This window comes from Perna viridis, chromosome 8 (assembly GCF_037379345.1).
Source record: "Perna viridis isolate PV_CMFRI_1.1 ecotype Kerala chromosome 8, ASM3737934v1, whole genome shotgun sequence".
Classification (NCBI taxonomy): domain Eukaryota; kingdom Metazoa; phylum Mollusca; class Bivalvia; order Mytilida; family Mytilidae; genus Perna; species Perna viridis.
Genome location: NC_142452.1, coordinates 164,130 through 225,077, shown reverse-complemented (window position 1 = coordinate 225,077; position 60,948 = coordinate 164,130). Strand labels below are relative to the sequence as shown.

Here is a 60,948-nt window from a genome sequence, read left to right as displayed (position 1 = left end):
CTGATAATCTCCCTGCACACGCTGAATGCCGTACACGTAGACGCCAATTCGAGAGGAGAATACTACAACCCAACGGGAGGACCACCCTTTTAACATGCCTACCTGAATTTTATTAACAAACATTGCAGTAGTTGGACGTACAACACAGTACCAGTACAAGAAGAAGATTCAATCGTGTGTGGACAACATTGTATATTTTACCTAATACACAGATATGCAGGACGACCCATGACGCACGTGACCAGAACCCTGGACGACCCCGAAGAAGCTACAGATATAGTTGTCGATTTTGTCAATAAGTATCGAAAATGTATCATGGCGATGCTATTCATGAAGCTCGAGACGAAAATATAACATTTATTCATAACATTACAATAATCCGTCTGGATTACGTTCAAAACAACACGTGTCATCTTCTACTTTTTGATGCGCCATACAACACCGGAGTGCCTACTTTAAAACCGGAAATAGGTCCGGAATGACTTTTATCACGTCGGATGTATCATATTGATCGAATGTCAAACTGATTTCATGCTCACTTGGTTATCGTTGGGTGATATCCAGTAACGTCTGATATCAATATACTAACTATCGTCTCCGGTCGTGAAGTAGACGTTTGGCCCTAAATGTTCGCTCATGTAACCAAATCAATTGTTCTTTATACGTTCCACTACACCGAAAATTTTATTCACGTTATTTTACAACACCTTCCACGGACCGAGTGGAAAGTTCAGTGTCACCGGATCTTGGATCAGTTGAACGATTCCACGGTCCACTTCGAGGTGTACGCCTCCGCCGTCTTAGTTCCTTTAAGGTCTGTTAATATACATCAAAAGCCTTTGGTACTCTTCTGGGCAGGAGTTCCAGGAAGGATCTCACCCTCGCCGCTCTGGTCGGTTGATCCACGATACATTCGCCCATTTCTTCGGATAAGATACAACTTTCTACGAGATACGGTATGACATTTTTGGTAGGTGTTGCTTTCACCAGTTTCATATAGTTTTCAGTCAGGATGAGTCTGTTCTAGGAATTCATTCTACAACAGAAAACAAAAAAAAAAAAAAAAAGTCATAACTGAACCTTACCCACAAGGGCCCCTGGTTACAAGTAAACGAGCATACTTCAAGGTTTGTGTTCAACACAAACACTACAATGAACCCAATTCCCGGAGGAAACCAGGTGCCACGTAAGCAAAGCTAACTTCGAGGTTAAGGTTCTTACATTTTCTCTTCTGAAAGTCCGCAAATGTCCGGAGTGTTTATTCTCCCCACGGCCACACGCGATTGGGTCTCACACGTTTGAATTTCATTGGTCACAATTAAAAAATTTAAATTTTAATTGTTGCCATTGACACATTTAAATCTATAGGACAACGCTAACGAAGGAGTGCTTTTTTTGTAATTAACGATTCGAATCCATAGGACTACGCTAATGAGCAGGCAGGTCCATTTGAACTCGTCCGTATCGGACTTATACACTACAGAGTGGGGTTGGTAAAGGTCAGGGGTCAGAAGGGTCAAAAGGGTAAAAAAATACAAACTGAGCATTGTCCAGACGGATCAATGGTCAGAATGGTCAATGGTCATAGTCTAGAATTGTCAGTGGTCACTTCCGGTCACACCCAAGGGTCACTTCCGGTTCACGGCCAGTGGCTGTGACGTGGTACATGCGCATTGGGTGTAATAAATCCAAAAAATGATAAGCGAACCCAACATGTATACTACTGTAGAATTAGTAGTAGGAACACTTCTGACAGGTTCGATGAGTTCCTCCTCGGGGGAAAACACCGTACGTAAGATCTTTTACCTCGGAAAAGTAATAATTTAGTGTGCTCATTCTTAAAACTTCGTCCGTCATTTTGAGTATACTGTATCTATACACATTTTAAAAGTCATATGCACCTTAGAAATAATGCGAATGCATGTACTCTCATGATAAATTGTAAGCTTTTTAAAATTGTTATTCACGTGCTTCGTATAATATATGACTTATTGAAATGTTCTAATATTCACTAATTGTTTCCTGCCACATGTATTTAGGTACTGTGTGAGCCCCTCTATTTTAATTGAAAATATAAAAACGCCTGTCTGTGTTATACGTTCTCTTGAAAGTCTGGTCCATATTAATAGAGAACAGATTGACTTTTGTAGTATAATTAAGTTAATATGCTGCTTTGAAGGTTTGTTGTCTCCTAATTATGTGATGTTTGAGCTAACTTAGAAGGATTTGATTTAAGTCTTTTCACAATCACTACTATAATTTAAGTTTCTTATTGACTCTGATTCCAACACAATAACATTTTTTAAAGTTCTTCGGAAGTAACGCTAAGTTTGTGGTACTCCTGGTCGGTCCCTTGGTTATGGTATCAGTTAATTCCTAACAACGTACATATAGGTGGGTATAATACATTTTCATTTACTTAAACTATACATTGGATAGTATAAATATACTTATTTTCAGTACGTAAACATGTCCTTTATACATGTACATGTAGGTAGTAATTTCAGTAATGACACAGAGAGCTTAACAGATAAACCCTACTCAAAGTCAAGACATTGAAACGTATGTAAGAAAATATTTGATACAAAAAATCTTAATGAAACGGACATCATGCATTTGTGCTTATATTAGTTTTAAAAGCACCCCATTAGCACTAATAGATGCTCAATTTCATCAAGTACATATAAATACATTCCGACACTATGAGTTTGTAAACACGGAACCACCGTTCTTTGAGGATTAGGGACTTTTAAATGCATTACAAATAAGCATTTTTAACTATCAAATTTTCGTTTAATCAATTAAGAATTAATAAAAATCAAGATAAAATGCACGTTTATTGTAAATCGGCCCATATCGGCCCACTTGCGGGTAATGACAACGAGAATCTGTCTTAATCGGCCCGTTGGCAGTATATAGGTTAAAAACAAACAACAAAACAAGCCATTTAAAACTTCAATTTTGGTTTTAGAACAAAATATTCCATTTTTATTGCATTAATGGCATGATTTCGGGTCCAAATTTAGTTGGAGTGCGTTTTGTCACCGGTGACACGATACACTCTTTGCCCAATAATATTGCAATAAAAAAACAGTGCATATTGTTTTTTGGTTTTTAACGATTAATAATGATTTTATCCTTTGTCCAAATGTGTTTTCTAGTTGTTTTGTCTAGCCTTTGTGGCGAAATTCATGAATATACCTAAAATATCGAGATTGACATGAGATTGTGCGCATGCGCATTTGGTTAGCGATGTGTAGTTGGTCATGAATCAACATGGATTTTCTTAAATTTATTATAATCCTCGTCTCATTGTCGTATATTAAATTATATGACTGAGCCCATGTATATTTTATTTTTTTTTACTTTATATAAATGCTCTTTTTATTCAGTTTTGAGAACAATTATTTGGGTTTATATATCTACTGTACTGTAGTCAGATAATTGGCGACGCTATGATTTCTTCGTCATTTATCAGTCCAAAGCCGAACATTTAGAACATTACTTGCATTTTTGTTATGACTCATTTCTAAAGTTATACTTTTTTTCATAGTGACAAGATTGACCTCTGTGGACATGCATAGATTTATCCGATGTCCGGACCTACGTAAATATCTAGACACACCACTTATAAACTTGTGTTACGCTTCCCACCAATAGTATTCATTTCTTTTTAATTTTAGCTTTAAAATAAGTCTTTATATTTCTTTTCATTTCCTACATTGTCTACACACCACTACACCTGTGTTACGCCAGTGGCGGAGCCAGAAGTGGGTGGTGGGGATTGGTACACCCATTTTATTTAATGGAATTAAACAAAGAATAAATAATTTCTAAAGAAGAATAAAAGTGTTCTTATCTTTATGCAAAATGACAAAAATAAAGTGAAAATATTGACAAGAAAATGGAGATGAAAAAGGGAACATGTTGATGCATAAAGTTAATTATTGAGAAAATTTGTTATGTCTATCAAATAATGTTTAATTATTCTTAAAGCCTATACAAAGGAGTTATAAATAAATCCTTGCCTATAATAATAGCTGCTTTGAAAGTATTTATCATATTCTTAAAGCTTATATTTTTACATTGCTACATTTTAATGAATAGATTTTTGAAATTAATTTAGAGGTAAATCCAAAATATTGACAGGAAGAACTAAATCTTCATTAATCGATATAATTAGGTTTACAATTAAAAAATATATTTGTTTTATGAAAATGTAATGTAGTTAAAATAGAAAATTGGAGGTAATCTGTTCTACATAGAATCTTAATCAGTCTCACAAGAGTGGTTTCTGAGCTGAAATCTTGTCAGGTCGAACTACATAAATGTTTTTTTGTAATCTTCCTTAATTGGATGGATTATCTATAATTGGCTTGTAAAATTTTCACACAATATTAATCTAGTTTACAATTAATCATGCATGTAAATAGGTTTTTTGACCAATTTGATGGACTTTTTGACACGGACGATAGAAATACCCAAGAATACCCCAGAACACCCAAGAAAACCTCAAAATATACTCCAAATTGATTGAAATGTGTTTTATTTGATGGAAGATATTGTTTTTATTCATATTTTCTGATTAATTTTTCGACTAAAACCCGGAATTTATCAATGTGACCAATTACGCAATGCTAATCATGAATGATAATCGATTTGTTTTCTTTGATGTATGTTGACTAATTATTCAGGAAAATGTTTAACCTGAATAATCCAGTCCCTCTCCGTATCCGTTTCACTTCACTCTCGAGGAATTGAGTTATCGTAGGGAAGATAATATAACGACTGGATTATTCGGGTTAGAATGTTCTGAAATTTCAATAAATAAAAGTAAAGCGCTGGCCACTCGCTGCATTATCATTTGATGTCATGTTCAGGTCTACAATGTTCGATCAAGCGAATTCGGACAATAATTACGGCGGTAATTCCGGTGATTGATTTTATTGTTATTTATGATTATTTTCTTTTGATAACTTTTATGTGTTTATACAATGATTTTTGGTTAGTTTTTGTAAACATTGATGATTTACTCACAGTTAAGAGGTTCCCAATGTAGAATAAACGGAAAATCAAACATAGATCAAATATTCGGTAAAGTTTCCTCAAATATTAAAAAAAGATGAAAATATATAAATAAGATACACTAAGTCATATCATTCGCAAATCAATTAGTTAATACTTTGTTTTCCTGAATAAAATTATTATCAAAGCAAGTATAAACCGACATATCCTTGAAATATGTATTTTCATTGCTTGACTGATTTATATTGTAAAGGGTGTTTCTCGTAAATAATTGAACACTAATGGGTACCCTTGTTATTTTTTCACTCCATGTTTCAGGTGGGGTTTGTTTTCCTTATTTGGTATATTTAAAAAAACAAATACAATATTTCCTTAAGAATCACGTCAATGTCCATCTACAACAACATGCTTCCATATCCTATCAGCAAACAATCAGCATAGAACTTGAACCTATTGAAAAAAGAACCGTTGTCAATCTTCAATTAATAACGTACATAACAACAGAAAAAAAAAACAATAGAAAGAGAACAATTGGATTTAGAGACAGTCGAGGAAGATGACACTCTGAATGAAACACGTACATGTACATGTATAGATGTCAGTCCAAAATGACAACATACTTTTCAGCAAAAAATGGACAAGCATTACAGACAGTGAACTTAACCTATCTATGAAAAAGAGGAAACTCGATTTCAACGCAAAACAAATCCAGCAAATAAACATACCTTTGGTAGGGACTTTAAGACCACTGTGACATGTATGGGAGAGTAATCAAGGGAACCAAGGTTATAGCGGAAATCAAAAGAATGTTTTCCAGGGACAAAGACCAGACATGGAAAACAGACATACACAACAAAGAACATAAAGAAACAAAAATCATACATACAAAGTAACAAAAGTAAATGAGCAACTCGGACTCCACTAAAAACTGGGAGCATGGACCAGGTGCACCGGTAGGGTAAGCGTCCTCTGCTTTTCTAGAAACACCCGCCGAGTTGCTCATAAAAAGTCAAGTCCCAAGTAGACAAACGAGGAAAGGAAAACTATGACCCGTTGAATAAATCAGTTTTCATGGTGCAGATGGATACACTATAATGATCCACGTGTTCATGATGACGACCATAAAACTTCTGTAGTGATGACTTCAATCTTGTAGCAACATACCCTGTTCCAGAAGCCTATTCGTTAGAGTTCTAACGCGATACAAAAGGTCTGCGTAGTTTGGGCAAGCTCTGGCATAACGTATGAGTTGTAATATGAACACTCCATACGCAGGAGCCGAAGGGATGTTGTCACAGATGAAAGGAAAGTTGACAATTCTGACTGAAAAGTCATCACGTTTGTCGTAAAGTTTGGCCAACAGTTTTGAGGCTGACTTCACAAGTTCTTTTGCGTAGATGCGATGTATCAAATCACCGAAATTAGGATTGTTTACGTCATACATTAAACATACAAATGTCCGCTCACATCATTTACACTTTCTTACATCAATTCAAATATATTTGCATATCTTTTTTTGTTATTTTTTAACATTTTCCGTAAAAGGTAGAAACAAGCATGACTTTACGAAAAGAGGATTATTTTAATTTAAAAACATATCAATTAAATCTTTTGTCCAAAAGTTAAGTAAAAAGGCTGGAGCTCCACGCTTTTATATCGACTTTGGTATAAAGTTTTTACAAAATATAATTAAACTCGATCAATCCACAATTCAATGGCACTCTCATACAAATAAAGGTCTATTGACTCTTCAAAAAATATTCCATCTTTTGAATTCCTTCTTTCACTATATGAGTGTAAAATTTAGTTTGCCGTACATCATTAAAATCTACCGCAATATTTTTTCTTAACATATTTCCAGTGATGGGCGGAGCGGTTAATAATAATAGTTTCACCGGCTGTTAAATAGTGATGAAGAATGTTCATCGTTCCTAGCAAAAATGCTAATAATACGCCAATACTACCAGTACAAAATTTGATAACAATTTTGTCCAATGAAAGTGGTATTTGAACAATTGGTTGTGTATTGTCTTCCTTTGTGTACGGTATTCACTTTTGATCTATTTAAATCTTGTCGAAGTGGTTCAACAGGTTTATTAATAGTCTTCGTTATACACACATTATTAGTAATCGATTGTCCACCACTACCTTTCTTGCTTGACCGCTTTTCTTTATTTATTTCAACCGGTGATTTAATTACCTGAGGCGGGGAACCACATTGGGTTTTCTTTAACTTATCTGCGACAGATATTTCCATATCCCAGTCCGATTGTTTATCAGGTGATTCGGAATCATCATCGGAAGAATCAGCATCACTTGGCAAGATCTTTTTTGTTTTCACGGACGCTTTTTTTGGCCCGAATGAATTCATCATACCGTTTCTGATCACGTTTAAGTATAGACTTTGATTTGTGTCGCTTCAGTTGATTGTTTGTCCAAGTTAAGCTAATTCGCATTTTTCCATTTCGTCCAACAGAAGACCATGAAAATTCACTGTATTGTTCACTAACAATATTCACCAAAGCTAAAAAAAGTTGAGGAGATTTTCCATAATTTACGATGAAGCTCTACCTCCCATGCAGACCCTCAACGGAAAATGTTTGTTTGTTTGTTTGTTGGGGTTTAACGTCCGAGCAGCAATATTTCAGCTATATTCAGACGATGAACATGAAATTGATGATAAAATGGACATGAAATGATGATGAAATGAAAAAGGGATGGGACACAAGGACAATGGGGGGTCGACAAATTTTGATTGCCACTGGAAATAGGGAGAGGTGGGTAGGGTCGGGCAATTTAGCCTCCTGTTGCGGAGCCCTATGGTTCCTACTCCGGGAGAATACCACAGCAGGGTTCTTTAACGTGCGAAGAACGTGACGTCTTTCCCAACACGGTGCACCACTATGGTTTGCGGTCAGGTTTTTCGTATTATAGCCTGACAAACCCAGCATGTAACATGCCAGGGGTACCCCATTCCACCACCTGGGACACACATCTCAGTTGCTCTGTTGGCGGAGCGCCTAGCCCCCGGCTAGGTTTCTGAGCACTATTTAGTCGCCTTTTTCGACAAAATACGAGGGTTGCCACCAACGTGTCCCACGATAATGTCTTTTGAATTATGTGCAATGCATGTTGGAAAACGCTTAGAGTAACTTTTGTAAACTAAATGAGTGTTTACGACTCCCCAATCACATTATATTTATACTAACAACTTTTACATTTTATACAATAAATTCTAACCATAATGGAGATTTCAAATGAAGCCATTCATATATTTTGTAAATCAAATATTGAAGAATTTTGACAGAAATACATGTTTAAATCTATAAATATTTGAATTACTCATAACATCATCACTCTATTCATTGTAATTTTTGTCCAACAATTGTAATACAAATTTTTGGTCGTTTCTCCGCCGGACTCGAACTTGTACCGCTATGACATCTATGGCAACACCGCCGGCACAAAGTCCAGCGCCCTAGACCACTCGGCCAGCTAGGTTATATGAAAATATAGCGTTCGTTGGCCGTGTCATTCCTCCTCGTATGATAAATATAGGGCTGTAACTTCGTACACGATGTATGGTAGTACGGGACAGTTCATATAGGTGTCATTATGTAGGATAGAGGAACAAATTAATGATGCATTTCAGAACAAAGCAATATTATACAACGTATCAGAATGTGACGATTCTATTCGATGCACTGCCCCATCGACTCAAATTGATACAGGGAAGATACAGTTAGCATAGAAAGGTCTGAACAATTCCCAACGATGTTAGAACTGTCAAATTTGCTATGCAAATCTTTAACCGTTCCATCAACGGGACTCGAACTCGTACCACTGTGACATCAATAGCAACACAACCATAAAAGTTTAAAATTATGATTGATAACAATTGTTTTAAAGAACAGATGGAAAAATACAAATACAATTGCAAAACAGATTTCTTTCAAAGCAGCTTTCTTCAAAGTGATCTTCGCAGACTAAGCTGACTCTGCTTTATGTTGCACGTTGTATGTTGAAGCTGTCATAGGGAAATTTATGTTTACCAAACATTCCTCACATCGTGAAAACTTCTTTTTTTGGCAAGGGATGATAACGACTTTTACACGGCATATTGTAATTGACTTAACCGGTGTATATTGCGTCACTTCGATTTTTGGCACTGCAGTACATCAATGACAACACCCACAATCGATCGCGATTACAACGCCACCTGTAACCAATTACATGACCTCCGTAGTACCGTAGTAAAAAATTCTGATATTTCGATACCAATTTTATGCCTACTATAAATATTTGAGGTGTTAGAGTCTGTTTTTATTGGTCAATATATTGCTTCAAATGCAAAAACAAAATTTGAAAAAATCGCGAACTGGGAACGTTACTATAAAAAACATCTTTCTATAAATATAAAATTTTCACCCCACTTCGTACCCTAAATGGATATGCTATCTGGGAAACTGGACATGATAAAATCTCTGAATGATATGGTACTTTTTGGTACACCCCACATCTGACACAAGTAATAACACGAACGGAGCTAGCCTGGCGACAGTAGCGGTACCGTTGAGTTGACACATCTTTTTATTTGCTCTTTTATTTGTCAGGATCATTATGATAAGCAAAATACTCATTAACTATTAAATACTAAAGAACAACTTTATTTTGTTTCATATTCTTTCATAGCACCATATGCGGGAATATTTATAGTTATTTACAACAAGTACTTGTAAACAATGCATGACATTTGGATTCTCAGTGTGGTGGGTGATAACTGCCTGGAATTATAACGTCTTACCCATATTTCTTATTATAACTTAAACTACATAATCTGTGTAACTAATATTTACCTTCCAATGTGCACTGCTTCGTACGATCAACTTCGGACACTGTCTATATTTCTTTCTCAATATTTGGCAAGCGTATTTAGTTAGGCATCTTCAGAGAGGTACTCGGAGAGTTATCCGCCATTAAACTGAGATTTCTGTATTTATATATTCTGAAATTTCCTGACAGCCATTGGCAGACAAGAGTAGGATTCAGAAATTCCTGATAGCCAATAAAACAATTACAATAAATGACAAGTACAATCCTCTGGTCTTAGGACCGAAAATCCTGACGTCCCTTATAATACAGTTATAAAGACAATAAATTTGCCTGACAAGTAAATATAGGTATAATAATGTTATATATAAAACAAAATTATTTTTCTAAATTCTATCAAAAATAGCATAAAGAGTAAATAAAGGGAACCGAGATACTAGAGGAAATCTAACGAATGTTATCCAGAAACAAAAACCAAACATTTGAAAACAGACAAATGCAACAAAGAAAATAAAATAACCAAAATAATATACAAAGTAACAGAAGTAAATGAGTAAACTCGGACTCCACTAAAAACTGGAAGCATCGACCAGATGTACCGGAAGTGGACCAGATGCGTCCTCTGTTTTTTTTTTTTAGAAACACCGAATTGCTCATTAAAAGTCAAATTCTGGGATAGACGTAAGAGGAAAGGAAAATTATGACACATTGAACAAATCACGTTTCATGGTGCAGATGGATACATCGTAACGATTCACGAGTTCGTAATGACGACCATAAAACTTTTGTAATAAATGAACAGTTCGACTTGACGCTTTGGGACGATAGAGTACTTATTCCAGAAAAAAACTAGTTCCGTTTTGTTTGTTTATATTTAACTCAAAAATACTACAAGGCAAGCCAGAATAACAGTTATATTGTAAAACATGAACAAAAATACGGTTTTCTTTTCATAATTTGGTACGTTCATAATGGTATGTGACTACTTCTATATTCGGTCTCATGACACCAATTATTGATTTAATTTTCCGTAATCTGTTTTACTATAGTAATCAAGGTAGGACCTATAAACCTGGGCCCAAATAAATAAACATTATTAGATTTTCGAAGAGCCCTGTCGACTGTTTATAATTGCCAAGCAATACAATTGTTTGTCAGTTGTCATTTTGTTTATAAGAATAATGAATAAGTGAACAATAAGTAAACCACGTTTAAGACAAAAAAGAGCTGCATATATATAAAATATAAATAAAACGTAAAAAACATTAAAGAAGATGTGCCCATATTTTCGGCTTTATTTTCCTCGTCAGGGACAAAGAGTGTTAGGGAGAAAAGTATCAACTTCTGATCTCTGCCACAGAGACAAGGTGTCCTTCACAATTTATGCCTTTAATGAATAGTTTTCATATATTCGATAGATGCACTTCATCACTGAAACAGATTAATATCTTATTGTGTTGATACAATTCATGACAATTTTATTTTAAACTGTCTTACTGTTTTCTAGTGCCAAACGATGAATATTTACAAGCATAATACACATAAAAATGAACGGGGCAATTATTTCAATCATAGCACTCTTTTGTATTTAAAATTAAAACAAACTCGGGTGCCGATGTTAGTATGCCGAAAATATGTCGACTTTGTTGCCATTTGAAGCACGAAAAGTTATTCGTAGATGTCCATCACTCTTGATTGGTGCACCTATTCTAAGTAGCAGTTGGTGATACTCCTGTAAAGGCATTGAGGTATATGTTATGTCATACATGGGTTTGCCTTCGACGCATGTAATGGCTCTTATTCAACCCCTTTTTAACTGAACGTAAACAATTAGTAGTGAAATATAAAATACATGTGTGTATGCAATGACAAATAATAGTGCTGGTAACCTATTTAACAAACATAAGGTGTATTGTATTGTTCAATATCGTTTAATGAACAATGCGGGAAGATCAAAACGGAGTATATCTTAATTCTGTTATTATTGTCTTTACTGGGATTCGTCAATCCGGGTTTAAAAATTAATTAAAATGCAAAAATACACTTGATTATGTGCACCAGCAATGTAAGCGTGTTCTTCTTTTGTTAAAAGAACCAGCAAACTCATACCTCATAACAAAACGTCTCTTTCGGGATAGACGAAAAAGAATAACAATAACACAGTGAACAAATCGCTTTTCATGAACAAGCAATAACAATGTATAAGTTAATAATTATAATGACCATTAAATTGTTGTAGTGATAATTGTGCAAAAAGTCGTCATGAATATTTTAGGACAGCTCTAGAAAAACATTAATTTTGAAAACATCATCTGCAGGTACTGAAAGCATGTTTGCAGAGATGAAAGGCAAGTCGACGAAAGAGTCATTTTTGCCAATTGTTTCTTTTCTATGGATTTTTAAGTGTATATTAAAATATTCGACTTACTTCATAATGTTTGCATTATCTCTTTCTGTACGATTTTCAGGATATATGCAATGTATAAAATCCCAAATTCTATGATTTCATGTAAAAGCACCATGTATATGGCGGAAAATTATATCATCTATGAACTAAACATAATATGAACATCAAAATAAATACTCTTGTCTAACCTTGTCATAATCAGTCACCCTAGAAATAAAAGATCTAGAAGGACATAAGAATACTATATTTTTTTAAATATTGGTTTAGAGTTCTGTTTAGGTTCGTTTATCAAAACTATTTGTTTTGTACAGACTGTATCTTTGAAAAGATTATACGTGAGCAAATATATGATATTTTCATTCCGTATTGGCAATTATCCTATCATCTGTGGCAACATTCCTCTATCACCTGCGTATGGAGTGTTCATATCACAACTCATAGGTTATGCCAGAGCTTGCCGAAACTATGCAGACTTATTGTATCGTGGCAAGGTATTTCTTTCTTGTCTTGATATAATAATAGTTGAAGACGATTCTAAATACACATTTTCAAATTCTCAAAACAAATACTGTGTTACATATCTTTACTTCAATGCAAGTTCTCTGTGAAATAGCAATATGCTGTTATACTCATAATTGCTATTTTGATAAGATTAAGAAAGTATTTCAATATATTGACCTTATACAAACGGTATCTGATATGTAGGTCATGACCATTTGAACCGTACGCGCATCTATCCTGCACAGTTACCCTCGTTCCCCTCCGGTATGAGCGGTACCGGCATGCATCTTATTGCAGCTGCTAGATGCCTCTCGTCAGATACATTCCCCCCCCAAAAAAAAACCGTTTTGTCCCCTTGAAACACTGTCTTATTAAAGAATAAAAGAATGCAAAAAGAAAGTTTGATTGAGTAATGATATTTTTGTTCCCATGTACTTTTAGCTTACTCTCTATCCCGAAAACAAGTTACCGAAGACCTTCTACGCAATCAAAAAACATAAATGATAATGAAATAATGATTCGTTCCATATACCAATTAGAAAGTTAAAACTGTGAGAGTACATAGATGATTGATTGATGAAACAAGATTTAACTCTCCGACCAAGGAAAGCACTAACATACATAAACAACCACACTGCCCGATCATTACTGTTAAATTATCTGTGGACATCAAAGACCGCTGATAAGGCCTGTTACTCAAGGAATTGTTGGCAAGTGCCTGAAAAGTTACCACGAGTGGATGATATAATGGAATCACCGTCGAACAGACCGTCCGTTAGAATAATTTCGCCGCAATTATCTCTTCTATCAATTGGTGACTCGATTTTAATTTAGTTTCGGCAAAGTTTAAAGTGTTTTGGTTGCCGTCTGAAATCAGCATTTTTTCTTCTGGGTATTTACCGCTATATATGTGTTGTTTTGTCAATGAATTTATTGAGAATGGTTTTATCTAAATAGATATTTTTAATCCGCTTAGAGGTATATTTATTTACTATATAGCGGGTTCCGTGGTTCATTTTATGAATAACCGTCCAATCTTTTAGACTTCTTGAATTATTGGGGCGGTACACTTTAGTTATCCAATCATCTGCCCACCAATTTTCAAATTCGGGTGGATAATAGAATCCAAATATATCTAAATGCGTTTTGTGCACCATGTCATGTGTTAAAATTCCGGTGTTACCCTGGTTACATCTTGGACCAACGACACCAACATGCTTTGGTTGTAGCTTCGATAAAGCGTTTATACCGATGGCTGTCCAATTTCTTGAAGAAAAGAATGTGTCATCGTTGATTCGAACAAAGTATGTATTATTCTCCTTATAGGCTATGTCTGCTAGCGAATTAATTGTTTTAGTAAATGTACCTCCCTTTACAACAACGATTCGAATTTGTTTTGATAAAGTCTCTATTCGTTTCGAAAAGGAAACTAGCATGTCGATGTTGTCAATACCTATGTACATTTTATACATAAAACACTTATCGAACGTCTGGAAAAAAGAAAAAAGGGAGGTCTTAACTAGTGAAAATTCCTTCATAAAGAAAGTTTTTAAATTTCTAGAAGTCGACGGAATCAAGATAGCGACCCTTTGTGGGTTATTGCAGTATTTGCTCAATGTGTTAGTACAACAAAAAAGGAACAAAGCTATATACAGTTGAACTAACGTTTCATTCCATATTGAATATTTCATTATACAAATTTTGAAATCACCCAATGCATAGAAAAATAAAACATAAATAATTAAAGATTTGCATGTATTCATTTACAAGATTTGTGTCACTTTTCAGTAAAAAAAAAGATTCTATGAAGCATAAAATTCCAAAACAATATTGTCATCTTTCAAAAAATTGAATATTCAAAATTGATTTGCTTTAAAAAAAGTTTTTGCACTTATCAGTTCCACAAAGACATATTTTGCTGCATCAAATGATAATAAAATTCACTTTGATATAATTCGTAAGTGTGATTGAACGAATTAGATGTACCATAATGTTTTTTTTTATTTAACAAATATATATGACAGTCGTTATTAGTAAACATGACTAGTTTGATCTACATCTGAACGAATTTTAAAAAAATATTTACAGCAATGTGTTTAGAAAGTTGTGTTAACTGTAATGTGCGGCAATTGGATGGATGACAAGTCTTTTATTCAGTTATCTTTAAATATTTGCAAAGTAATATGGAATATAATTCAAACATATGAATAATAGCGAGGACAGTTCAAACTACGACGAAGCCAGATTGTTGGATGTAGAACGACAAGAACAAAATTCACCGTTTGCAAGTGATATGTCGCGGATATAATTCGATTATCTTGATCATCTTTCATGCAATTTGATCTATTCTTTTAAATAGGATTGAACAAATATATGTATGAAGAAAACAGGTACAAGGCGGGATAAGTGTATTATATCAATCAATATCAGACTTCAAGTCATAGGATAAGAATAAGTAGATATCTGAGGACAATTTACTGGTTAAAATAAGTCTATTTGTAAGGAATATGGTTAGGGTATGGGGTTTCTACTACTCTGCAACTCAGTAGCAACTAGGGGCGATGATTTGTAAATATGTCTTCAAATATAAAATATGTTCGATTTTATTTTTATATATATTTTTTTCTTTCTCTGATGCCCCGTGCAGGTCCGGGTGTTAAATGAATAGACCTGCAGCAGCGCTAATCTTGTCTTAAAAGACGACTAAGAAGTGCTCAAAAACCTAGCCGTGGGCTAGGCGCTCTGCCCACAGAGCAATTGGGATGTGGGCCCCAGGTGGTGGAATGGAGTACTCCTGGTGTGTTACATGCTGGGGCTGTCAGACTATAACACGGAAAACCTGACCGCAAACCATAGTGGTGCACCGTGTTGGGTAAGATGTCACGTTCCTTGCACGTTAAAGAACCATGCTGTGGTATTCTCCCGGAGAAGGAACTTTTGCGCTCCGCCACAGGAACTTACCCATCCCTCCGTTTTTCTAGTGGCAATCAAAAGTTGTCGACCCTATTATCCTTGTGTCCCATCCCATTTTATTTTAATTTCATGTTCATTTTATCATCCATTTCATGTTCATCGTCTGAATATAGCCGAGAAATTGCTGCTTGGACGTAAAACCCCAACAATCAATCACTCAATCTTTCTCTGATACATGCATTTAGCATAATAAAATATGTTGTCTGGTTTTTAAATTAAAAAAGGCCAAAAATGGGGAAGTCAAAATATGGGACATTGTGATATCTCAGAGATATAAGTGACCAGAACCTTGGAATTTAATACAGTTGTTGAATTCAGCATGAAAAGGAACAATTTTACGCTAAAAATGTAAACAATATGTTTGGTTTTTCCATTGTAAGTGATTTTTTTCTGTCAAAATTCCAAAATTCTTAGAGTTGAATGAATTATTTTTATTGGAAAGAACATGCTGAATCCAAATCTTGATATTTAAAGAGCATTTGAAAGTCACTGTTGTCATTCATGAACGATTTTCCACCAACAATATTTGAATTCTCGTTTATTTATAAACTGTTGTGGAAGGTCCCTATAAAGGAATATGTGAAAAAAATCAGTTAAGGAGGATTTGCAGATGCGAAATGCAGACGCCCTGGTGGCCAAAAAGGACACTGTAATATCTATTTTTTCCCGCTGGTTTATCTTTCACTTTTTGATCAGGTCAAAATGGACTATTACTCATAACATTCTTAAAGTTGTTTAACAAAAAAGGTAGGTAGTTATTTCTCAGCTTTGGTCATTTTCGGCAAACAATCCGAGTTGGAAGGATGTTGTCATAACGTAAAACTTTACGTCGTCGCAACTTTATATTAATACATTATCTCAACGTAATTTTGTAGACTCAAGAGCACGTAAATACGACGTCATGATGGTAATAAAGTTGTCTCAAAACAAAATTATGAACATAATGTTAGTTGATTTTTTATGAATGTTTTGCATCTATTATTTGATTGGTACATGGAAAAATACAGAAAATAAGATGATAAAAAATATTTTGTTTTGTTTTATATTGATATAGTTTCTACTAGTCAATCAAGTAAATGCCAGCATATTATCATAATTCATGTTTAGGTACAGTGGATGAATCAAGCGAATAAAATGTTCATGTACAGCACTTGGTTTCCACGTCTATGTCTCTTAAAATTGTTTCTTTGATATTGGTCTTTTTCTCATTCCTGAAGTTGAAAATGGGTTGTAACAAATAGATGTATCTTTACTATTTAAAACTTTTCTTTGACATAAATCAATATATACATATAATACTATGTAATAGACTTTAATTTATTACATATACTGATTTAATGTGGTGACAGGGCATTTCGTCCATAGATGTATTTGACTCAGCATTTAGAAAGACACAACGGTGTATTGAAACAAAATATTAAATACCTTTAATCTGAACATTTTAGGATCACATTAATACAATGTACAATAATGACTCACAAATTGCATACAGCAGAAAATTTGATCATCAAAATAACATAGAAATAAGTATTCTAATATGTCAGGAAATAAACATCTACAGTATGAAACTAAATACATATCTGTAAACAGAAAGAACTCCTGCTGATACTAATTCTTTTCACATGTACATTTTGACCACGCAGGTGGTAAGGTTAACAGCAGACAATGTGCAATAATGTTATTCCTTAAATCACAGATATAAAAACTGCCACATTGGTAATTCGTTATGCTATTAAGATTATAGAATAGGTTTTATGGTTGAACGCCGTTTATAAAATGGGGAACGTTTTCAAAAGTGACATTGGCAAATCTCTTATCAGAGGTCCAGAATAGATCCTTAGTTATTTGAATTATTTTCGTTTTTGTAATTGGATTGTATTACAAGTACTAAAACTTGGTTACCCTACCGGTGCACCTGGTCCATGCTCCCAGTTTTTAGTGGAGTCCGAGTTGCTTGTTTATTTTTGTTACTTTGTATGTATGATTTTAGTTACTTTATGTTCTTTGTTGTGTATGTCTGTTTTCCATGTCTGGTCTTTGTCCCTGGATTACATTCTTTTGATAACCGCTATAACCTTGGTTCCCTTGATTACTTTTTGAAGTGTTACCAATTCTTTCTCTCTTTTGACTTTAAGTTTCCTTTGACATCTCAGATCGTAATATAGTGAAGGCAAACATCATTCAAGTAATTCATTTTCCTGCAGTAATTCCCCATTAAATTGTCTTCATTACATGGTCTGTGGTATGGTACTTGTCTACACATGAGACCCCCTTTTCTATGAATCACAACGATATGATAAAAATATCAAATTATTTACACAATATGTGATATCAAAAATGCTCTATTGATATGTACAGTATAACTTACGTATCTCCAATGTATCGAATAATTCTATTCTAAAATTGATTTTTTCTTCTCATTCTCATGATGAGCATTTATTTACATCTTCAAATTTGAACAGAGCGGGAAAAAGTTGAAAAAATATGGTTTATTACATTTAAGCAATATTCTGCACCACTCAAACTGTTTTCTATTACTTAGCAATCATTTTTTTTTATCAATTATCATTAGTATGCAGCCATTTTATAATTGTCAATTATAATTATATTAATTGTCAATTGTAATTATATTACTATTCAATCATTGTTATTTTTTTTAATTTAATTTTTAAAACATGTTTAAATTTTATTTTAAAATATATATATATATATATATATATATATATATAAATATATATATATATATATATATATATATATATATATATATATATATATATATATATATATTTTTGCAATGAAGTTAACAAGCCATTTCTTACTCCAAAACCAATTTGATAATGCTTTCAATATGCACCTGAAAAAGTATTACAATCATATTCCATTGTCACAGCGAAAAAAAAGTTACTTTGTGAATCGGCAATGTTTTTACATGGTAAATACGTAATAAAATGTTTTTTTTGTCAATTAGTTTCACTTTTACGTGAAGTGGACGTAATTATACTACGTTGTCACAACGTTATAAGATAAATGATATAGAATTACGTTCACACAACGTTATTTTTCAGGATATTACGTTCTCACGACCAATCCTCGACGTCGGCACATCGTTGTGTATTTGTCAGGTAACTTAAAATGTAAATGCTAACAATGTGTTATACACTTGTCTATGGTTGTACACCGAGTTCATCAACTTTTGCAATTGGAACCTGCTAATGGTGGAGTTTCAAATGTAATGTGGGACAGACGTACATACAAACAAGTATCACCATTAAAATTACTAAGCCAAATATTTTAATTCTACGAAGATTTTAGTAATATGTATGCACATATGCATGCATACACACCTCTTTTAATTTGAGAAATCAATGACCGTAAAGAAATGGAAAAAGTTGAAAATGAAAAACAAAAAAGGAAGAAAAATAACAACAAAATTGTTATTAGTGTAAATTGATAACTTATATCATAAGTGTTTTTCCTTATTTTTACATTTTTTATTTAGCTGAAATTGAACTGGTTAGAACTGTTCACATCTATCACAACATACCTCAGTAATTTCCAGACGGGGTTTCTTAATAGACAAACATTCAAACATTCTTCAATTCAGGACATGTAGAGTGCTATGACACTCTTTCTTTTAAGTACGTGATACTTGTTTGCTGTGGCTTTTTATGACTAATGACTTTGGCTTATACTTGTACAAATTCAGGTTTCTCCTCACGAAGAATAGTTGCTACTGCCTTTTAAAATTGTGTGGAAGGGAATTTCTTTTTTGACGTCTTTCTCAAATAAATTATAAACGCAATCCATTTTTTCGAACTTGTTTTGTTTCTCCCTGTCATCTCCTGTCAAGGTTATAATGAATGGGTCTTTCTGGCTTGGAGTCCCTATCTAAAAGAATAGATTAAATTGCATGAAAGATGATCAAGATAATCGAATTCTCTCCGCGACATATCACTTGCAATGAATTTTGTTCTTGTCGTTCTGCGTCCAACTATCTGGCTTCGTTGTAGCGTGAACTGTCCTCGCTATTATTCATATTTTTTAATTATATTACATATTACTTTGCAATTATTTACAGATAACTGAATAAAAGAGTTGTCAATTGTAGCACATTACAGTTAACACAACTTTCTAATTGGTATATGGAACGAATCATTATTTCATTATCATTTATGTTTTTTTGCGTAGAAGGTCTTCGGTAACTTGTTTTCGGGATAGAAAGTAAGCTAAAAGTACATGGGAACAAAATATCATTACTCAATCAAACTTTCTTTTTGCATTCTTTTATTCTTTAATAAGACAGTGTTTCAAGGAGAAAAAACGTTTTTTTTTGGGGGAATGTACCTGACGAGAGACATCTAGCAGCTCCAGTAAGGTGCATGCCTGTACCGCTCATACCGGAAGGGAACAAGGGTAACTGTGCAGGATAAATGCGCGTACGGTTCAAATGGTCATGACCTACATATCAGATACCGTTTGTATAAGGTCAATATATTGAAATACTTTCTTAATCTTATCAAAATAGCGATTATGAGTATAACAGCATATTACTATTTCACAGAGAAGTTGCATTGAAGTAAAGATATGTAACACAGTATTTGTTTTGAGAATTTGAAAATGTGTATTTAGAATCGTCTTCAACTATTATTATATCAATACAAGAAAGAAATACCTTGCAACACTACAAAAAAGGCCGTTGCGTCTTCTGTACTCACAAACTTGTGTAATCTGAAATTCTACTCGTATCAATATTCCCAATATTCATTCAATAACCCAATATTAAATACAACTTACAAAATGATAAAATCAAGAGCGATGCGGTAGGAGATGTCAGGAGGCAATGTGAATATATTCGGAAAAAACAGGATACTGCGGTTAATAAACAAGTCTTTGCATTAAAAATAAATAGTTATAGTTTCCTTTATAACCATTGCCTTATCTTACATGTATTCTTGGTTAGTGTGGATGCCCTGCTCATTATAAATTCTTCAACTGTCAATCTGCAGGTCGATGCTTGACATACACCTCCTGAAATGTGTTACGTTCCAAATCCCACGCACACGAAGTACACGAAACACGCACACGAAGCACAAGTTTCACGAAGTACGATACACGAATGATCTGCCGGAAGTATTCATTTCAGTAATTGGTATATTTCAGAATCTAACTTGCAAAACTTGTTGATTGCTAACATCTTGCACATAATTTAACATTAATGTGTATCATGCTTTAATAAAAACATTCGATATATACAATTTTTAAATGTCTGTATATGTTTGGATATAAACTGGCGTTCTTTTTCGTTATACATCATACATTCATTGCGAAAACATTGTCATTCGTCTCGGAGTATGAAAATATTGAATTTTTTTTTTTAAATTGAAGAAAAATTCTAAAACAATTTAGTTTTTTTTACCGTACAATAATATTGCTTTGAATACGAAATGAATAAAACTATTTTTAATGTAAAAAAAAATGTCCATATTTGTTCCGTTTGGATCATTGTGATAAAAATACTATATTTTGAAGTAGTTAAGCTATTTTAATTAATGCGATACCTTCTTATTTGTATAAAAAAATATTGCATTGTTGATATGAAAAGTTGTCCATTTTTATTATAAATAGTATATTGGGAAAACATTTTCACTGGTCTGGGAGTATGAAAATATTAAAAATTACTCAAATTGGGACAAAATATTCTCAATTCTTAGATAATAAAGTGCGATACCATCTAATTGCTTTGAATATGAGAAGAAAGTAATTTTTATATGAAAAATGTCCATATTTCCTATGTATGGATAATTGAGAACACATTTTCTTTGTTCAAGGGAATAAAAATACCAAAATGTCATAAAGTTTTGGTAAAAAGTACTCTATTCTGAAATAATTTAGCTATTTTAACAAATGTGATATCATCATATTTGTCTAAAATATAAAAAAAAATAATATTGCATTGTTGATATGAAAAATGTCCATTTTTATAATACATTGTACATTGCGAAAACGTTTTCACTGGTCTCGAGTATGAAAATATTGGAATTCATTAAATTGGGGTAAAATATACTAAATATTTAGATAATAGAGTATTTTTCACTTATGCGATACTAGATAATTGCTTGGAATATGAAAAGAAAGTAATTTTTATGTGAAAATAATGTCCAAATATGTTATATATGGATCAGTTGGAACACTTTCTCCTTGTTCCAGGAGAGTAAATATACCAAAATTTCATAACGTATTGGAAAAAGTACTCTATTTTGAAATAATTTAGCTATTTTAAGTAATGCGATTTTATCTTATTTGTCTAACAAACGAAAATATTGCATTGTTGATTTGAAAAATGTCCAGTGGTACATTGCGATACTATTTTGCAAAATATATATCTAGTCAATTTTTATTCTCAAACGACAAACAAAAAGCCATATGGTCGGAAAACTTTTCTGCGACCATTTCGGAAGGCCCTTCACATTTTGGCAGTATTTCATTATATGTACCAATAATATACGAATGTTTGAAACGAATTATTTCCTACATGTATTATTTCCTGAATTTATTTTTTCATTGTGGAAGGAACACTGATGTTGGCATAGAAAATGAAATTAAAACGGTATTCCGTAAGATTGATCTACCATAGGAATTATTTTTATCGTTAAATCAGAATGTAGAACCGTTTTACGAAGAAAGTTGCACGATACACAAAGAACAAAGCTTGAAGTGCGCACACGAAAGACACACGCATTTGAATCACACGCTGCACGTTACACGATCCCACGAAACACGCACACGAAGCACGCTAAAATGTGAATTTTATACATTTCAGGAGGAGTAATTACAAAAGAAATCTCGGCATACCGTATCTTATTCAGTACATTAATTACAAGTTAAATCACAACACATATTTTCATACATTAATATTCATTTACAAAATACATAACATTTGAACGTACACTTGGCAAATGTATTTGATCAACATGGCATGATATTAATCATTATGTTTATATTGACCAAAAATCTAATACAAACACATATGTACTTTGAAGTAGGGTCAACGCTGACTTGTATTTTAATCTGTGTGCTATATTTACTTCAGTAGACAATAGTCAACACGTGTTGAAAAATAACATTAAGATTCAATACAATGTATATTGGAAAAATGGGATTTTATCACAGTGATTTGATTATACACAGATTGATTGATTGATTGTTGGGGTTTGACGTCCGAGTAGCAATATTTCAGGTATATTCAGACGATGAACATTAAATGGATGTTAAAATGAACATGAAATGATGATGAAATGAATAAGAAAGGATGGGGCACAAGAATAATAGGGTCGAACATTTTTTATCGCCACTAGAAAAAGGGAGGGATGGATAAAGTTGGGCAATTTAGCCTCCTGTGGCGGAGCGCAAAGGTTTCCACTCCGGGAGAATACCTGCTTCCTTATCAAATTGTGAACCCGATAGACAAGTATGTTTAACCCTTATAATTGAAAATAATTTCCCTACTTCATCAACAAAACATTACCTGGCGCTCATGTGAATATATGATTCCTTCTGCCAGCTAGTTTATATATAAATTGTCAATAGTTTATAAAGTCAGCTGGCCAAGTGTCTTAGGGCGATGGACTTCTTTTAGGCGGTGTTACCATATATGACATAGCGGTAAGAGTTCGAGTGCAGCAAAGGTAACGACCAAACATTCTTTTCGTCAATCCGACAGTTATAAACAACGTTAGTATTTTTAGTCCTTCATATGGCTACTTTATCTTCCCTTTATCAAACAAGGTCCGATGAAACAGTGCAACGAATAGAGTCGTCAAATTATAAGACGTACACTATACATATGGTATTTATTTGATGTGATATGTATCGTCAATTTCCACCGTTTAAAGTGTTTACTTACCCCGTTAAGACAAAGTCGAAAAAAATAAATTGAATAATAGAGTGAGTAGTAAAGTTTTTATTCAATTTTGATTCCTTTTGAACAATATTTTTATGAATAATTATTTACTATTTCGTCAACAAGAGACATATTGCATTTATTGTCAGTTGTGAGAAACCAATGTCGTCTTTTCTTTGCACGATCTTCTTTGTTTCCGTTACCTATAATGTAATTATTATGAATGACGAACGGATTCCACAGTTTGGTTAAAGATACAGGTGTTCGGTACCATTGGCCACTTGGAAAATCTTGAAAAGGCATAATAATGGGATGGATACCTGCAAAACGCTTTCTTAGAAGAGATGTAAAAAAAACTTGATCATTTTGACTTTCTGAAACAGATGTGTCCGAACTTAAATGTTGAATTGTGTGTCCTAATTTGATCATCATTTCTGTAAGTTTCCTAAGCACTGCTTTTGTCTTTTGCGTCGGAAACAAATAGAAAAACCCTCCATTAATAACATTTCCGTTTTTTGTATCAGGTATGACAATCACATCGTATATTCCCCTTTTAGATACAAATAAATCCAATGGATTGTTCAACCATAAAAAGTCACATTCAAACAAAAATGTTTCAATATCTCTATCAAGTAAAAAACTTAAAATCTTTGTTCTGAGTATCATCAATCGAAGATATCCTGCATGACTGTACTGTAGATGCTTGGTGGCTAACTCATTTTCTACACTAATTGATATAACTTTTAATTTTGACGATGTAGATGAGAGATCTGATTGTATTTTATCGTTTGTTGTAATAATCAGTATCTGGAAATAATTGATATCAATGAACATTTTCTAGACTCAGTACGGGCTAGTGTATGAGGGTTATATACTACTGTGTAAGAATATTGTAATACATTATGAAGTCATCGTTGACGATGAATATTATGCTTTCTTTTCTGCCATCTTCGTGATATAGATGGGAAAAAAGAAAGGCGTTCTACTAGCAGCGTAGAAAATAGTTGTTTCATTATAGTGAATTAAGTCGTTGTCGTGTATAAATGGTATCCATGAAGATGGTGTTTTCTTCATTGAAAAAAAAATAACAACAATAACAAAAACAAAACCAAAAAAAAAAAAAAAACAAAAAAAACAAACAAAAAATATGAAAACAGGGAATTATCAGATAGTGTCTTTTTTAGACTATATACCAAGCTTTCATAAGTGTTAATGTAAAGACCACGTAATTGTTGGGTTGGCATAATGTACCAGATCATTTGCTTTGACCGTAACAAATTCAAAATATCAAATTGTGAAATCGCGAAATTGTTTTTTGCTGTACAATATACATGTATTTCATGGATTATCCAGCATCATTCTAACAAAAAACATAAGAAATTGTAGATTCTACAGCTACAACTGAAAAAAAAAAAAAAAGAATAAAAGATATATAGAAATTTTCGCTTTTAGTTTGTAAAACAGGGAAGTATCATATCGTGTCTTTTTTACATATCTTTCATAAGTGTTTGCTGTACAATATACATGTACTTCATAAACCAGCATCATTCTAACAAAACACATAAGTAATTTTAGGCTATAAAGTTAGCACTGAAAAAAAAGATATATAGAAATAGGAAGCCAAATACGGTTTCTACCATACAAATAAGGCCAAACATATATATTTGAATAACTGACATAGAAATAGTATTCATTTTCGCTTGTAGTTTGTAAAACATTTAAAGTAGTTAAGAGGAAAACTTCAATTAAAAATATTTCTGAATAAGGATTGAAACTCGTTATACTACTTAAACAACGAAAAGGAAGGATTACAGTTAAATTCAACGGGGTTTACAAATGAGATGGAATTAGAGAAATAATATTTCGTGAAAATGAAATATAAATCCACATTTTCAGATTTTACAGTTTAAATGTTGATCACCACCACGATCTCTGAATTTACCCTTCACTCGTTTGGGGCGGACTGAATACGAAACCTACACCAAACGATCGCATGCACTCAGTAAACAAAGAAACTACTATAAATTCTATAATCGTATTATCGTAATCTTTATCAATATAATAACATTCTAGTATTATTTGTTTTGTTTTTGTTGTTGTTTTGCTTTCTTTTTTTTTCAAATCAAAAACCGTTTTAAATTGCGACTGGTACAAGTTTCAGGACAGAGTTATTTTACCTACTAAAGAATATTATCAGTTTAAAGATCTAAGTCGTTACAATGACTTTAGTAAAGATATGGACAGTGTTACTTTAAGTGTTTTTCAAACTATAGTGCTTTTGCAAGAAGCTGGAAATATAAACCCTTACAGACTACAAAAGAATATTTCGGTGATCAGTTGGTTCGTTATGTGAATGTGTGTTTGTTAAAAGTATTTAGCAGACAAATTATGTTCTATTTGATTCCTTTCTTAATCTTATTCAAATAGAACAAAACAAAGTAGAAATTGTTATGAATAACTGACCTTTTCATGAATACCCATTTTCATTGTGTTGCAAAGCCAGTTTTTTGCTAAATTGGCGTATCCATCATTAACAATTGTAAACATAACAGTCTTCGAGGATATACTCAATAATGCAATTGTTATCTTTTTATAAAGTGTCTCTTCCAATAAACTGTCATTTGCTAAATTATCGTTGTTACTAGTCGATTCATTTTCGGAAAAGATATTTGTATTTTCCATTCTTAGATGATAATTCGCATACTCATATTTGTAAGTCATTTTAAGATTCCACATGATAAAAAAAACCAGAAGCGAAAATATAATTCCTAATATTGGAAATGGAATTGAACGTTTAATGTTCATGATTTTAATCATAAATATTACCTAATATCTGTATAACGAACAATGTCTTTTGGAGCAAATAATATGCATGGGCGATTTCAACAAAAACAAATTGCAGAGATAATCCATATCGAAATAGAGGAATGAAACAACAAAATTAGCGGTCGTCTTGTGAGGTTAAACGAGAGGCAATTGAAATTGGCAGTATCATTGTTGAAAAAGGGAGGTTTTCAACTTAATTCTAGCTATTAGTAATGAACGAATTTGATTTCTCAATCATCAACTAACTTGTGATGTATTACCCCAGTTATTTCAATTCATGCCGCAAAGAAAAAAAAGTACAAACATGTTATTCTTTGGTTAAATTCTTGACTTCAAATCGTATGTCACCATTATCTGATTGACTGTTTCAAAGGGTTCATTGTATAGCAAAAATGTGATTAGGGTATCAAATGTTTCCTTTAACTATAACCCATAAGGCTATGATTTAATACTAAATTGCAAGACGGTAGTATAGTGACCCCTGTCCAAAGGGGATTTAGGTTTGTTTCTCTTAGACAGGTGTTCGTTGTTATTAGTGTCAATTACAAACAGACACTTTCAGTCTTCATTTAGGTCTCAAAGTGTAATTGGCAGTAATTAAACACTACAAATAGACCATGATTTATCTGTTTTGTTTATGATATTGTGACAAAATCAAAGTGTTCGTTTTAAAATGTGTGCTTTTTTTAAGAGTAATCAAGGGAACCAAGGTTATAGTGGTAATCAAAAGAATGTAATCCATGGACAAAGACCAGACATGAGAAACAGACATACACAACAAAGAACATATAGTAACTAAAATCATACATACAAAGTAACAAAAGAAAATGAGCAAATCGGACTCCACTAAAAACTGGGAACATGGACCAGGTGCACCGGTAGGGTAAGCGTCCTCTGCTTTTCTAGAAATACTCGCCGAATTGCTCATAAAAAGTCAAGTCCGGGGTAGGCAAACGAGAAAAGGAAAACTATGACTCGTTGAATAAATCAGTTTTCATGGTGGAGATGGATACACCATAACGACAACGAGTTTATGATGACGATCATGAAACTTCTGTAGTGATGACTTCAATTTTGTAGCAACATAACCCTATCCCATCAGCCTATTGTTATAGTTCTAGCGCGATACAAAAGGTCTGCGTAGTTTCGGCAAGCTCTGGCATAACGTATGAGTTATGATATGAACACTCCATACGCAGATGCTGAAGGGATGTTGCCACAGATGAAAGGAAAGTTGACAATTCTGAATGAAAAGTCATCACGTTTGTGGTAAACTTTGGTCAAAAGTTTTCCTTTACCATCGATTTCTAAGTGTAGGTCAAGATATGATTCTCACTTCACAGTGTCTGTATTATCCTTTATCTCAAGTTCTTTTGGGTAGATGCGATGTATCAAATCCCCGAAATGAGAAATGTTTAACGATAACAGGTCATCTATATAGCGAAAACTGAGATTAAAGGATCAAGCCAAACGATAATCTTTCTTTCGGATCAGATCAGCTATAAAGTAAGCCTCATAAGAGTGAAGGAATAGGTCAGCAAGTAAAGAAGCACAATTTGTTCCCATTGGAATGCGGACCGTTTGTTGAAAAACACCTCCACCACACTGGACAAATATGTTGTTGTTTAAAAATTCCAGCATTTTGTAAACATCTTCCTCTGTATATTTGGAAGATGATTTGGAATTATTTCGTACACAGTATTAGGAATCTCCACCAAGAATTATATATTTGTATCTAGGTTTACCATCTTTTCTGGAAAAACAACGATGTATAATGTTTTTTAGTCGGGGTTTTAACTTAGCATGGGGAATAGAAGTATACAGTGTTGAAAAATCAAAGGTTTTAATGCTATTATATTCAGATAATAGACGTGAACTGATTGTCTCCAAAAGATCTTTCCAATTTTTTCAGGATTCATATTGAATTAATACCACTACGAGAGTAACAAGTGTTGTGGTAGAACTGCAGACCCTGTTTGACAGTTGTGAGTATAGAATTTAAAAGTTTTGAAAGAGGTTTGGTGGTACATTTTGCAGATCCAGCTATGAAACGTTGTTTGTATAGGTTCTTGTCCAGTACATGGACGGTAAATCACAATCATCGTCCTTGATAGAGAGACCAAAAAAGGATAGCAGAGATTTATGGTTTTCCACAATCTCTTCTTTGGGAGAGAGTGGTAGCAGTATAGGTCTTATCACTGCTATTATTGTCTACGTCTACCTCTGATAATAAACATTGCATATAAAACGTTTTGTAGACAAAAACAATGTTGTTTTGGGCTTTGTCTGCTGGTACGACACCATATTTGTCATGTATAATAGACAGTGTTTGTGCTACATTTGGGTTTTTGAAAACTGATGTAATCTTGGCACTCATTGACCTACTTAAAACTTTCATTCGTTTCAAAATTAAAACCTCACGTCCTTTAATCGCTCTTACAGACAATCAATGTCTTCTTGTTCTCGTTTTATCCATTTTCTTGCATGGTCCTCGACGGCATCCATAAAAACTTTAAAGTTATAAATCCAATTTATGGAGCGTGGTGCACGGTACTTGGGGCCTTTAGAAAGGATATTACGCAAAGATTCGTTTTCGATAATGGTTAAATCTCCCGTAACGACGTGACCAAAAGGACCATATTTGAATGGAGAGGTTTTGCAAGAACAGTCAGGTGGTTTAGCTTTGAAGTTCTCAATCTCTAGGTTCTGCAACAGTCTTTGATAATTGAAAGTTTTTGATGCAATGGGTGAAGTATAGGAATATGAAATAATTGGTATGGATTTGTCTTTGAAATATATGGGAAATTTATTGGTAACGTTTTTGTGATGGAGGATGTTAGCCAAATGATTTGCATCTATACCTTTGTTGACAAACGGTAGTGGAAGAAATAATCGTTTTTCTTCATCTTGACTTTTCACACAAACTGGTTTAAAGAGTCTGTGGAAACCAATATCCAAAATTATGGCAACAAGTCTGTAAAATGATGAGGTGGGGTCAAAAATAGGAGTGTGAAGACTTGTTTTGTAAAGGGAGTGTAGTAGAGTGAGAGGTATAGAATAAAGTTTGGTTCTAGTGTGATGAGGCCAAGAGGTTTTTGTATGAAAGGAAGGAGACCATCTATGGAGACATCATGTAACTTAGGTGACGTATAGTGGGAACGTGAGAACATTGTTTATCTTGATAAATTGATCGCAGTTTTTGCCATATACATGATGCATTGTCTCGAAGCATTCTGAGTTTTTGGGATGTGATGCATCACATCTACCACAAAGAAATTGAGATAAAGGAAACTACAGACAGATACTACTAAGTAGCCTCATATCACGACCTACACTTAAAGATCGATGGAAATGGAAACATCACCCAAACTCTACGAAAAACGCAATGACTTATCATAACGTATTGCCAACATTCCTTACACTATCCCTTCAGCACCTGCTAATGGATTTTCATTTCGTAACTTATACATCATGCCAGAGCACGCTACAATTACACAGACTTTTTGTACAATGCTAAACTTCGTACAATTAGGCCTTTGGATCAGGGAACAGAATCGATTTTTTCGCTAAGCTATATTATTTTTTCCTTTCTCTACCCCGGACTTGACATTTTATGACAACTCGGGATGGTGACTGTTGTTTACTCTACCGGTGAAACTGTTAATGCTACAATATACAGTGGACTTCAGGTTGATATTTCTTTTGTATCTTTGGGTGCATTATTTTTTTTTATACTATATTTTTCCTGTCTAACATTTATCCGTAGAACATACCCAATAGATTTCCAGACGCATCTTAGTTCCCTTGATTACTCTTTCTTAGCGTTTCCTCTTCAAAAACATTTTGCAGAAAACATTAATAAATTAATCTGATACATATTATCTTCCCTAATCGAAGTGTATGCTAAGTGAAAATAACTCCGAAGAACAAGAGCCTGTATTAAAATTGGTTCTATGTGCCCAACAACTATAGTATTATATTGAATACACCGTAAGGTGTGATAGAATCAGGTTTTAACAAATTCCCTGCTTTTAACAAATGTCTGCAAATAATCTGCTAGATCTCTTGACCCAACAAAATTACAAAAAAAATATTTACTCAATCTCATATTACAACGAGAAATGTACCAAGTACCTATCACGTTGTAGAACCTGCTGTAATATTCGGTAGGAGTAAAATAAAACTGTGCGTTCCGTCAGAGGAGGCTTAATTACCCAACCATACCCCGTCTGCCCATGTCCAGTGGCAATCAAAGTTCGTCGACCCTATTATCCTTTTATTTCATGTTCATTTTATCATTCATTTCATGTTCATGTTCATATAGCTAAAATATTGCTGCTTAAGCGTAAAACACCAGCAATCAATCAATTAATTACTACTTGCAGCTCAGCCCTTGGATCGTGTAAACGTACCTTTCTATCGTATATCGTGTATCGCACATCATGTTTCGTACATCGCGTATCCTACATTGTATATCGGAAATGGTACGTTGAAAATGTTAAAAATAACGAATGTTTCAACTTGGTCACTATATATAATTTGGTGTTGTCGCAATGTTTTTTTTTTTCGAATTGTTTATATTTTGAAATTATAACTACTACTATTTAAAGTTAAAAATAGGTGTAAATGTAATGAAATATCCTATTCATATACCTCATGTACAACAACTTATTATTGTATATATAGAAATTTGTCCGCAATTATGGATGTGCATGTACCTTAACATTAAACGGGCTGCAATGTGCATCTGACTCGGATTTATTTCCTGTATATTATGTTCTATCATCACTAAATCAATTTGACCACAATAAAATACTGTCTTATATCAGCTGCCTCACATCTGAAAAGAATACTTGCAATGCATCCAAATATTGTATATATCGACACATCTCGGACAATGAATCTTAAGTATTGAAAAGAGAGAAATCAATATGCACCTAAATGCAACATTAAAAAAAATGGTTCTATTTTACCTTATCTTTCTGAAAACTTATTGTCTTGCTGTCCTCTAACAGAGCAATATAGTTTTCAATGCCCCACATGTAGTGAAAATTACCAGTTTTTTTTACTAAACATAATATCAAGAGTTATACAAATTTTCAAAGTTATGACATCCACCTGGTGTACTACATTTTTCATAATATGAAATATTGTCACAAAATGTTTTTTGAATTTTGATGTTTTTATCGAAAAAAAAAACATTCGCAATATCCTGTGTGCAGTGAAAATTGGAGAAGGTCTAAAACGCGAAAGGATTGAAAGAGTAGTTAAGGAACCAAGATTCTTGCGGAAATCTAGTAAAGACCACAGATTTTTGTTTCTTTCAAAGGTCATATCCTAAAAAGTACTATACATGTAATTAGTAACAAAAGGATTCTGAAACGCATTTATAATATCCATTTTCTCGGATAAAAAATATTAGAAAACATGTTATTTAAGTTCCAAACAATTGACCGGAAGGATGTAAAATTCACTCTTACGTCGAACAAAATTTCATCTTTGATCTTAAATTCTTTAAAATTCATATGCTCGGTCATTTATTATTTATATATTCTGAAAGACAATTTTATTTTCTATCTAATGATAGAAAGTTTTTATTTACGGAATAATTGGTGAAAACCACAATCTTGACCGGAAGGGTGCCCTATCAGAGTGCGGCGTTGGCAAAATATTTACGTTGATCTAATATGAAGTTTTACAAATTAAAAGAATGTCCGGTCAAAAACAATTTATGGAAATGCATTGAAATTACTATTAGATAATATCAATTTTTGTTTTGAGAAGTATAAGTGAAAATCATTAATTTGTACAAGAGTAATCAAGGGAACCAAGGTTATAGCGATAACCAAAAGAATGCAACTCAGGGACAAAGACCAGACAAGGAAAAACAGACATACACAACAGAGAACACAAAGCAACCAAAACCACACACACAAAACAACAAAAGTAAATGAGCAACTCGGACTCCACTAAAAACTGGGAGCATGGACCAGGTGCACCGGTAGGGTAAGCGTCCTCTGCTTTTCTAGAAACACCCGCCGAGTTGCTCATAAAATGTCAAGTCCGGGGTAGACAAACGAGGGAAGGAAAACTATGACCCGTTGAATAAATCAGTTTTCATGGTGCTGATGGATACACCATAACGATACAATTTCAGTTTCCGAATCGTTGAAATCTTTCACCTTTTAAAAATTCAAACTTGCAGTCCAACATTTCAGATTTTATTATAAAAAATATTCTTCCGAATTAAATGATATAAGTCAGATTTAACATAATCTTCGGTAATCTTCAATGCGGTATATAAAAGGCAATCATACCTCAATATGGGTCACACAAAATTAATTAATGAATTAAATTATTAAATGTTCTTGTATGTTATTTCAAATGTATAACTACGGAGATATCCTGCACGTGGCTCGGAAATAACTGACGAAGTCCGCCATTAAGCTTTATTTAAAATGCTATTTAAAAATTTATAATATAATATTCACTTTATATACATGTAACACTAGCTTTTTAAGATAAAGTTTTCGGCCTGTTTTACCGTCACAACCAACCATACCGTCAATTGCATTTGGTTTCCAACATTCACAATTTATTTTTAGTTTAAGCGTAACCACCCTAATCTTTTAGGAGCAAACCCAATTTTATTTTTTGGGAAAGACGAAAAATATTGGGTAGATGCGATGTATCAAATCCCCGAAATTAGGATTGTTTAAAGATAATACGTCATCTATATAGCAGAAACTAAGATTGAAGGATCAAGCCAAACGATATTATTTCTTTCGGATCAGATCAGCTTTAAAGTCAGCCTTCTAAGAGTGAAGGAATAGGTCAGCAAGTAAAGGAGCACAATTTGTTCCCATCGGAATGCCGACCGTTTGTAGAAAAACGCGTCCAACACACTGGACTAATATGTTGTGGATTAACTATTCCAGTTTTTTGTAAACATCATTCTTTGTATATTTTGAAGATAATTTTGAATTATTTCTTAAGAATGAGAAATCTCTACCAAGAACCACATATTGCTATCTAGGTGTACCATCTTTTTGGAAAACAACGATGGATAATGTTTTTAAGTCGGGTTTTTGACTGAGTATGGGAAATATATGTATACAGTGTTATGGGAAATATAAGTATACAGTGTTGAACAATCATAGGTTTTAATGCTATAATAAAAAATATATTTTATATTAAATATACATCAACCTGAAGTACTACATTTTTTTCAAATATAATATATTATGACACAAATTTGGAGACATTTTGTTGTTTTGATAATTTTGAATAATAATAATAATAAAACTGTTCACAATATCTAGTGTCCAGTGAAAATTGATATTTTTCATATTAAAAACATACATTTTGGATTTTTAGACACATTGAGTGTTATGGCATCTACCTTAAGTACTACATTTACCAAATATGATATGTTTCTGTAACAATTTTGAGAAATTTTTGTTGTTTTGACAACTTTGCATTGAGAAAAACTTTGTGAGGTACCCTGTGGTTAGTGAAAAATTTACATTTTCCGACTTGAACATATATTTTGGATCTTCAGACTTATTAAGAGTAATCACATCTAGCCGATGAGCTATTCTTTTAATGACAATTCTTACCTGAATCACAAATCATGTATGTTTTGTTCAGCCAGTGAGCTAAGAACTCTTGTTTGCAGTGCAACATGAATAATACAAATTAGCATTTTAAGGCTAAAACATGCACTATTCATTGTTTTGATTAATCAGAAGTTATCCCATGCATCCACAAAGAAAAATGACCATATTTTATTTCAAATCACTCATTTGCTGCCATTATAGTATATATATGTATTGATATTTAAAGACAGGTCTATTTATGATTGAACTTTGGGTATTTTATTTCATATGGAATCCAACTATTTTTATTAATTATAAACTCTGATTTTATTCACATGCCATTGATGGACGGACAAAGTCATACTAAAAGAAAAGATATTTAATATGAAATTGGATGCATAACTTTCTAAATAAATTCGCTTTCAACAAAAATTTGATCCTTTTTCCAAGATTCATTTGCAAACAAAAAATTGCAATATGGGTATTTATCGCTTGTCGAAAAAAAAATAGTGATATCTTCTCTTCTCTTCGTTTATTGCAGGCCTAGCTCGGGAGCATCGTCGTACTTTTGTACAGGGTGTATGTACAGATATGAAAGTGATTGCAATCTGTTTACGGTGTGCTAGTTAAAATCGATAAAAACGAAGTAAATTGACATACTGAATTCTGAAAATTCCCCTCTTTACGATTTTATAGTAACTGTAACCCAAAAAGGAAAATCGTAGCGTCTAAATTGATCAGATATGTTGAGTACACCATTATCTTAATTATGAAAACCTAAAATGAGTTTTACAGTGTCGGTGTGCTTTGAATGAGAAATCTATTTGATACTGAGGCCAGTACACAAATTCTGACTATTTCAAAATTATCAAACCATGTTCAATCACTTTAAATGATATATTTGACTACAATGATGACGAGCCACAATGTACCATATCAAAATGTGGTATTAAAAATTGTAAAACATGCAACATTCTTATAACCAATTCTTACTTCTCCAGTTCCCTTACAAACAAAACCGTCCATACAAGAAGTCACAATGACGTAAGTTACAAATCAACAAATTTGATGTATGGATTAGAATGCTACGTTTGTGGTTTAGTATATGTCGGAGAAACACATGAACGATTAAACAAAAGAATATGCGGTCATCGTTCGGGAATGAACACCACCGAATTCCTGACAGTTAATCAACACTTTAATCAACAAGGTCATTCAATCCTCTCTATGAAAGTTCGTATTTTAGACAAAAAATACCATCCTACGAACAGTCCCCTTCTAAGTAAAAAAATATCGTAGGGAAAAAGAGGAGTACTGGATACGCAGATTAGGTACTGCAATACCTTACGGATGCAATGACAACATCAAAAGTATAGGAAACCTTTCAAGCCAATATAACAACAGCATAAATGTGATGAATTTATTTGACAAACATCCAAGACGGGAAAGGAGTCATGGCCATCGCCAATATTTGTCACCTAAGTTACATGATGTCTCCATAGATGGTCTCCTTCCTGTCATACAAAAACCTCTTGGACTTCATCACATTAGAACCAAACTTTATTCTATACTTCTCACTTTACTACACTCCCTCTAAAAACAAGTCTTGACACTCCTGTTTCTGACCCCACCTCATTATTATACAGACTTATTGCCATCATTTTGGATATTCGTTTCCACAGACTCTTTAAACCAGTTTGTGTAAAAAGTCAAGATGAAGAAAAATGATCATTTCTTCCACTACCGTTTGTCAACAAAGGTATAGATGCAATTAACTTGGCTAACATCCTCCATCAGAAAAAAAAGTTACCAAAAAAATTCCCCTGTATTTCAAAGACCAATCCATACCAATTATTTCATATTCCTATACTTCACCCATTGCATCCAAAATTTTCAATTATAAAAGGCTATTGCAGAACCTCGAGATTGAGGGCTTCAAGGCTAAACCACCTGACTGTTCTTGCAAGAACTCTCCATTCAAATATGGTCTTTCCGGTCACGTCGTTACGAGACATTTAACCATCATCGAAAACGAATCTCTGCGTAATATCCTTTCTAAAGGTCCCAAGTATCGTGAACCACGCTCCCTAAATTGGAATTATAACTTCGAAGTTTTTATGGATGTGGTCGAGGACTATGCAAGAAAATGGATAAAACGAGAACAAGAAGACATTGATTCTCTGTCAGAGTGGTTAAAGGCCGTGAGGTTTTTAATTTTGAAACGAATGAAAGTTTTAAGTAGTTTAATGAGTGCCAAGGCGACATCGGTTTTTAAAGACCCCGATGTAGCAAAAACATTGTCTACTATATATGAAAAGTATGTTGTCGTACCAGCAGACAAAGCCCAAAACAACATTGTTTTTGTCTGCAAACAATTTTACATCCAATGTAAATTATCAAAGGTAGACGTAGAAAATAATAGAGTGATAAGACCTATACTGCTACCACACTCTCCAAAGAAGAGATTGTGGAAAACCATAAATCTGTGCTATCCTCTTTTGGCCTTTCTACCAAGGACGATGATTGTGATTTACCGTCTATGGACTGGATTCCTAAATAACACAAGAATCCATACGAACAAAGTTTCATAGCTGGATCTGCAAAATATCCCACCAAACCTCTTTCAAAACTTTTAATTTCTATACTCACAACTGTCAAAGAGGGTCTACAGTTCTACCACAATACTTGTTACTCCCGTAGTGGTATTAATTCAATGTGGATCCTGAAAAATTCGAAAGATTTTTTTGAAAGCAATCAATTCAATACTATTATCTGAATATAATAGCATTAAAACCTATGATTTTTCAACACTGTATATTTCTATTCCCCATACTCAGTTAAAATCCCGACTTAAAAACATTATACATCATTATTTTTCAAAAAAAAAAAGGTAAACGTAGATACAATTATATAGTTCTTGGTAGAGATTCCTAATACTTTGTAAGAAATAATTCCAAATCATCTTCAAAATAAACAGGAAGATGTTTACAAAATGCTGGAATTTCTAATCGATAACATATTTGTCCAGTGTTATGGACGTGTTTTCAATAAACGGTCGGCTTTCCAATTGCAACAAATTGTGCTCCTTTACTTGCTGACATATTCCTTCACTCTTATGAGGCTGACTTTATAGCTGATCTGATCAGAAAGAAAGAATATCGTTTAGCTAGATCCTTTAATCTCTGTTTCCGCTATATAGATGACGTATTATCTTTAAACAATCCTAATTTCGGGGATTTGATACATCGCATCTACACAAAAGAACTTGAGATAAAGGATATACCGACACTGTGAAGTCAACCTCATATCTTGACCGACACTTAGAAATCGATGGTAAAGGAAAACTATTGACCAAACTTTACGACAAACGTGATGACTTTTCATTTAATATTGTCAACTTTCCTTTCATCTGTGGTAACATCTCTTCAGCTCCTGCGTATGGAGTGTTCATATCACAACTCATCCATTATGCCAGAGCTTGCCGAAACTTCACAGACTTTTTGTATCGCGCTAGAACTCTAACAAATAGGCTTCTGGAACAGGGTCATATTGTTACAAGATTGAAGTCATCACTACAGAAGTTTTATGGTCGTCATCATGAACTCGTAGATCGTTATGGTGTATCAATCTGCATCATGAAAAATGATTCATTCAGCGGGTCATAGTTTTTTTTTCTCGTTTGTCTACTCGGCGGGTGTTTCTAGAAATGCAGAGGACGCTTACCCAACGGTGCACCTGGTCCATGCTCCAAGTATAACGAGAACAGAACAAGATACAGAAAAAGGGTTAAGGTTAGGGTAAGAGTCAAGGATAGGGTTAGGGTTAGGTTGTATCTGACCTCAATCATGCGTACAAACATACATACAGACATAAACACGTACATAAAACACGTACATACAAACACACATGTACATACAAATACACACACGTACAAACACACACGTAGAAATACACATTCAAACAAACAATGTTCTATAAACCATATAAAAACGAGTTTAACCCGAAAAAAGTGACAGTTGTACATAGACTGTCGTAGAGTATGTTCAAAGTCTTTGAGTAGAATGATTAGTTTAAACAGACATATGAGATTAGTTCACCGTTAAAATTTGGGTCAGATGTTGATGTTTGTCCAGGGTTATGATTACGTTAGGGTTAGGTTTAGTTGTTAGGGTTAGTGTAAGGGTCAAGGGATAAGACTAGACTCCTACATAGAAGTAGTATCTTGGAATGTGTTGAGGCTTCAATATAGTTAATTCGTTGGTTAAGTTCGGAAAAGATCAATATCAAAATAGCTGTAGTAGGAGGAGGTAGAGCTACAGTTTGAAACAGATTAAAGTTTTGGAACGAACAATAACAAGTGTTAGACGCAAGGAAAGGATGAAGAAGCGGACAACTACGTGAATGATAACAAAAAAAGATTAAGGGGAATTTCAACAGTACGAATTTTATCTTAAATTGAAGTTCAATGAAGCACGTGATATAGTTTCATAAAAATTCAATATAGAGAAGATTGATCTAAGCCCTAACTTTATAAAAAAAATAACAAAAACAAAAAATATATATACAATAAAAGACGGTTGGTAAAGTATGAAGGGAATCAAATCATTGAAAGTAATAAAGTGGTAAAAAACAGGCTATAACAGACCGTAACCAAATTCATGCCTTTGGTATCAATAATACCCCACTTAAAGTAATAGACGTCAAGTTACTTAGGAGAAGACAACATGAAATAAACTTGCAGAAAAAAACTAAATCTTGATCTTCCGATTTAAACTTGAAAAGTAAACACGACAAAAACGAACCCAGCAAGCAACACTGACCGTTTGGAGCAAATGAATGCTGCAGAAAGAACTATCCCGAATACAGCCAGAAACAACTAGAATACGCCCATACCCGAGCAGCAGCAGATAGAAGTAGCAGGAAGAATGACCCGAAATACGACCAACAGCAGCAGAAATATCCCCATATGTGAAAGGAAGCAGCAGAAATACCCCTCCCCAATTACGAGCAGCAGCAGCTGGAATACACACACCTCCTTATTCGAACAGCAGTAGCACCAGCTACATTACTCCGAAAGTCGAGCACCAGCATATACAAGTAGATAGGACCCGTGCAACCTGGTTTATCTGACAACGATATTTTGATGACTGTGCAAAACCAAGATGCTTTGACGACAGTAATACACCAAGATGCTTTGATGAACGGGCTACTCCATGACCCATATACAAGCAATGCGCTCATGTTTTCCAAAGCACGAAAGCCTGATCCCGAATGAAACTCAATAATTGCAATCCAAAAGCCCAGCAGATGGAAACATTTTTTATGTATCCGACAGTTGACCGCTGAATGCAGATGACTATAAAAAGAAATGGAAAAGAATACTGGGTCCCTTCGTGAATGACCAGCGAAGGAGATGGATGTACATGGAGCAATAAAGATTTACTATGTAGTTCCCTGTAGAGGAATTCACGTAGAAGAAGTCATCAGTAGTGATGCCGTACATGTGTAATGGACAAAAGAATGTGCCAACTTTAAACCAAAGAATGAACTGACAAAGAAAAGTGAAGCTTCCAAAAGACCTCGTGGTAGACCAACTGGAGAAAAGAAAAAAGTCGACCAGAAAACAAATGTGATCCTTATAAATGGAACTGCATAGAGAAGATTTCGGAACAAAGATAGTTAGGATGTATTAATAACGTAAAACATACAACGTCAGAATATCAATTACAAGAGGAAACCAGAGCGGAATCCTTGTATAAGATTCGATGACCTCAATAGATCAAGAAAGTTTCAAAAGTTCAACTAGATGATTCATATTGATCTAAGATGCCCGAACCTTATGCGATGAGAAGATAGTTCATCAAAAAAGGAGGAGCAATATGGGATATACAATGAAATCTAGTTCAAAGACCAGAAGTCATGTAAACCGAGGAATGAAAGGAAGTGAAAATTAAATAGAGTGAAAAAAAAACAGCCTTGACGCCAATGATACTCGAATGGGAAGACTACCTATAGTAAAATAGTATGAAATTTTAATTTTTTCATATCCCAGTCCAGTCAAAATGTTTTTGCGATGTACCATGTATAATAAAAATGGACATTTTTCATATCAACAATACATTATTTCCTTTTTTAGACCAATTAAATGGTATCGCATTAGTCAAAAATACTCCAGTATCTAAATATTGAATATATTTTACACCAATTTTATGAAATTTCAATATTTTCATACTCAGAGACCAGTGAAAATGTTTTCACAATGTACCATGTATAATAAAATGGACATTTGTCATATCAACAATGCAATATTATTTTTTAGACCAATGAGATGGTATCGCATTAATTAAAATAGCTAAATTATTTCAAAATAGATTGCTTTTATCACGATGATCTAAATTCAACAAATATGGACATTTTACACATAAAAACAGTTCTATTTATTTCATATTGAAAGCAATATGATTGTATGGTAAAAAAATAACTTAATCAACTAAATTTTTCTTCAATTTTAAGAACTTTCAACATTTTCATACTTTCAGACCAATGACAGTGTTTTCGCAATGTACGAAGTATAACGGTATAACGAAAATTAAAGTTATTTTATATCAATACATTTATAGACATTAAAGAGCAATCAAGGGAACCAAAGTTAAAGCGGTAATAAAAAGAATGTAATCCAGGGACAAAGACCCGACATGGAAAACAGACATACACAACAAATAACATAAAGTAACTAAAATCATACATACAAATAACGAAAGCAAATTAGCAACTCGGACTCCACTAAAAAATTGTGTATATCGAATGTGTTTATTAAAGCATAATTCACATTAATGTAAAATTACATGTAAGATATTAGCAATTAACAAAATACGACGAACACGTACACTGTATATCATAAATTATTATAAGTTTCGTTGTGCAAGTTAGATTTCGAACTATACCAATTACTGAGACGAATACTGCCGGCGGACACGATCATTCGTTTATCGTGCTTTGTGCAACCTGTTTCGCGTGGCTTTCGTGTATCATGTGCTTCGTGTGCGTCGGATTGGGAATATTACACGTTTCAGGAGTTATATATCCTTGGTTCCTTTGATTATATTTTGACAGAACCAATATTTGTGACACGAATCAAAGGACCTCCATTAGTGTTACTAAACTATGACCGAGTTTAAAATCACTTGCACTATGATGATTGTTGCTAGCGAAGCAGGATACTCTTAGCCTTTCGGAGCTCTAGATGTGATTACCGGATTTTTGTGCGAGTTCATATTGCAGGTGCAATGGTTTAATAGTTTTGTTTATGTCTTGTTTTCCTTTTCTGATTTTGATGTGTCTGAGTTATCATAATGCTGGTGCTGCTGTTATTTCAAATGATATTTAACTTTAATATATATTTTTATATTTTAACGCAGATGTTGATGTTGGGTGGTAAGAACATTCATTTTTTGGTAACCTCTTTATTTTAACATATATATTTTTTTCTACAAATGATAAAGAAAACTTCCAAACTTTCCAATTAATAATAATGCAAACACATTTCTAATATACTATTTTATACATTATATTAAAAATTCGAACTTATCGTATTCTGAAACAAATTCTTGTATGCATTACGACAAGGATGATTGTTCAAGTTTCTTTATTTTGCAACGAAACCTATTGTCATATGATGTAAAAATATAATGGGACTGTCTACATTTTGGTTAAATTTTTGCTAGACTTATTCGATGATTTATAAGTAAATTAACAATTTTGTACATTTTTTTATTTTATCCATATTTCTATTTTTTGAAACAAAATTGAAGGTTGTGTCCCATGCTCTTATAAATCATCTTCATTTATATAAAGTCTTTGGTACAAATCATCATACAGACACACTATATCGTCATAACCATTGGATGATAACAACTGTACCAGTTTACCACTCTGTAGAGAGGAGTTTCTGCATGAAAATCCCCCATGATGTTATGAACAGTTCTATTGTGAAACACGTAGGAAGGGGAAAAAGCAACTTTCAGTTCAATTTTATTGAAAAAAGTATTCGGCAATGTAGCTTCTCCATATATCAGTTACTATTCCAGTGACACTTATTGGGAAAGCCATTTGTTTAAAAGCTTTAGGAAACCATAATGTAGCTTGGGCATTGAAAGGAGCATATGTGTTTTGAGGAAGTACAAAAATTTTGTCAATATCAGGCTTAGCAGTAAAGTTAAATGGATTAAATGTCAAACGATAAATGGCGTCAACATCTGCCTCACCGTTAGCTAGTGATTGAATTACCGCTAGGTTTGAATTAGCAATTTGCACACATGCCTTATAGAGGATATCGGGATTTTTCAGTAAATCTAAAGGAAATCCTCTTGTCCAAACACGAGTTTTTGTTACACTGAAATAGGGATATGGGTTTATCAGTACAGATGTACCTTTATCCTCACAAGCGCTGAAATAATCTTTTATCCTTTGATATCCTTGTTTGCATATAAATATATTATCATCATCAAAATCCCATATCAGTTCCGCTCGTTATGTATTGCAAACATATAACCGATATGTTTTGGTGCAAATGAGCTAAAAGGAATCGATTCCGCTACTATAGGATACAAATGCAACTGTTCATCAAGCGAAAGATACTTTGTATTCAGTTTTTTGTCCGATCCTACATTTGAAAAAAATGTCTTTCTCAAGGTGGTTTGACATCAGTCACAACAACAAGACACCAATTTTCCAAACTTGACACATATTTGATCGCTTCTGACGGGTTAGATATCGTTGTTACGACAGCCCAGTATGGACATCTGTGTTATGTATCGATTTGATAGGCTAACGTATTATTAAGTCCGTGTAGACGGACGAAACTCTCACATTTTCTCTAGAATAAAAACCTTTCCAGACACAGATACATCTCTTAATTTGTTTTCTTTTAATATTTCGTTGTTTTTGTGCATGGTCTTCATGAATGTGGAAATTGTAACCTTGTGAAATACTATATGATCTTGGCAATAATTAGGGGTAGCATATTTCATCCAATCTTTACTATCGGGTGGAATACTAATATGGTTAATTTTAACGCTCTCTGCTTTTAAATCAATATCTATAAATCTTTTTAGCCAGTTTTGGAGTGAGGTTGATCCTAAATCTGAGCCCTTTAATGTTTTGCGATTGCATTTTGAAGACCGACATAAAGCCTGTTGAGCTATGAATTTGATAACATTTTTTCAAGCACACCAAACATTTCGTCTATTTGTCCAGTGTTGTGCCATTTCCATGCGTAATACAAATTTTTTCAGACATCACTTTTCTTAACGTTTCAAAGACTTTAGGTACGCAAAGAAATATATCATCTATTCGTATTCCAAGTTCAGCTTCAGGATATATTTCAATATGATGTACACTTTTTTACCATACTTGTTACGAGTTCCATGCTCTGGTACATTTAGATATAACATATCTTTATGAAATCGATTCTCTTCTTCACTTTTGGTCGTGTTTGTATCTAGAAAAAAGTTATACACGATGCGGAACGGCAAAATCTTTCCCATTTTTTGCATTGTTTTTATCCATGTTTTTCTTTGAGAATCCCTCCTTTCACGAAATTCAGCACCGCTTAATATTCCCATTACCACTAATGGACGTTTGTCCCAATTCGTGTCTGAACTTTGATCTTGCAGACATCTCAAGCGAACTGCATTTCTAGAACAATTAATTTGGCATTGATACACCCAGCATATACATAGAACTGAAACGAGAACAGGGAGATAAATTGTTGGTGTTGAATATAGATTTTTGTGAACCATATCTACATCAATAAATCGAATTAATTGTTTACACTGGACTCTGATTTCTTTCTAAAAAGTTCAATGAAAAATGTTTTACATGGCTTTTATACAATAACTAACACAATTGCGAGTTGGTATAATAATATATGTGTACATTTTGGTCCTGAAAATAACTATGTTTTCGATTTAAGTTTGTTAAACAAATGAACTACTGCGTTACTATTTCTATAATGATTTATCATAAAAAATGATAGATGTAAGCATGAATGTACTGAATCGTAAAGAAAAACTTGTGTATTAAAAGGCTTCTCTTGATACAAATATTGTTTTAAAGATATGCTATATTGAATAGGCACACTAAGAAAGCAATTTAAATTTTAGGTAAAGAAATAAAGTCAAAAAAAAATTTGAAAGATTTGGAATTCATCATGCCTGTAGCTGCGTTTGCTGTGTATATCAACTCGTTTTGATAATCCTTTAAAAGTATATGAAACAAAAACAAGTAAAATGAAGGTATTTAACCATGATGATATCCTCGAAACAAACATGTGATCAAAAGGTATATATTTAAAGTGCTTATTTCAAGATTAGAATGATTGTTGGCACAATATTTATAGTTTTGATAGAGTATAGATTTCCGGTGACTACTGTATTGTTTACAATTTACTTATTCATAGAAATTTAGCATTAGGATAAACATTTGTCACTTTATCAAACAATGTACGCAGGCATCGACGTAATACTTGTCATACTTTAAAACAAAAGATGTAGTGAGTAACTTGTTAATCCTTTGTGTTTGTAAGCCCTTGCACGTACATTTTGATAATTTTTTTCGAATACAGTCTAATATTTATGAATTTTGTTTTGTTCTTTTTTTTATTTTGTTTTGTAACAAAACAAAAAACAAACCAAAACAAAACAATAGAAAAAAAAAACAAAAAACAAAAAACAAAAAAACAAAACAAAACAAAACAGAACAGGAATAAATGAACAAATTGATTCATGAATATAAGGCAAATAACAGAGGTAACAAAAATACATGCATTGACCAGAATTAAACGTATATATTACACAAATCATCACACATTGTTTTGACAAAATGATTGCCTTGAAGGTAAAGAATAATCAAGGGAACCAAGGTTATAACGGTTATCAAAAGAATGTAATCCAGGGACAAAGACCAGACATTGGAAACAGACATACACAACAAAGAACATAAAGTAACTAAAATCATACGTACATTTTACAAACTAACAAAAACATGAATGAGGAACTTCAAAGAGGGATTTGAAGGAAAGACATACAACCTACCCTGTCAGAGCTATTTCTTACAAGTGTATGCTAGTTTAAACATTATCAAAAAATGAAACTGTTGTTAAATTACAAAATAAAACAGAAATCCAAAAATCGCCGATCCACAAAATTTTGAAAATGTGTACGTGTTTGACAAGGTAAAAGGAGAAGCTGTGATGTCTTGTCTGTAAAATTTAATAAGTATAATGATATTTCCTTTCGCATATGCTTGAAACAGAATGCGACAGATCGTACTTAGGTCAATACAAGTGTTTATCATTTTTTCAAGTTAATTTGATAAAATTAAATATAGAATTATTTTTGCAGCATCAACTATATCTTCATTCAAAAATCCAATCAAGATTGCATTGCCCCATTCCCCATTGCTCCATACCCCATTTCCCCATGCCCTATGAATATATAACTATAGATAAATATATTAATTGTTAACGAATCTAGTTTTTGAAATGACTGTTAATTCAATTATATTTCTCAAAAATTACATATTTCTGCAAATTGTATGAGTGCAAACAGTTTTAATTTCAATAATGGTGCAATATTATTGTTTAAAATATAAAAAAGGAAATATTAGTATCTGGTTGGTGGTGGCAACACTCAGATATCAATTAAATATTTTCAAAATGAAAAGGTTTTGCAAAGTCTATGTATGCAAAGAGTAATCAAGGGAACCAAGGTAATAGCGGTAATCAAAATAATTAAATCCAGGGACAAAGACTACACATGGAAAACAGACATACACAACAAAGAACATAGAGCAACCAAAATCATACATACAAAGCAACAAAAGTAAATGAGCAACTCGGACTCCACTAAAAACACCTTGTATATACCTATCAGTGTAAATCTATTGTATGGAATGTTAAAATTGTCAATATAAGTATAATGTTGATGGCTGTGATGCATATATTTCAAACCAAACTTGCAAAAATGAGATGCTTATGCAAATTAAATGGGTGCGAACACTAGACATTTTCTTAATTGTCTTAAATTATTTCTTAAAACGTGAATATTTTCAAAACAAGCATCATGTATGTAGCTGCAACAAATGAACATAGTTTTCTTTCCTCGTTTTTCTACCCCGGACTTGACTTTTTATGAGCAATTCGGCGGGTGTTTCTAGAAAAGCAGAGGACGCTTACCCTACCGGTGCACCTAGTCCATGCTCCCAGGTTTTAGTGGAGTCCGAGTTGCTCATTTACTTTTGTTACTTTGTATGTATGATTTCAGTTACTTTATATTCTTTGTTGTGTATGTCCTTTTCCATGTCTGGTCTTTGTCCCTGGATTACATTCTTTTGATTACCGCTACAACCTTGGTTCCCTTTATTACTCTGTCAGTCAAATTCCTCACAAATGACATATTTCTGCAAATTGTTTGAGTGCAAACAGATTTAATATCAATAATGGTTCAATAGTATTGTTTTTAAAGAATGACAATATAAGAGTCCAGTTGGTTGTTGCAACACTCATATTTCAATCCAAAATCTTCAAAATGACGTATTTTTGCTAGATGTATGTGTACAAACACATTTTTATATACCTGTCAGTCTAAAACTATTGTACAAAATGTTAAAATTGTCAATATAAGTATTATGTTGATGGCTGTGATACTTATATTTCACACCAAGTTCTTAAAAGTAAGATGTATTTTGCAAATTAAATGATTGCAAACACTGGATATTTCCTTAATGGTATAATATTATTACTTAAAATGTAAACAATTGTCAAAAAGCATCATATATATGACTTTGACACATTTATTTCAATCCGTTTTCTGCAAATTGTATGAGTCCGAACAGTTTAAATTTCAATAATGGCGAATTATTGTTATGTAAATATAACACAATGGCAATATGAATATCGAAAATCTTCAAAATGACATATTTTTGCAAAGTGTATGTAAGCAAACACTTGTTATATACCTAACAGTCCAAAACTATTGTATAAAATGTTAAAATTGTCAATATAAGTACTATGTTAATGGGTGTGATACAAATATTTCAGTAAACCTCTTAAAATGAGATATTTTTGAAATTGAATGAATATGAACCCTTGAAACTTCTTTAATGTTCTATAATAATTGTTAAGGATGTAAACATTGTCAAATTGAGCATCGTAAGTGGGGCTGCGGCACATTTATTTCAGTCAAATTTTTGAAAAATGACATATTTCTGCAAATGGTATGATTGCAAAAAGTTTTCATTTCAATAATGGTCCAAAAGATTTCTCTAAAATATACAAAATGGCAATATTAGTATCCGGTTGGTTGTTGAGACACTCATATTTCAATACAAAGTCTTCAAAATGAGATATTTGTGCGATTTGAAAAATTGTAATGACTTGAAATTTCCTTAATGGTCCAAAATAATTGTTTGAAATGTAGAAATTGACACAATAATCATCATATGTGTGGCTGTCAATGATGGCAATATTAGTATCCGGTTCGTGGTTGCGACACTTATCATATATGTCAGACAATTGAAAGGGAATCAACGTTTTCAATTTAAAAACTGGTCATGTTTTTAATTTTTAATATAATCAATATATCAATATTAAAATAATGCAAGTGTCTGTGACAAAATTATGTCAGTCTAAATTTTCAAAAATGACGTATGTTTCGAAATCGTATGAACGCAAACATTCTACAAATAAACAAAAAAAATTCTCTTTCAATTGCTGTGACAATCATAGAATTATGATAAGTACGTTGCTTAAGAAAAATCAAGGCTAAACAATATTTTTCGATTGACCAATCAAAATTATTCCCTCGCCCCATTCCTCATTGCCCTATTCATTTACCCAATTCCCCATTCCCCATACCCTATTCTCCATGCCCCATTGATCTATCTATCATTCCCTGTTGCCCCATCCCCCATTCCCCATTGCCCCGTACCCAATAAAATGGGAAGTTTATTCCAAACAGGTACTGTAAAATTTTCATATCCCTACTCAAACATTATGACAGAGCTTGCCGTAACTACGCAGACATAAAAAAAATTAAACTTCTGGAAAAGGCCTTTGTTGATACAACATTGAAGTCTGATGATTTCCGCTAGACTTTTGTTTCCCTTGATTACTCTTTCAAATACGTCGTTATTCGAAAGCTGTTTTGGTTTATGTAGTTTCACAAATTTGTTATTTGTGTCTGTATTTTCCTGAATTACATTATCTTTTGCTCGCTAGAAACTAGGTTCCCCTGATTACCATCTTACATACACTACATATACTGTTGTTATTGAAGAAAATGAACACTATATAGTAATAATTCATTTCCACTTTTAGAGAGTAGCAATCACTCTGGAGATAGATTATTCACTAATAGACCAAATTTGTCTCTGAAAATATTTAATTTATCTTTTTAAAGGTACACATATTCAATAAGTATCAATTTCTCATTAAAGAACTTAAAAAGGGAAGAAAATGTGCGATAAAACCAACAAAAATGTGTTAAAATAGGGATATAGTTGTAGGTAATGGGTAAATTTTATGTAGACACTTTTGTTACATGTCAAAATAACTTTTTTCTTCAAAAATAATAATGTTTACAATGTTTACGTACATCGAAATTTTTTACCCCTGCGGGGTAGTTGTCTTTTTGACATATTCACCATATCCTATTATCATTGTTTCACCGAGAGTGCTATATATATACAGTGTAGCTTCTATTTTAAGTTTCGTTTTTAACTGCTTAGTAAGCGAATAACACAGATACTTTTTCCTTTTTCCAATCTTTCAAATACTATTATAATTTTCATGTATTGTATTGATGTTTACCTGTAATTATAAATATGTAGGTATAAGTTATGTAATACATGTAAATCAAAAAGGTACACTTACAGGTGTTCTACCCCCTTCTGGACTGAAATTCTAAACATAGTAATAAAATGCTACCAATCAGAATTTTTGTTAGGAACTTCATGTTGTACAACAAGATAACTATTTTAGAATTTTTCAGATAGTTCTTATTGACTAATGACATGTCAAATAGATTTAAAACTGAAGTTTTTTTTCACAAAATAGCTAGCATATGGTACAAAATTGATCATTTTTTTGCCTGCGTCAACGTAGACTCACAAGTTTTCTTGGAATTCTGGCCATCTGTGAGCAGGCATTTTTGGGAGAGGTGCCACAGATCATATTATTTCAATGGATGGTTATTATGGTATTTTAAATGACGCTCTAGTGCCTTTTTCTGTTCACAACATATCCTAATGAACATCGTTTAATGCAGGTATTAATGTTTTAGAGTCTTAAGTGAACGTGCTTTTCAACAAACGGTCGGCATTCCAATAGGAACAAATTGTGCTCCTTTACTTTGTGATATTTCCCTTCACTCTTATGAGGCTAACTTTATAGATGATCTGATCAGGAAGAAAGAATACTATAGACACCGTGAAGTCAGTCTCATATCTTGATACACTTAGAAATCGATGGTAAAGGAAAACTATTGACCAAATTTTACGACAAACGTGATGACTTTTCATTTAAAATTGTCAACTTTCCTTTCATCTGTGGCAACATCCCTTCAGCACTTGTGTATGGAGTGTCATATTACAACTCATACGTTATACCAGAGCTTGCCGAAAGTACGCAGACTTTTTGTATCGCGCTAGAACTCTAACAAATAGGCTTCTGGAACAGGGTTATGTTGCTACAAGATTGAAGTCATCACTACAGAAGTTTCATGGTCGTGATCATGAACTCGTGGATCGTTATGGTGTATCCATCTCCTCCATGAAAACTGATTTATTCAAAGAGTCATAGTTTTCCTTTCCTCGTTTGTTTACCCCGGAATTGACTTTTTATGAGCAACTCGGCGGGTGTTTCTAGAAAAGCAGATGACGCTTACCCTACCGGTGCACCTGATCTATGGTCCCAGTTTTTAGTGGAGTTCGAGTTGTTCATTTGCTTTTGTTACTTTGTATGTATGATTTTAGTTACTTTATATTCTTTGTTGTGTATGTCTGTTTTCCATGTCTGGTCTATGTCCCTGGATTGCATTCTTTTGATTACCGCTATAACTTTGGTTCCCTTGATTATTCTTAGCAATTATATCAACTATTATATCTGGTAAGATAACCATTTTCATGTAGTACGGTGCTATTTGAACCTTAAATTAAAAAGAAATATAATATATAGTGTAATATATCATAAAGTAATAAGACACACCATTGGTAAACAAATTATCTCAGGATATTTGTTACCCAGGGTTTTGTTTCGTACATGCATAGGCATATCCAAATGGTTAATTGCCCCAATTGCCAACGTAGTAGAGAAAACTTGATTGTATTGAACATTCAATGCAGCACCAGACTCCCTTTTCTATATGCAAAGTCTCACTACTTGCTACTAAGATATGAAAGTGACATGAACAGGCAATTTTAAAACCATGTGCTGTCTATTCATAACTAAACCAAGCACTTACATATTGGTTAACATCTTTCCCTTGTCGAGAATCAACATATTTGATAAAGTCTCCTCTCAATTTATACGAAAATGAAGATAGGTCCATGCCTTTCAATTAGAAGTTGCAGTTGTTCTTGTTGAAGCTCAGTTAGATCTGAAACGCATTGTTTTATAAGATGTTTTGCAGGCCCAGGAACAACCAATGTAAGAGACCAATATGGATGTCACTGAAATAGAAAGTGTAAGAAGAATTAAAATGAAAATTATATAAAGATTTATTTTCTTAGTATTTTCTTTTGTAGACCCCACCACTGTGATAATAAGCAAAGCATATGGACTTACAAGTATGTTTAAGTATACATCAATCAAAAAGAAATACCCGGTAGTTCTCTTCAGTCTAGCTGTGCATGGAAAACTAAAATAACTTTTTTCCCCATGATTAATATTTTATATGAACTAATCAGGTCATAGGAATTTTAAGAGTTCATTACAACAAAACATGATTACTTATGAGTATTGAAGTTGATTTTCTGAATTAAGGGGATATATTTTAAGTCGATTGCACACTGATCATAGCAATAGCTGTACCTGTGAGGATTAATAGTGTCCCATAGACAGTTATGGTACGGTTTTAATCCATATTGCTGCCTCAATTCTCTTCTGTCATTAATGGTTAGCCTTTGGAGGACTTGTTTCGACTCTTTCACAGTTCGTGTTTTTCCTTTCGTAATATTGTTTTTAACACTTTTTTGCCTGTAAATTAAAAGAAATCAATTCATAAACAACAAGCATCACAGAAGTGCTATTCATATCAGTGAATATATTCTGTCAATCCTTTACTCAAAACAAGAAAAGAATATGAAAATGCTGTGTATTTGTTATAAAAGTGGACTACATACATGTATCTATATGGAAACACGACTCAAATTTTAAAAGGAATGCCGTTCAGTATCAGAACTGTGTTTTACATTTTATATCTTACATGACATCTGGGACAAAACTTGTTTGTGCTTGAACCCATATGATTTGTAGCTTCATTCATCATGTTGTAGTCACATACACAAAGGGATATCTCTGTAACTACCCGTATGATGTTTTCCTCCATTGCATCAAATAAAATAGCGCCATCCCTATGACCACAAACAAAAAAAAGCACTAAATCAAACTACTACAGTTTTGTTGATCAGTATAACCACTACGAATCACCAAGTCACATTGTATATAAATGGGAGTCATCTTCAATTTTTGAAAGTTGGTGTGGCAAGAAGACTTAGTTCTTAATCTATTTTGTATGCATTATTTGGTGCATTCTAATTTAGATTTCAATTCTGTCCATTCAATTAAAAAAAGTAACTAACATTCAATTTTTAGATTTAAAAAATGTTGGTTTATGATATGTTTTAATAAAGAATTATTTTGTCAGTAATACCTATTCATTTCTTCTGCACCCTTCATTATTGCCTTCATCATGTCCAATATTGACATATCTGTAATGCAGATAAAAACTTGACATTTTCAGACAGCTGGCGGAAAGACTTTGGCAATTTTGCAAACTGCAATTGCACACAATGAAGTGGATGCCATTTTTAGAGATGTTAGAACTTGCATCATCTGGAAAAAAATTATTGGGACCTTATGAGTTTCAATTTCTCCTTTGAATCTGTTTTGGGTTAAAATCTTGTTCTTCATCTGAAAAGTTTTAAATCAAATAAATCAATCTGCAAATAAAAAATCTGAAATTTCATTTAGGAATGACTGTTTTATAGCCCTAAAAAGATTTATACAATCTCCATTCTGGAGGGAAAAATGGACAGCCTTGCTTTAATATTATGAATGTGATATAATACTTAGATGTGTACATTTTTCACTTTTTTTCCATTCATTTTTTAGGGAGGGGGCAACTGGTCCATAGCAATATGCTATCAACCCCTATCAACATATGAGATATCAAAGATGAAATAAAAAAAAATCCTTTAAAAGAATGGATTTCTACAGAAATAGTCTTCTGACATCTTAAGTTCAATTTCATCCTCATCAATTGAGTAAACATGTAGGTCCTCATGGTCATATGCACTTAGAGTCTGAATCTTTTTTAACCTTGATTCACCATCTCCTTTGCAAATTAAACTGAAATAATTAAAGTATTAAAAACATAATATTTTTCCTTACAGATACTTTAGCCACATTTAAGAGTTACAAATAAATTCTAAGCACTTTGCAAGTTAGGGTTTGATCTAGTTACAAGCTGTCGTTATTTTACCTTTTTTCACAGCCACCAACTTTCTGGCAGATTTTCATCTCTACATACATGCATCTATCCTGGAAGTGCAGTTATGTAAATTTGAGTCAGAAGATTGTTCATGCAAATATCAGTAGAAGAAAGAAATGGCAACTTTCTCAATTTGAAAATACCATAATTTGATATCTGCATCACTGGCTTACCCTTCCAGAGCACCTGGTCCATCCTCCCAGTTTTAAGTGGAGTCCGAGTTGCCTATTTGCTTTTGTTACTTTGTATGTACCGGTATTATGTTAGGTATTTTATGTTCTGTTGTGTTTGTCTTTTCTCCATGTCTGGTCTTTGTACCTGGATTACATTCTTTTGATGACCACTAAAACCTTGGTTCCCTTGATTACTCTATCCTCAGAAATGTTTAAATAAAATGTTAGAAAAATGAGGTTTTTGACAGTTATCATATAACATATGAGTTATGTTCATTTTCAAAGTTGCAATGAAAGTATAACGCAATGCACCAACATATGGAAAATCTTGTTTTTTGCATTGATTCTGGTGGTGCAAATAGTCAAATCACACTTACAAAATGATGGGTTTTTGTACCATATTTCACCCACTGCCTGATTAATACAGAGACTGACACTTAATACCGATAATCCCATGTTTACAAACTTTTGTAAAATTGTTAGTCAAACAAATTGATCAAGTCATTTTATGATATTGATTTAGAGGACATGAGATAGTTTTCTTTCAATGGTAAAACAGTAATATCATTTCTAATTAAATAGACACACCATAATTATTGTTACCTGAGTATTTTCGATGAAGTTAGTTATTTTCCCATTCTCCTTTGTGGCAATATCCATGACAAAATCATCTGAAATATATCATTTAAATAAGTCAAACCCCATTTAAATCATCAGACACCAGATTTGTCAATTTTTGTATTTATCCATCTTAAATTATGTTATTTGGATGGTCAAATACAGTGTTGTTAACACCATGTTTTAGCATGCTGGAACATATTTGGGATTTAATGTATAAAAAAAAAGTTCTCAAAAACTGTTGAAGGTTGCATGTGAATAGATATTACATGCATGGACATTTCCTCCACTCTTTTGCTACATCAGTATAACAAGACTAATAACATGTCAGGACTTGTGTCACATTCACATATTTGTTCTTAATTACAATATGTCAAAGCTTAGTTTGTAAGACTATCTGAACGTCAAAGGAATGCTTTCTGTATGGTTTTGTGGTTAAATATTCACCCAAAAGAAAGTATACACATGTACAAATACCTGTAAAATACAAGTTTTGTCTGTATTTGGCCGATCCAGCTTTTATAGTAGATTTCCATTTATTGCCGTATGCTTGTTCTTTCCAAATTGTGTTATTTGGGAATCTTCCATACCTAATTTTTTAATCGACAACATATTTTTCAACAAACGGTCGGCATTCCAATGAAAACAAAATGTGCTCCTTTACTTGCTGACCTTTTCCTTCACTCTTATGAGGCTGACTTTATAGCTGACCTGATTCAAAAGAAAGAATATCGTTTAGCTAGATCGTTTAATCTCAGTTTCCGCTATACAGATGACGTATTATCTTTAAACAATCCTAATTTCGGGGATTTGATATATCGCAACTATCCCAAAGAACTTGAGATTTTTTATATCAGGAGTTATGACCTAAGGGCCTAAAATGGGTTGGAAATAAATATCATCCTCTCCAAATGCTAAGTAACATGCATAAAGATTAATGGATCTCTTCGATCATTTTGATAAAAGTTAATTAAGCGAGCGATTACTTTCTTTCACGGTTAATTTATTGTGTGAAAATTGAAATTGTGGAATGTTGATTTTGATAAGTTTTTTCTAATAAAAATCTACTATTATTCTTGTTTTTTAAAGGGGGACATCTTTTTCGTGAATTTTAGGGAGAAGGTAAAAACGTCAGGGTCTTGGACCCTCTGTTTTAGGTATTCTAACTGTTCATCAGTAATGCTGCAGTCCCTGCATATTTTAACATCACGGTTTTCCAACGACTGTATTGCTTTTTTTCTCATTGGGCGTGATGTTGAAGAAAGACGGAATATACTTGTTGAATAAGTGTTCGACATCTGATTTAATTTTGTCAATAACATTTTCTAGCGTGCCACATTTATTCGGTTTAGGATTTCGTAAATTTCTTTCGATAGAATGATGACAGAAGGTAAAATTACCCTTAAGTACTTTAAACATGTTAGGTACATTTTCATTTATTTCACATTGACAACCTCAATATAAAACTAAAATAATGGAGTAAACTGTTTTCTTTTGCTAGAAAACAAGGTCACATGACTTCTCGTTATAATAATAATTCATTTTCTTTGTTTGAAATATACTTTTCTGAAACTCAGATTGAGAATTGATGGTCGTTAGAAAAATTAAAGATTGTAACAAAAACCACCTTCATTAATGAGGGTAAAAGTTAACTACATCATTTTGTGTAATTTTTTAGCTAGACTACCTATAAAATAAAATGGATTTTCCGTTATTTGAACCGAGCAAATTTGGAAAAAAACTGTCATAAATGTGTTACAATTAAAGTGCACGTAATTAGACGAGAACTCTTAGAAAAGCTTGATCGTCGCAACTGTTCTTTGATAGCCAACTCTACTAGAATTGAAAAAATTCAGAAGAGTCAGCTCTGCTAAAATTCTAAGAAAATCTGGTTCTAAAACTCCCCTAAAACTGTTCTAAATGAGTCTTACAAGTAATCATCAAATAGTTCTAGGGTAGGTTTCTGAGAGGTTTGAACACATCTCATATGTTTCATTTAAACTTTACAAAAATATTTTGAATGAGTTTGTTTGATACAAATAAAGCAGTCCATAGGTATAAAGCATGAACTATATATCGTGTTATAAATTAAACATTGAAAACATTATTTTTTCCACGCGCTAGGGTACTAGAATTTTATAAACATATGGTAAATATTACAAAGTTCCTAGTAATAAAGCAGTTTGAATGAATGTCATACCATCACTGCATTTTCGTTTTTAATTGCATATAATTTTTAATATGCAAGATATATAAACAAAAACGATAACCGTTACTGCGTACTTATTTATTTCATGGTAGGAAGATGCAAGTACAAAACATAGTGAAAGTTTTTTTTTAATTTACAAACAGTAGTACTATTTCATTCAACGATGCGAGTTATGCACAATAGTTGAATTTAAGTAGAAATAATATATGCTCCTTTGGATTAAATTGATCATTTCCGTGAAGTTTATTGGAAACGTTCTCTATATTTAAAAAATCTACAAAAATATATATGTATATTTACAACTAAACATGACTTTTTATGGAAATGAAGTGTTTGATTTAGAAAGTTTTGCCCTTAATATTTCGTTGTTGTGGTGCATTGTATACATAGTTTGAGAAATTTTGACCTTATGGAATACAACATTGCTTTTACAATAATTTGGATTTGTTGTATGTTTTATAAAGTCTTTATTTTGGTGAATTATCGAAAGGTGCTTTATTCTCTTATTATCATTATGAAAATCAATGTCTTTGAAGTCCTTTATCCAGTTTAGAAGTGATGTTGTCCCATAACCTGTGTCTTGTAATGTGTTAGTATTACATGGATAGGATGAACAGAATGTCCGGTTAACAACCCAATTGATTATTTGTTTTCCTAAAACAATAAACATTTCATCTATTGGTCCAATTTTGTGTCGAGCTGAGAATGATATTCCATAATACAGATTTGGCGACATGAGTTCTTTTAATCTTTTGAATATTTGTGGTACACAAAGGAATACGTCATCATCTATTCTTATTCCAAAATCAGCCCTCGGGTAGGTTTGGTGTATGTACTGAAGAAAAACATATAGCTTTCTTCAAATTTATTAGCATACCCATGTTCAGGAACATTAAGATACACTATGTCTTTATGAAGGTTGTTTTCCTCGTCAGTTGCAGTCGTATTTTTATCAAGCATAAAACTGTAAATGATTTTGAAAGGTAGTTGTCTTTGTAATACTTTTATCGTTCCTATCCAAGTGTTTCTTATAGTGTTTCTTCTATCACGATACTCATCATTACTGCCAATGGTCGTTCATCTGAGCTAGATGTGTTTTGTGGTAAAAAATATTTGACCGGATCAGTATGCAAATGCGCTCGATAAAACGTCAATGATAACCAAACCGAGACAATTCCAATCAGAAAATATAAACACATTTTTGAAGACATAACTTGGTGAGTCGTATCCAAAGCCAATTGAGGAAATGTAATTATGTTATCTGTTAATCTCTTTTACCTGAATGCAGGAGATAAGCTTTAATTTCTAAACAAAAGTGTAAGTACAATAAAATATAGAATATTAAACATATGGTCTATGTCTCATTTTACACAAAAAACATTTTCCATACAAAAAGTGACATTATGTCATCACTGCCATTAAATACAATTGAATATAGTGTTGTTCATTTACGACGTGCAAGACTTTTAAAATTGGATTGAATCCAAGGAAGTGGATAGTATTATATCAAATACAAAGGCTTTGTTTGTGTGTACTAAAGGTTTGTGAATACAGTCTGTTATACACATTTCCTGTGTTTCTTAACCTTAAGCTAGATCAAACCTATTACACTACACTACACTGACTATCTTGCAAATTAATACAAAATCATGTAGCTTCAACCAGCAAATCATATTTGTAGCAATGCGAATTTTATATTGAAAGAGTAATCAAGTGAACCAAGATTATAGTGGCAATCAAAAGAATGTAATCAAGGGACTATGAACAGACATGGAAAACAGATAATCACAACAAAGAACATAAAGTAACTAAAATAATACATACAAAGTAACAAACGTTAATGGGCAACTCGGACTCCACTAAAAATTGGGAGCATTAACCAGATGCACCTGTAGGATAAGCGTCCTCTGCTTTTCACCCACAGAGTTGCTTAAAAAAAAGGTCAATTCCGAGGTAGATGAAAGAGGAAAGGAAAACTATGAAACGTTGAACAAATAACTTTTCATGGTTCAGATAGATACACCGTAACGATCCACGAGTTCATGATTACGACCATTAAACTTCTTTAGTGATGATTTCAATCCAGTAACAACAAAACCCTTTTTCAGAAGCCCAATTGTAAGAAGTCTAGGGCCATACAAAACGTCTGCAAAAAGGCAAGCTCTGGCATAATGTATGAGTTGTGATATGAACACTCAAGGTACAGGTGTTGAAGGTATGTTACCACAGATGAAAGGAAAGTTGACAATTTTGAATGAAAAGTCATCACGTTTGTCGTAAAATGTGGTCAATAGCTTTCCTTACTTTACGGTGTTTGTAGTGTCCTTTATGTCAAGTTCTTTGGGGTAGATGCGATGTATCATTTCCCCGAAACTAGGATTGATTAAAGGTTATACGTCTTCTATTGGCGGAAAATGTGATTAACAGATCTAGGTTAACGATATTCTTTCTTTCGGATCAGATCAGCTATAAATCAGCCTCATAAGATTGAAGGTATAGGACAATGTGTAGAAGAGCACAATGTGTTCCCTATGTAATGCCGATCGTTTGTTAAAAACTTTATTAAAAAAATTATGCATAAAAAAAACAGCATAACATCATGAATGGTGAAGTTACATTGAAGTCATCAATACAGAAGTTTTATGATCGTTATTATGAACTCGTGGGTCGTTACGGTGTATCCATCCGCGCTATGAAAACTGATTTGTTAAATGTGTCATAGTTTTCCTTTCTTCTTTCGACTACCCCGGACTTGACTTTTATGAGCAACTTCGGCGGATGTTGCTAGAAAAGCAGAGGACGCTTACCCTATCGGAGCACCTGGTCCATGCTCCCAGTTTTTAGTGGAGTCAGAGTTGCTCATTTGCTTTTGATACTTTGTATGTATGATTTTATTAACTTTATGTTCTCTGTTGCGTATGTCTGTTTTCCATGTCTTGTCTTCGTCCCTGGATTACATTCTTTTGATTACAGCTATAACCTTGGTTCCCTTGATTACTCTGACTACCAACATTTTATATGAAGTCTCCTTGAAGGGTAAGATAAACGGTAAAAAAATGATCTAGATAATTTCATATTTCTTAAAACCTTATATTTAATAATTCAGTTACCATTATTTTTTCTTGGGAAGTTTCCCTTGTCATCGATATTGTACATAATCACTTGCATTTACCACTCGAACTAGAATGCTATGTGCATTTGAAGGTCAGCTTCCAGAAAGATGAGGAAAATCTATATAGACAAAATAGACATAGAATTTTTTAACTAAGCAACTTCTTTGTGTTCCTGTCATCTACCTTTTACGTGTAAAAATCCAACTCATTGTATACACGTTCACGAAAATATATATTCACCAAGAGGAACAAAAGTTTATATAATTTTAAGATACTTATTTCATGTATTTGAACGCTGTAGAGAATACGAGATAATCGTCATGATATTATTTAATTCGAATCGAAAATTAAAACTTGAAAAAAAAATTTCTGTACGATAGGATTGGATGTTTAACCTTCTCGTATCGTGAAACCATTCAAAATCGAAGTCTATTCAATAAAGTAATATATTCAAAGTCTAGCAGGCGGAATTTCTGGTATTTACCATTACAAACCGCCAATTGCATGTTATTTAGTTTGAACCTTCACTCAAACAAAACATATGATTACTGAACTAAGGAAGGACGAATCATAAGCTTTATGGATTTTGCAGTGCAAGTTAAATAAAATTTGTTGAACTAATTGTACAAAAAATGTATGTAAAGAAACAATGAGTACAACCCTTTACCCTATAATATTCTGTGTCTTCCCATTAGGTTTGTCGATAAGGTATCAACAGTTAAAGAGAAAGAAATATCATAAATCGTCTTTTTGCTTCATTGATTTTATATGATATCATATAAAAAAAGAAAACGGATATGGTGAAACGTAACAAATGCAATAGCGTATAACCTAGGTACAAAATAAATATGTTTTGAAATCACCACTGGTGAATCAATGAGTATAAACATTTAAAAAAAATGCCGTTGAAGGCCCTGACACCAGAGTTATTAAATCCACGGTAACTGAACAATTCTTAAAATTCAAACTAAAAAATACTATTATGACACATTTGTGACATATAGACAAAAAAAAATAAGCAATGCTAGCTCAGAACATAGTAAAGAATGACCAGCATTAGAAATTATCGGTCTCTACAATTCAAGTGGGCTGAACTTGGAGTAGTGACGAAGAGTAGTAAATAGGCAAGATTCGATGTAATACGATACTCAAAGATGATATATTTTTACGCAGGGATACAAATAGGGTTCAAATATCATCAAGGTCAAAAGTTGGACAATGATTTAATTTGAAAATGGTATACTTTACCAATAAATATATTTCGGGAAGTCGATAAACCCAAAGGTTTTTGTTTAAAAGAATGTGCTTTATATACTATATTGAGGTAAAATAAACTGGTTGAGCAAAACCATATTTCATTGAGGATCTGTAAGTACTACTATGTTTGTGTATCAAAGTTTTGTAACGGTGAAAAAAAATAAGTAAATGTTTTTCAGACATTTGTGATATCGATACCCCTGGTAGAAAGCTCCAGTTCATTTAAATCAGACACACTTTATTACAAACACGAGCACAATGGACCAGTTGTGAAAAATAAAAACCATAAGATGTTGATTCAGGAATATCACAATCAAGGATAGGGAAATCAACAATTGGGAAATCAAAATCACCTTTTAAGAGTACTTTTATTGTTAAACTAAGTGAGCTAAATTTCTTTTAGTTTTCGAAGTTATTTACGGCCAAAATATCATCAAAGTATCGTAATGTATTATTGAATTCATGCAGCAGATCATACCTGAAAGGATTTTTGGATAAGCGATGAACTGCAATCTTAGCAGTAGAAAAACAAATCAGCCATAGGAGGCGTACAAAAAATCCCATAGGACGACATCGAATAATATGTCTGTATAGAATATTACCAAATCGAATAAAAATATTACTAATTAAACTCATACCATTGATCATATCCAATAATGTCCAATCAAAATATTTACAAAATGTATTCCGTTTACCGTCACTGAAAAAATATTGTAGTCATTACAAGAAATAAATTGTGAACCAG

The 60,948-nt window shown here is 33.0% G+C and overlaps 1 protein-coding gene and 5 long non-coding RNA genes across 8 annotated transcripts; 2 read left to right on the top strand and 4 right to left on the bottom strand.

The window, feature by feature from the left end:
* Nucleotides 1–389: 389 nt before the first annotated feature.
* Nucleotides 390–14,534, bottom strand: LOC148608711 (uncharacterized). The gene is made up of 4 exons (XR_015924701.1): nt 9,882–14,534; nt 7,226–7,549; nt 5,038–5,475; nt 390–1,036 (listed from the first exon to the last, which is right to left on the bottom strand). It is a non-coding gene; the product is annotated as an uncharacterized LOC148608711 (long non-coding RNA).
* Nucleotides 14,535–14,542: 8 nt separating this feature from the next.
* LOC148608710 (uncharacterized) lies at nt 14,543–19,541 on the top strand. Its single transcript, XR_015924702.1, has 2 exons — nt 14,543–14,720; nt 18,805–19,541. It is a non-coding gene; the product is annotated as an uncharacterized LOC148608710 (long non-coding RNA).
* Nucleotides 19,542–21,950: 2,409 nt separating this feature from the next.
* On the bottom strand, nt 21,951–26,452 carry LOC148608709 (uncharacterized). The gene is made up of 2 exons (XM_088595740.1): nt 26,103–26,452; nt 21,951–24,446 (listed from the first exon to the last, which is right to left on the bottom strand). Exons 1-2 carry the CDS (start codon nt 26,442–26,444, stop codon nt 23,733–23,735), a joined length of 1,056 nt encoding a protein of 351 aa, XP_088451866.1. The 5' UTR covers nt 26,445–26,452; the 3' UTR covers nt 21,951–23,732.
* Nucleotides 26,453–45,154: 18,702 nt separating this feature from the next.
* On the top strand, nt 45,155–52,250 carry LOC148608708 (uncharacterized). Its single transcript, XR_015924839.1, has 3 exons — nt 45,155–45,397; nt 50,867–50,908; nt 52,084–52,250. It is a non-coding gene; the product is annotated as an uncharacterized LOC148608708 (long non-coding RNA).
* LOC148608707 (uncharacterized) lies at nt 46,956–54,329 on the bottom strand. Of its 3 annotated transcripts, XR_015924837.1 has the most exons (8): nt 54,102–54,329; nt 53,610–53,677; nt 52,825–52,883; nt 51,994–52,175; nt 51,547–51,694; nt 51,153–51,317; nt 50,584–50,791; nt 46,956–48,932 (listed from the first exon to the last, which is right to left on the bottom strand). It is a non-coding gene; the product is annotated as an uncharacterized LOC148608707 (long non-coding RNA). The 3 variants fall into 3 exon arrangements; XR_015924836.1 differs by lacking the exon at nt 46,956–48,932 and having other exon boundaries at nt 50,270–50,791; XR_015924838.1 differs by lacking the exon at nt 46,956–48,932 and having other exon boundaries at nt 50,270–50,791; nt 51,994–52,051.
* A 1,567-nt stretch (nt 54,330–55,896) lies between these two features.
* On the bottom strand, nt 55,897–60,099 carry LOC148608706 (uncharacterized). The gene is made up of 3 exons (XR_015924835.1): nt 59,614–60,099; nt 58,944–59,064; nt 55,897–57,138 (listed from the first exon to the last, which is right to left on the bottom strand). It is a non-coding gene; the product is annotated as an uncharacterized LOC148608706 (long non-coding RNA).
* Between the last annotated feature and the right edge of the window lie 849 nt (nt 60,100–60,948).

What these genes read in the sequence shown, in the direction of transcription:
- LOC148608709 (XM_088595740.1), bottom strand. Translation starts at nt 26,444, where the DNA reads ATGAACATTAAACGTTCAATTCCATTTCCAATATTAGGAATTATATTT. An exon ending in AAATGGGTATTCATGAAAAG is followed by an intron (nt 24,447 to 26,102) that starts GTCAGTTATTCA and finishes AATTATTTCCAG; the next exon opens with ATACTGATTATTACAACAAA.